This window comes from Mytilus californianus, unplaced genomic scaffold (genome assembly GCF_021869535.1).
Source record: "Mytilus californianus isolate M0D057914Y unplaced genomic scaffold, xbMytCali1.0.p SCAF_29, whole genome shotgun sequence".
Classification (NCBI taxonomy): domain Eukaryota; kingdom Metazoa; phylum Mollusca; class Bivalvia; order Mytilida; family Mytilidae; genus Mytilus; species Mytilus californianus.
In genome coordinates this window covers 2,454,490-2,526,578 of record NW_026262678.1, presented here as the reverse complement: position 1 = coordinate 2,526,578, position 72,089 = coordinate 2,454,490, and the positions used below count along the sequence as shown (strand labels likewise).

Genomic DNA, 72,089 nt, shown 5'->3' with positions numbered 1-72,089 from the left:
ATGAATAAAAAACTACTTCCGTTTTCCTGACTTGTAATAGACATTTTTCGAGATTAAACCAATCAAAAATATATTAGAGGAGATGTATGTATCAACGAGAGAACACTCAAACGGAATCACTACCACACAGTTATCTAAATCTCCACATACAGTTAGATAAATTAAAAAAAGATAGTCATTCATGCTATGCTCTATGTTTCCTTTTAACATGGTTAGGCATTTTATGTATCAATATCTGTATACGGAGCAAAGCTAGGTGAAAAATGTTAACACTTATATTGCCTACACAAGTTAAAAGAAGTATGGAGCATGGCATGATAGATTTATTCCGATTCTTAATAGAAAAAGGTAGAACTTTTTTTTATTTCGAATTGGACAGTTATAATAATATAATATAATAATAATTACAATAATACAATTTACTTTTATTTGAAGTAGCCAAAGCGTTATACAAGTAGAAAGTCAACCGGTTTACGATATAAAAAAAATTACCCCCTCCCCTTTGAGGTGAAAGGGTTGCTCCCTTGGATATATTCTATTTAATTAACTAGCCAGCAGCACCAAGACGAATGTGTATGTTGATCTCTAGCGATGTAAAAACTACAATTGGCGTTGTAAATTTTGTTGTGACGTCAGGCTAAGCCCACATCCTTCTAGAATTGTTTCAAAGGCGAATAAAGAACGTCATATCGAAATGTCCATAAACGACTAACGCAGATTACACTTTTCTTACAGGATTTATAATTTATAAATACAAGAAGATGAGAATGTCAGAGGTAAGTGATTGTGTATCTTAACAAATTTTAGTGTAATTTAATTCCTTTAAAAATGGCGCAGTGCGATCAGAAAATGATGCAATCATAATATCTAGTAATTGATATATTTGGTTAAAGTCTTAAACATATTTGATTAATTATCACCCGTTTATTATTACTTTTAAAATACCACATCTTAAATGTATTGCAGTTAAACACGCGTGTATTTAAAAACTTTTAAATTTTAGTTAAATGTTCCCAAAACATTCAATTAGTGTATGTGCAAATGATAACACATTGACACATTCCCCATTTCCATTTTCAATTTTAAATACTTGTGGATCTTTTTTGTGCATAAGCCTAAATTTTGCCGAAAAATATTCCAAAGAAAGATAGTATAGGTTGCATTACTGTAAATATCTACAATGCAATTTTCCATAGGAACTCCTTTTACGGCTAAAACTGTACAACTTTTACTACGAAGTTTTGAAAAAAAAATTATATCCTTGAATGGAAAGTTTATATGCACTTCTATTTTTTTTAAAGGTAAAAATATAGGACTGTGCGGCATATTTTCAACATTTATATGCCCCGAACTTCTCAGAGTTTAAACCTACACTAAAATTCTTTACTACCCTAACCTTGACTTTAGGGTTCCCATAGATTTCATTTAGAACAAAATGCATATGCATATTTACTGGTAGCATTCCTAAGTTATGTCTCTTCGATAGGAAACATAGATATCATATCTGGGAACCAGTACGTAAACAAAATTAATTATCTATGAATATTATATATACCCCAAAAAGAGGCGTGATTTAAGAAACAGATGTATATACAAAGTGCAACCTATATTGATATCTATAAAACATTAATTTGCATCTCTGCCCGCGTCGTAATTGTTTGGGAAAAATATCCCCAAAATAGGCAATAATTTCATCAAAATGAGATAGTCGAGTACACCATTTTATGTGTATTCGGGTTTGAGTTACACTTTCTGTCTTGTAAAAGAGAGACAAAAGATACCAGATGGACAGTCAAACTCATAGATTGAAAATAAACTGACAACGCCATGGCTACGTATAAAAGAAAAATATTTCATACATCATATCGCTTCAGATCCTTTTTTTGTAAATATATTTAGACTCTAGGTTGACATAATTACATTTAACATTTTAATTGCTAAAAATGATATATATGGGTCACTGGCTTACTGTTTGACGTGAGGCAAGGGTCGGTGTTGAAGGCTGTACTTTGACTTATAATGGTTTATAAGTGATTTGAATACTCAAACCACATCTTCTCATATACAATTATTGAAATATCTCTCTAAAGAGTAATAACAGCAGACTAGGTGTTTTCGAATAACACATTTTTGCATACTTTACTTGCCGATAGACTTTCCAAGTGGATCTTAAAAAATGCATATCTTCCAAAAGAACTTATGTGTGTAACTAGGATAGTAAGTAAGCCACCTCTGAACAGTATTAGTATGTCCACGAATTATTTAATTAGTTTTTTTTCGTAAATTCACCTTGACAACCGACCAGATAATAGTTCTAAGTTGATCAGATAAAATTGAGAATGGAAATGGGGAATGTGTCAAAGAGACAACAACCCGACTAGAGAGCAGATAACAGCCGAAGACCACCAATGGGTCTTCAATGCAGCGAGAAATTCCCGCACTCGGAGGAGTGCTTCAGTTGGCCCAGAAACAAAAATGTATACTAGTTCACTGATAATGGACGTCATGCTAAACTCCGAAATACATAAAAGAAGCTAAAATTAAAAATCAAACAAGACTAACAAAGGCAAGAGGCTCCTGACTAGGGATAGGCGCAAACATGTGGCTGGGTTAAACATGTTTTTAAGATCTGAACCCTCCCCTATACCTCTAGCCAATGTTGAAAAAATAAACACACAACAATGCATCAAAGTACATTAAATGATGCTAAATAGATAGTAGATTCATTTGTATTTTTAAAATTAGACTGGCATATAAGGATCGTAATGATGCTATGTGGATAAATTGATCAGTTTTCAAAAAGATAAATTGTCAGCGTGCCATCAGTACAATGGCTTTGATTTTGCGATTATAAAAATAGGTGGCGTCATGAGGAGATAATTTTGAAGAAGAAGAATCCTGACTGTCCCAACACGAACGATATATCGACTTTTTTGAAGTTTTTTACATTCTATTGAATTTGAATAGATCAAAAATCTTATTTTGAATTGATATTGTGAATCAATCTTAATATGTATCTTCTTCATAAAGCTCTCTATCTGTTTCAGATGACTATAAAACATTATGGATCATGGTCCTAATGGGGGACGTTAAATTCCATCTGTATGCCAACAGTCGTCTGGTGGATGAACGACGTTTGAAACAGTAACAAAATACTTCCACGTTTCACAAGTGTCTTCTGACATCGTCAAAGACTTGCTTGGGGTGTTTCTGTCTTCTTTGGTCTTAGTGTGTTTGATTTTGGACTTGCAAAAACCAGTTTTATAAATCAGAAATCTTGGACGTTATCTTTATCTAGTATAATTTACAATTAAAAGTGTGTCAAACTAAATATAGAATTAATTAAAACAAATAAAAGTGAACTATCTATTGTGTTTTACTTGGTAAGGTGAAAACGTGTGGTGTTAAAATTTATTGCAGACCCATTGGTGGCCTTAGGCTGTTTTCTGCTCTTTGGTCGGGTTGTTGTCTTTTTGACTTATTCCCCATTCCTATTCTCAATTTTATATTTTCGACACAATCAGATTTTGAAACACGAGTTGTTTTATTTTAAAATAAGTGGGTGTTTTTTTCTTTTCGAGAAAACATTAAACTGTCTTCGGAATTCAAACAAAAAAAAAATTATCTTGATTACGAGACGGAATACAATTTGTTTTGTAGTTGGAATGTTAAGTTAATTAGCTTAAGACAGGATGATATTTTTGTTTGTTTCTCTCCCTGTTGAAAATAGTTAAAGCATATTCAAGACAGTCACTCATTAGCAACACGGTGAGAGAGTTTTAAGAAACTACAATGCAACCTGAAATGAGATTGGAATAAATACATAACCTACGTCAATATGTTATATGCAGACGACAGAAAATCAAATTGACATAATGTGACCTATAGTTGTTCATTTCATGTCAATTGTTCTCCTGTAGAGAATTATTCTCGGCATTCATACCACATCTTCTTTTTTATATAGTGTCCGTACTCGTCTGTTTATAGTTTCACAAAGTGCAATTTTTGCCAGTTATGAGTCATTAAGTGATGCTCTAAAGCGTAGTATGTATAGTTGAAATAGAGACATTCAAACGTAAATAGCTTCAGAAATGTGTGAGAAAGAATTTGACATGCTAATGTATTGTTGGAAACCCTCTCATGTTTGGTAATGAACGTCATGCTTTGTTTTGCTACAAATCTTCAGATCTATACAAAATAATACTTAACTACATGGTACCAGTTTTAATTTCTTCAGAATAAGTAGATTTAAAAACTAAATATTGGAAGTTCATCACCATCAAACATTGAACATTAACAAGGGTCTCAACAGCACACATGATTATAGTTGAATCAGTAGATTCAAAATTATTATCTTAATAACGATATGAAAATTCATTGATACTATTAATGCCTGTAAAGCATGGTTAAACAAACAAATTTTCGGCATGTTGCAGTAAATGGGTCATGCTATAGATTTTTTGGTAATATTTGGCATACAATGGCAGTGTTTTAAACTTAACCTGTAAATTGAAAAAAATATGTCATTGGAAAAGTACTGATTTAACACAAGATTAAAATTTAAGAAACACATTTTAAAAAAACCAGAGATAAATTTTAAGTTTTTCTTGTCTACGATAGATTTAAAAGAGATTTAACTATTGAACGAAACGGTTCTTCCGGTTAAATTGACTCGCATCTTTTCACATTTCATTATTGGCGTTTTTGTATTAAATAACTGAACATGCGTAGCACATTGGTACCTAATGTCAAGCTAATGGATACATTTAAGATTTCATGAGTACGAATTCAAATGAGATTGAAAAATTGACAAAACATCATCGATAAAATCGATGGTGTGAAGTATAACATGTATTGTACTATGTTGATAAGGTTTTAAAAACAAACATTCCCGAATAAGTATACAAATAAGTTTTCAACACAAATGTGCATTTCCATAATCAATAAATGGCATACTGTATGTGACTGTCTAAAGCCACAAACCGGATTCAGTAGGTGTTGTTTGTTATCTTTTTTGTATATCATCTTTGTTTTCGTTTATTATCTTTAACATTATGTTTGAATCCGTATTTTTTTCTAGTTTGCATTGTTGAGAGTCTGTATAGAGAGGTTCATAAGCACTCTCTCTACAACAGAAGTTTGAAGCTTGGACTTCAATACGCTGTCAAGCTAAAAGCATATCCAAAAAATTCCGGCCTACGACTGTGTTTTAATCCCATTTTTGAAGATATAATTGCAAAACATGAAATTAAAATTCCTCCATAGGAACTTCCAAAACAGAAAATGATAAATACAAAAAAGGAAAACAAACCCTCTTTTTAATTAACATTATTTTGCTGAATTTAAGGCAAAGTATTCAAATTTTTCAACTGTTTATATATATGGATCGAAGGATGGTAACCGGGGTGCATCTGCTATTGTCTCTTGGGACAGACCTGCGACTCTCTGTTGGTCATCTGGTGCATCAATATTTACTGCTGAAGCAAAGGCTTTGAAATTAATTGCTTCTTCAGACAAATCCAAATTTATTTTATGTTCTGATTCACTTTCATGCTTACAAACCATACAACATACTAAAATTAAAAAACGATAATTCTCAAGATTTTTTATGCAATGTTTAAAAAATTTTCATACAGAAAGAATTATTTTATAGGTTCCGAGTCGTATTGGAATCCATGGAAAAACGGTTGTGGATCAGGAAGCAACAGAACAAAAATGCCCTGGGTGATCCTTTATCTAACTGTGATATACCATATACCGATTTAAGATCTTAAATTAGAGAATACGTTTTTAATATATTGGAAAATGAATGAAATAAAAAAAGATGATAATAAATTACACGAAATCAAACTTAATTAGGTAAACCTTTTAATACTTTTTATGTGCAGAAAAGATTAATGTGTTATTTCTAGATGACGTATTGGATATACTAGAATAACACATGACCATCTTCTGAAAAATGAAAATGAACAATGTATACCTTGTAACTGCAAGCTGAGGACCACCTCCGGGTGAGAAATTCATAGCTGCGTTGAAGACCCATTGGTGACCGTCGGCTTTTGTCTGCTCTTTGGTCGGGTTGTTGTCTCTTTAACATATTCCCCCTTTCCATTCTCAATTATTAAACATGTTTTAATTAATTGTATTGACTTTGCTGATATTCGTAGGAAGCGTAATACTGTCAATAATATGAATTATTTCAATTAAAAATATTGTTTCATTCTTAAAAGAAGTTGGAATATATGATAAAATATAGAAATGTTGTTTAAATTTAAAATGATTTTAAATCTTATCACGTTGTCTAAGCGTTGGATTGCATTTGTAAATAAAAAAATTTGATTTAGACTTGAGTGTTAGTATATTGTCTGATTAAAAAAATAGACTTTAAACTTGTAAAAAGAGTTGAATTAGGATTCTCCGCGATATAGCCCTTATGCGCTAATGCGGCGTAAAGCAAACACTAATCATGAATCTCGTTTGCCTTATGTCACCTTTTTTCATATCGAAGCCTGCAAATTCTTGGTTTCCGGTCTGGGTGTTGTTCATTTTTACGTCCTCCTTGTGACTTATAGTTGCTTACTTTTTATTCATTTTGTGTCTTGTTGAAATTTGTCTGATTTTGCCATCATATCACATATTCCTTTTATAACGTAAAAATTAATAAAATCATTAACCATGTCTTGCTTTGACAACCATTTTTTTTTTTAAAGTAAAAAGAGATAACAAGATAAAAACAATCACTAACGTATAACTTTGTACAATCAACAAAATAGTTTTAAAAAGATATCAGCAGACGAATAACAAAGAGGGGTAGTTGAAATCCTAGACAAAAGCAGTTAAGGATGTACTTAAGTGAAGTTTCGGAATTTGTGTCAGATTTTCGGACTCGTTTTTTTTCCTACGATACAGGGTAATATATTTTGCACCATAGCATCCATTTTTCATTTTTGTTTTCATAATAGACTTCAATTGTTAATAAAATTTCCAAACACGACGCAGGTAAAATTGTAACAGCGTCTCTGATGTTCGCTTTAACTGTTTTATTGTATAAATTTCAAGATTGTGATATTATAATCAGAATAGATTGACATGATTCATTTTACATCATGATCATACTGATGAAGGATATCTGTTATCCGAAATATTTAACATATTGATCGTTTTATTGTTATTTTTGGTAATGTTGTACCCTTTTAAACTTGTAATGTATATGTAGATATATACGAAATTTGTTTTACATGCACACGTGTAAACATTGCGGTTTTTATCCAACGCAATCATAGGTTTGAACGTTGTTTTCAATTTATACTTGTTTATATTTATTTCGTTTGGGCTTGTAATATATTTTCCCTCCGGTTTATATAATCCGTTCATCCTATTTCGATTCTTTAAAATTCAAGAGTCTATTTTAAAGTGAGGTAAATTATATGGCTTTCCAAATACTGTTTCGATCCCTTACATCACTGAAGAGATTACCAAATTTGTTTAACATGCACACGTAAAAAAATTGCGGTTTTAATCCAACGCAATCATAGGTTTGAACGTTGTGTTCAATTCAAACTTGTTCATAAACTTGCTCATTATCCCATACGGTATATGATAATTGTTGAGTTAGATTGCTGACAAAATAAAAATACATTGTGTATGAAATAATAAGATAACATCTTCACACGCTTAAAACACATGTCCTATGTCTATCTCTAGATTCGCCTTCCGTGACAAGATAACACTATGACTATTGAAGTTATATTATAATAAAGCGGATGTGGTCGAGTGGTCTAGAGCGCTGGACATGAGGCTAAGCGATTGGTGAAGTAGTATATCAAAGGTGTGAGTTCGAATCCCGCTGAGGGACGGACACAAATTTGTCAGCAGAAAAATCTAATTCTAACACTGTTGGGTGTAATTTTCAGATTTACATAAATATTTGTATTAACCATGTATCTCTAACACACTGAGATCCAGTGGGCATATATATTGTATGGTTGTCACTTGTTTAGTCTTGTTTGTATGATGTACTTATTTCTAGTGACTGTATAATGAATTGGTTCATTATCCCATACGGTATATAATAATTGTTGAGTTAGATTGCTGACATATAACAATACATTGTGTATAAAATAATAATATAACATCTTCACACGCTTAAAACACATGTCTTATGTCTATCTCTAGATTCGCCTTCCGTGAAAAAGTAACACTACGACTGCGAATGTTATGTTTTAATATAGCGGATGTAGTCGAGTGGTCTAGAGCGCTGGACATGAGGCTAATCGATTGGTGCTGTAGTGGATCAAAGGTGTGAGTTCGAACCCCGTTGAGGGACGGACACAAGTTTGTCAGCAGAAAAATCTAATTCTTACACTGTTAGGTGTAATTTTCAGACTTATATAAGTATTTGTATTAAACATGTATCTCTAACATACTGAGATCCAGTGGGCATATACATTGTATGGTTGTCACTTGTTTAGACTTGTTTGTATGATGTACTTATTTCTAGTGACTGTATAATGAATTGGTTCATTATCCCATACGGTATATAATAATTGTTGAGTTAGATTGCTGACAAATAAAAAAAACATTGTGTATAAAATAATAACATTACATCTTCACACGCTTCAAACACATGTCTTATGTCTACCTCTAGATTCGCCTTCCGTGACAAGATAAAACTATGACTATTGAAGTTATATTTTAATATAGCGGGTGTGGTCGAGTGGTCTAGAACGCTGGACGTGAGGCTAAGCGATTGGTGCTGTAGTGTATCAAAGGTGTGAGTTCGAATCCTGCTGAGGAACGGCCAAAAATTTGTCAGCAGAAAAATCTAATTCTAACACTGTTGGGTGTAATTTTCAGACTGATATATATATTGATATAAATATATATATATACAACTCGTCTAAACATCAGCCCAACAATGTTAGATATATAAATTTGCTTTCGCAACTTTTTTTGTTCTTCCATCGCCGGGATTCGAACTCATGCTACTGAGATATCGTGACACCAAACCGCGTGCACTGTATCCGACGCGCTAGACCACACTACCACCTTGGCTTCACAATAATAAAGCTTTTGGTGGCCGGGTGTTACCTTTCCTCGTCAGTTTTTATCTAGCGTCGTAATACAGTACATGATATATAAGGCAAGAAGATGGAATTGTTACAGATCAGCTGAAATATCTATTGTAAAGGATTCTACAAATTAATGCAAGATACAGTCACAGAAATAATTATATTTATAAGTACGTCTAAACCAGTGACAACTCAACAACAGATTTATCCATCGGATCACCAGCAGTAATGGTGATACAAGGCTGACAATACATTTTGTGTATACAAGTCTTCTAAACATCAGCCCAACAATGTTAGATCTGTAAATTTGATTTCGCAAATATTTTGTTCTTCCCTCGCCGGGATTCGAACTCATGCTACTGAGATATCGTGACATCAAATCGCCTTGCACTGTATCCGACGCGCTAGACCACACGACCACCTAGGCTTCACACAAATAAAGCTTTAGGTGGCCGGGTGTTACCTTTCCCCGTCAATTTTAGTCTAGCATCGTAATACAGTACATGATATATAAGGCAAGAAGATGGAATTGTTACAGATCAGCTGAATTATCAATTGTAAAGGATCCTACAAATTAATGCAAGATACAGTCACAGAAATAATTATATTTATAAGTACGTCTGAACCAGTGACAACTCTACAACAGATTGATCCATCGGATCTCCAGCAGTGATGGTGATACAAGGCTGACAATGCATTTTGTATATAATATATATATATAACTATAAATAATACAAACAAAAAACTATAAAGCATGTTTCAAGATTTAGAGAACAATTGGAGTGGACAATCCTGGTTAACTTTAGAAAATAAAATAGTTCATTTATTAGTAAGTCCGATCTTGCTGTATTGTAGTGAAATTTGGGGTGTTTTTGATAATTCGGCAGCCAATTCCATTTTGGAAAAAATTCCATATGAAGTTCATAAAAGATATTATAGATGTTCATATTAAAGAAAATAATTTTGCTTGTAAAGTTGAACTTGGCAGGCCACCATTGTGGTAAAAAAACATAATTTAAATCTTTTTTTTTAACATATTTAAAGGTCTCAAGCGCATTTGTATCCAATTTTTTTCTGGAACCTGAAAAAAAAACCCTGGACAAAGAAAATGTATCACATTTTAAACAACCTATTATTTTCAAATCTAGCTGGGGGAAACTTTTTTTTATTAAACAATAACTACCAAGTATATATTACACAACGAGTGATTGATCAGTGCACGTAGGATCAATCACTCGAAAAATTACTGTTCATCCAAACTAACATTTTATCATCAATTTCATAATTAAAATCAGCGTAGTTCTTATGTTGATTTTGTAATTAATAAATTAGAAAGGTCTTCTCTGTGTAAGATAAGGTTGCGTGTACATAATATTGCTATAGAAAAAGTGTGACATTTCGGTTTATCCATCAATGCACGAGTTTGTAATGTATGTAAATCGGGTGAGATAGAAGGATATTTTTTTTATACTGAATTGTGAAAAATTTTCTAACTATAGAATAAACTTTACACCTATTATATTAAATATTCTTCGAACAAGTTGTAGTGAGAATCAGCTAAATATGAAACGCTGTATTGATAGTAATTCTTTAAAAGTCCTGAAAGTGACAAGTTCTTAGATATATAAATGTCTGTTATATAAAAATGAGATTTTTGCTTCTTAATTATAATATATAATTTCTTTATGCTGTATTCATTGTTATAATGTACTGAACTATGGGCCTTTGCCAATTATTGTAATTGTGTGTGTGCCAACAAAAATATTTGTATTAGTATTGGTATCCAAATCTTTCATAATTTCACTTGTTACATTTATTTTGTACTCTCTTATGCTTTAGTTATTAGTTTAAAATATATTTTACCCTAGAAACAACATTATGTTATAGTATCCTTTGCCTCTTATTGTATTAGTATTTGTATGTTTATAAACATGAAAAGGTCAGGTTTTAAAAGGGCCCAACATGCCAAATGGTCACCAGTTCAAACGAGAGAAAACTTGTAGCATTTATTAACTGTTCTTCTTTTTTCAAGATTGTTTTCTGTCTACTGGAATTGCAAAACAAACTGAAATTTTTCAACAACAAAAATATGGAAATTCACGTAAGTTTGTATTAAAATCTTCAATTGGTAAATAAGAAATACATAAAACTAGCCATTTCTGAGTTCTCTATAAAACAACTATAAAATATTAAAAACTATAGATTTAAAATTTAACATAATATGATGCACAAGCTAATTTTGAATTAAAATTTAGAATTGAAATGGGGAATGTGTCAAAGAGACAACAACCCGACCATAGAGCAGACAACAGCCGAAGGCCACTATTGGGTCTTCAATGCAGCGAGAAACTCCTGCACCCGGAGGAGTCCTTCAGCTGGCCCCTAAACAAATATGTTACTAGTTCATTGATAATGGACGTCATACTATACTCCGAATTATACACAAGAAACTAAAATTAAAAATCACAAAAGACTAACAAATGCCAGAGGCTCCTGACTTGGGACTGGCGCAAAAATGCCGCGGGGTTAAACATGTTTTTTGAGATCTCAACCCTCCCCCTATACCTCTAGCCAATGTAGAAAAAACAAGCGCACAACAATACGCATAGTAAAACTCAGTTAAAGAGGAGTCCGAATCCGATGTCAGAATAGGTAACAAAAGAAACTAAACAAAATGACAATTATACATAAATTAACAAAGGACTACTAGCAGTTACTGACATGCCAGCTCCAGACCTCAATTAAACTGATTGAAAGATTATGTCTTCATCATATGACTATCAAGCACAATCCCTCCCATTAGGGGTTTAGTATTATACCATCATAAAATATATGAGAAGAACATAACCCGTGTCATGCCAACAACTGGTTTTAGAATAAATATGTTTAATTCCGATGCATAGACCATACAAGTGAATCCATATTAAGGCCAAAATATGCAATCTTTAATAACCTGACAACAGTATCGTAACTAAATCCCTTCTTAATAAGTCTGTTTAAAGGTTTTGTTAGCTTTTGAGGTGAATACTGACATTTTTGTGCTTTGTGAAGAATATTACCTTAAAAGATTGGATGTGAAATACCTGAACGTATTAGATGTCTACATGTTGAGTTATATTTATAAATGATGTCCTTATACCGATGATAAAATTTAGTAAACGTTTTGACTAGTTTGTGATAACGAAAACCCTGGTGTAATAATTTTTCAGTAATACATAAATTTCTCTCGCTAAAATCAAATACATTGTTACATACACGAGCAAATCGTAGAAGTTGATGTATATAAACACCATAAGATGGTGACAAGGGAACGTCACCATATAAAAATGGATAATTAACAATAGGAAATGAAAAATCATCTCTTTTATCATAAATTTTTGTATTAAGCTTCCCGTTAATGATATAGATATCAAGATCGAGGAAAGGGCAGTGGTCATTGTTAGTATTAGCTTTATTTAAAGTTAGTTCAACAGGATAAATTTCTTTAGTATACATACTGAAGTCGTCATTATTGAGAGCCAATATATCATTCAAATATCTAAAAGTATTGTTAAATTTTTGTATCAAATATTGTTTCGATGGGTCTTTGCTGATTTTAGTCATAAATTGTAACTCATAACAATACAAAAACAGGTCCGCAATAAGTGGTGCACAGTTAGTCCTCATAGGAATTCTGATTGAATGTTTGAGAACAATTTATTGGTATTGTGAATAAGTTTATTATATTATAAAAACTATGGACTATTTAAGCATTTAATAGGTCACAACAAAACAACACAGATTTTATAGATCAAATTAATATGATTGTGTGTAGGTAAATCGTGTGTCTTCTGTAACATTGAATTACAAAGCAGCAGAAACCAATCTGTCTGATTTGTTTTATGAAATATATACACACATGTTTGAGAGCAGAAAACATCGGCAATACATTGATATTATAATTTCCTTCGTCATTCTTTACTGCACCAGAAATTCTTTTAGCATGTTTAAATTGCTTATACCGAGGGCCTGCTATCCTGTGCCACACAAGGTCATCTGTTTTTGAATGATCATCGTCTGCTGACGTATTATTTATTTATCAAATCTTGATTAAAAACCCCTAACAAATCATAAAATCGATGTCTGACTAGGAATGTCATCAACAGGGCTGCTTATTATAACTTTTCAGAAATATTGCACTGCAGAATATATTCGAGCACTGAGTTTGAGTATATGTTTAAACCCCAAAAACACAAATTTGAATTTATGATGCTAAATCATTAGTTGTCGGTCGATTGATTTGTGAGATGTTGTTTTTGTTTTCTCAGCTTTTAATCTATGACTATTGTAATATAGTGTTTTAACATCGCCGTGGAGTTTTTGATTTGTTTTCATACTTTTTGTTATTTATCTAGCCATGATAACTGCCGTAGAAAAAGGTCATCCGTGTACTTTTATTTTGAATGACAGATAACTGGTACATGTAACTCCTATATTTTTTTGGATTTGTTTTTTGAAAATGGTAAAATGAGAGTTGGACATACATGTATGTGAAATACTTTTGCTTCTTTGTTTTCATTAACGATATTAGACCAAATTTTAAGTTATCATTTTTATACACGCTAAATGAATACAAAAAGTAAGGAAATTCGATAGTTTTTTATGTTAATCTGGATCATATCCATGCACAACTTACAAATCAAACAGCCATCAAAATCCAGGGAACTGTTTGTAACTGATATTCTACCGTTTTCTGTTCAAAAGGACATGTTTTATTTTGCTCTTACAAATGATCATTTCATTCTCATTGTCTTATTGCTATAAATTATAGTATTTTATATTTTTTAATCATTTTGTTAATTATTTTGTCCTGCAAGAGACAAACTAGATTACGCCTTACTAAAAAAAGGCGAAATATACCAAACGGACAGTCACACTCAATTAAGTCGAAAATAAACTGAATCTGCCGTGACAAAAAGTAAAAAGATAAAAACAAACAACAAATCACAAAACACAGATCAGCCCAGCCAAAACAGGGAGGTCGAGTAGCAATTACTCCGAAATATCAGACAAACAACAATACACCAAACACAGATAAATTTGAACTCTTACAAACACCGGAAGGAAGGGGGAGGGGGGTTCTCATGTGCTCTGAAAGGCTAGCAGACCTTGCTCCTAATGCATAAACAACTTGTTATTTTAAAGCACTTTACATTTTAATAGAATGCATAAAACACATGCAACCGTCAGTTATTAATTACAAACACAATGCAAAAAAATAGCACGAACACAATTATATTTGACACTTATCTATTTGTATCCTGACTCTTATTGTTGTAGGTAGATTGTGGTTTGGATTTGAGAAACTCTATGTTTTAAAGCTAGGACATTAGGCGGCATTACTTAAACAATTTTTTTCCTAATTACCCGTATAGCTATTTTTGGTGAAAAACTCAATCAAACTTCTATAAATTAAATTCAAACATCTTTATAATAATTAATAATTGCAATAATATAAGGAAATATGTGATTGTTTTGGTTTATAAATACTTTCAAGTGTAAATTACAGTCTCAATCTATCAATAGCTGTTACCCTTCAAGGATAATGATATTTTGAAAGTCCCAAAAGACCAATCAGTGTTTAACTAGTAATAATTGTATGAATTGAAACCTGCGTAAATACAATTTAACAAAGTAAGTTATATAAGTAATATTTAAAATAGCATAACTTTTTTTTCATTTCGTTGTACCCTTACCTCTAATGATTCTGAAAAAGCGTTTTATATCATTTAATTTGTCTGCACATTTTAAGTTCATATAATTATGTCATTCTGCAAAACATGATTTCATAATTAATCGTTATTGTACAATATTGCAATAATTTTCTTATCCGGAAGTAAGCTCCGGGTGTCTTTCGAATTTCAATATGTTTAGAATTCCCATTTGAAGTGCTGATTTTATTTGTCTTGTGTAGAATATATGAACCTACCGCCACAATAGTTTATATTATTGATCAAATTTTTAAAAAGACTCCTTATTTAGAAATTCAGACTTTGTTTGACAGACTTTTTCCGTTTTCTTTTTTCAAAAAGATTGATTGTTTTGTTTGAATAATGTATTTTACGGGTACAGTGTGCGAGATATTTTGACAGTTTTTCATTTCATATTATCACAAGTTGATTTGTATAACAATATATATAACATCTTTCCCGCAAGTTTATTGTTTTATACTTGGTATTAAATTAATATAGAGATCCATTTTGTTACACCTTGTGATCAGTTTATTTGGCAATCGTCAATGGCAGTCAGCAGGGTTTAAGAACATCAGTTGTTCTACCTGTTAGTCAAATGCGTTTTGTTAAAGTATATATTTTATCTCTTTTGGTCTTTTGGAAAATGTTGCTTGTGCTGTATTTAGACCCCTCTACAACGAAATTTGTTACATGAAAATAGTGGTTTTTATCCAACGCAATCATAGGTTTGAACGTTGTTTTCAATTTAGACTTATTTATATTAATTTCGTTTGGGCTTGTATTATATTTTCCTCCGGTTTATATAATCCGTTCATCCTATTTTGACTCTTTAACATTCAAGCGTCTATCCTAAATTAAATGGCCTTCCAAATACTTTTCGATCCCTAACATCACTGAAGAGACATTAATTGTCGAAATCCTGATATGGTTTAAAAACAAGTTAGCACCTCATGTTGTGGTTTACCATCTTTGCCGCAAGTTTATTGTTTTCTATTTGGTATTAAATTTATATAGAGATCCATTATGTTACACCTTGTGATCAATATATTTGACAATCGTCAATGGCAGTCAGCAGGGTTTAAGAACATCAGTTGTTCGACCTGTTAGTCAAATGCGTTTTGTTAAAATATATATTTTAACTCTTTGGTCTTTATGAAAATGTTGTTTGTGCTGTATTTTGACCCCTCTACAACGAAACTTGTTACATGCACACGTATAAAAATTCCGGTTTTTATCCAACGCAATCATCGGTTTGAACGTTGTTTTTAATTTAGACTTGTTTATATTTCTTTCATTTGGGCTTGTATTATATTTTCCCTCCGGTTGATATAATCCGTTCATCCTATTTTGACTCTTTAAAATTAAAGAGTCTATCCTACATTGTGGTAAATTAAATGGCCTTCCCAAAACTTTTCGATCCCTATCATCACTGAAGAGACATTAATTGTCGAAATCCGGATATGGTGTAAAAAAATTAACACCTTTTGTTGTGGTTTACCATCTTTGCCGCAAATTTATTGTTTTCTACTTCGTATTAAATTAATATAGAGATCCATTTTGTTACACCTTGTGATCAATTTATTTGGCAATCGCCTATGGCAGTCAGCAGGGATTAGGAACATCAGTTATTCGACCTACTAGTCAAATGCGTTTTGTTATAATGTATTTTTTCACTCTTTTGGTCTTTTAGAAAATGTTGTCTGTGCTGTATTTAGACTCTTCTACAACGACATTTGTTACATGCACACGTATAAAAATTGCAGTTTTTATTCAACGCAATCATACGTTTGAACGTTGTTTTCAATTTAGACTTGTTTATATTTATTTTGTTTGGAGTTTGTATTATATTTTCCCTCCGGTTGATATAATCCGTTCATTCTATTTTGACTCTTTAAAATTCAAGCGTCTATCCTAAATTGTGGTAAATTAAATGGCCTTCCAAATTCTTTTCGATCCCTAACATCACTGAAGAGACATTAATTGTCGAAATCCGGATATGGTGTAAAACAATTAGCACCTCTTGTTGTGGTTTACCATCTTTGCTGCAAATTGATTGTTTTCTACTTCGTATTAGACTAATATAGAGATCAATTTTGTTACACCTTGTGATCAATTAATTTGGCAATTGCCTATGGCAGTCAGCAGGGATTAAGAACATCAGTTATTCGACCTGCTAGTCAAATTCGTTTTGTTATAATATATTTTTTCACTCTTTTGGTCTTTTGGAAAATGTTGTCTGTGCTGTATTTAGACCCTTCTACAACGAAATTTGTTACATGCACACGTATAAAAATTGCGGTTTTTATCCAACGCAATCATAGGCATGATAGGTTTGAACGTTGTTTTCAATTTAGACTTGTTTGTATTTATTTCGTTTGGGCTTGTATTATATTTTCCCTCCGGTTGATATAATCTGTTCATCCTATTTTGACTCTTTAAAATTTAAGAGTCTATCCTAAATTGAGGTAAATTAAATGACCTTTCAAATACTTTTCGATCCCTAACATCACTGAAGAGACATTATTGTCGAAATCCGGATACGGTGTAAAACAATTAGCACACTTTGTTGTGGTTTACCATCTTTGCCGCAAATTTATTGTTTTCTACTTCGTATTAAATTAATATAGAGATCAATTTTGTTACACCTTGTGATCAATTTATTTGGCAATCGCCAATGGCAGTCGGCAGTGTTTAAGAACATCAGTTGTTCGACCTACTAGTCAAATGCGTTTTGTTATAATATATTTTTTCACTCTTTTGGTCTTTTGGAAAATGTTGTTTGTGCTGTATTTAGACCCTTCTACAACAATGTTAGATCTGTAAATTTGCTTTCGCAATTTTTTTGTTCTTCCCTCGCCGGGATTCGAACTCATGCTACTAAGATATTGTGACACCAAATCGCCTGCACTGTATCCAACGCGCTAGACCACTCGACCACCTTCACAAAAATAAAACTTTCGTTGACCGGGTGTTACCTTTCCTCGTCAGTTTTACCTTAAGTCGTAATACAGTACATGGATCCTACAAATCAATGCAAGATACAGTCACAGAAATAATTATATTTATAAGTACGTCTGAACCAGTGACAACTCTACAACAGATTTATCCATCGGATCACCAGCAGTGATGGTGATACATGGTTGTGTACATTCTGTATATACAACTCGTCTAAACATCAAACCAACAATGTCAGATCTGTAAATTTGCTTTCGCAATTTTTTTGTTGACAATTAACACAACTTGTCAGGCATTTGGTCATGATTTCCCCTCCAATTTTTTTATAATAGAGACAAGGTTATACAAAACCTTGTCATAAACACTTTAAGCAACGTTTATCTGACTATATTAAATGTAAGTATTCTTACCATTCTCTGTCTATGCAACTTTAAGAATAAGTTATGTTTACAAATCATATGGAAAGAAAAATTGCCAAAGTAATGCATTTTCCCATTACATGATCGTTCCTTTGAAAAATCAATACGGTTGGCTTTATTTGTAAAGATTTACCAGATGTGAAATCTCTGTGATGTCATGAAAAGGTCTTTTCTTAGGTATATAACCTACGTAAGTCATTAAAAAAAAAATTGGCGACATATTTTGCAAGGTAATACCTTACCAAACACAAACTCATTTATGACTTTGATATCAAACTGAAAGAATATACATGACTGTAAAATGTTGAATAATATTTTTGACATTTTTTTTTAGTTTTAATCATTTATTGAAAAAAGAAAAGTTCCAAAAGATCGAATCGACTTACAATGTGCACCTAGAGTTACATATACTAAGAATATATCTATACTATATCTGCCATGTTTATATGGGAAATCTTTATATTTTAGTTTCGACAGGAACGTAGAACAGAATATTAAATGACACATCTGATGGAAAGATTAGTCAGCCTATGAATGACATTTTGAAAATTTATTCTGATGACTTTTGGTATACTTTAACATGTTTAAAATATTCTAATCTACATTTTCTTAATGTATTTAATTCAACAATTAATTAGTTATTTTCAAAGATAAGACGTAAAAAGCAATACTTATCTATTCTGGTTATTAGTGAGTACGTCTTATATTTTGGTCAATAATGTGTTTTGCAAATATGAACATGTTGAGCACTAAGGAACCAATTCTGAACTGATAAGGTCATTTTGATCTGAACAGTTCTTTAAAGATTGATCAATTATTTTTAAAGACATGTTCAGTCATTCAGGTAATTTTCACAACTTATCCGTACTGTTTATACAATTCGGTTGCAGTCAATAACTATATGTTCAATCTATGTTCAGAGTGTAGCTGTTAATAACTGTACAAAAGAATAGCATATTTGGAAAATAACTTTTTCTACAAAACTATACATTTTGACTTGGATGAAGAGTTGTCTCATTGGCACTCATACCACATCTTCTTATATCTTTTTACGTGTCAGAACATGTCAGAAATTAGTATTTTTCTCACATTGGATTTGAAACCATAATAAAAAGCTATCTATGAGAAAACTGTTAACTGACAATTTGAAACACTCAATAAAACGTGTAATATCTTAAGGTATCAAAAAAAATCTGGACGTTAGTTTTGAAGTCATTTGTAATTTGTTGTGTTGATAAAACAATGTAATTTTATCATGAACAAGCAGATGAAACTGACAATAATTATTTTACCTTTATTTACCTTTACCAGCATCGTTTCAAGTCAAAAGTATTGACGCAATGATAAATAAGTACCGAAACACGCGATGAGCTATACGACACAAAAGGAGTCTAACATATCATAGATATAAGAAGATGTGGTATGAGTGCCAATGAGACAACTCTCCATTCAAGTTACAATTTGTAAAAGAAAAACCATTACAGCATGTATAGGTTAGAGTATGGTCTTCGACACGGAGTTTATTTTTTCAAACGGGGTTAGAACTTTAGTGTTATAGTCATTTTGAAATATATCAATAGAAAAATACAGAAAGCTATATTATTTATCATGTCAGTACCGAAGCATAGAGTACTTAGTCGTAATACTATAGTAGACTAATAGATCACCAGCAGAATAAGCAAAATGTCGTTATAGGTCATTATTTTCCATATTTCACAAGTTTTCTTTGTAATTAAACAGGGGAATTACTTGGACAGTGAGTTAGTTTGTGTGTGTGTTTTTTTCATAAAAATGTGTAATTTTGTTTAATTGAGTAAATCCAATCCTTCATGTACAACATGTATATATATATATTTGCTCCTTTGAGTTATTATATTCGTTTATTTCCTTGACTTCCAGGATGTTCACTCCTCTGTTTTAGAGTAACAAGCTTTTTTAAAAGACTGTTTGAATTTGATAGCTTATATTCATAAAGGATCTTTAATAAATAATACCGGTCCATGTACTCGTATTTGAAATGTTATCAGTATTAAAATTTGACGGGAATATTTTATTCTATATTTTTTCATACATTTAAAATTAACACTTTTTGTCTTTCAATATATATATCCATTGCTGTCCACTTCGACAAATACACGTAATACACAAATATTATTAGCCAAAAATAAAACCCATAGTTTGAATGGGAAGGTTAATTAGTGTTTTACATAATGTAACATTAAACAAATCAATAAAGGTAGGTTAAGGTGACAGCGCAAATAACGAATCAAAACATCAGATTGAAAATGTCTATGTTAAATATAGATCCAATCGAGGTATAAACGGTATTAACAGAAAATAATTCTGCATATGTAAAGTAACTGTGCGTATGTACAGTTTTGACTGTTTTTTCCACTGGCTTCAACCCACATGATATGGTATAAGGTAAGCCGAATTTATTTCGAATACTATAGCATTTATATTTCATGATTTTATCCGTTTTGTCGTGCAAAAACTGTTTGAAGTGTTATCCAATAAAAAGATCAATTGATAATGATTCAATTAAGTCTTCCAAAGAAACTTTTGTTATATGGTTTTGTTATATAGTTAATGGGAAAATGTTTTGGTAGCATCCGTCTGATTGCGCTGTTAGAAGAACGATTTACAATGAATAAATATGCTTGTTATTGTTATCAAATTTAATGTTAAAACAACCAATAGTAGCGTATTGCAACCCTTTCATAAATCAAAAATATGTAAACACTTATAATGATAATAAAAACTTACTAAGCGTGAGCAAGTTACATATGTAGTTAAGTTTCACTAGTGAAATAAAACATAAAAGATTTAACGTTTTTTTCAGAAAGACAAAGGATAAAGTATAATATAATTTTACCATACACATGGTAAATAAAAAGAGAGTAAATAAGTATGACCATATCAATGATAATTCATGTCAACACAAAAGTGTGGACTACTGACTTTTCTAATTAGGCTTATTTAAATTCAATTTATTCAGCTTATCACACTTCGGGTTCTTTACATGTTGGAATCTTGTAAAGGGTTTTACTGACACCCATTTACGAACACGGACATATAACAAAAGGAAATAGTCTGAATCGATGAGACGGCAGCAAACGGAATCACATAAAGCAATGAATATTTCTAAAGCTCCACAAACAGTCTGCAGCAATAGGCAGTTGACTGAAAAGTAGACCGATCTTAATCAAGCAATATAAAAACAATAAATACTTTTCTATCAGAAACGGTCCCCTTAATAATATATTTAAACATTATAATTTTTTCAAACTTTAGACTGCCGTTTTCAAACACAAGAAGGTAACATATAACACAGAAATAATAACTCTTAGGGACAGTTTTAAATGTAACAAAGAAAGGCAAAACTTTTACAATAAACTATTGTCAATAATTATTTGACTGCGATTATGATTGAAAAAAAAGGCAGAGAAATGTTTTATCGAAGTCAAAGGTGAGTGTTCGGGTGTTTGAATTGTACTTCTTCATAGGGATTATAGCGTGCTTACACATTGATGCAACCATATTATTTCTTTATTTACAATAGGTTATGAAACCTCCGGAAGTCTGAATCGGATTTAAAATTACGAATTATATCCCTTGTTGAGAAGTATGCTGGTCAAAGTACTGGTTCTTTGCCATCCGTATAAACTGTGAGAAGTAAAAAAGAAAACAATACATTAACATGATTAACAGCTTTATGATCTTGAGACTTCGAATTGGAGCACGAAATATAATTAATTTTCTATAATATATTGTTCACTTGTTTTTTTCTTATAAGTGAAGTGTTTCCCCAGGTTTAAGTTTGTTACCCGGATTTGTTTTTGCAGAATCGAATTATGACTATTGAACAGCGGTATAACCATGATCTGATGCTTTTCGTGAAAGGGTATTTCGTGAACAATGTACAACAATTCTAATTTGAAATTTTGCATTTAGTGGTTTTAAAAAAAAGTGTCTGTAACTGTCCAGTAACTGCTAAAAAATGTGTATACAATATATCATGATCTTATGTTATATAACAATCACTTTGATATGTTAACTACCAAATTATATTCTACATACTAGTAGTTTGATATTTACACGTGTGAATAAGAACTAATTTTGTTTTAAATATGCACAGTTTAAAGACATTGTGATAACTGTTTAATTTTAACATGTACAAAACACAGACCTTGAACTATTAATTCTATCAATCGTAATTTCCATTAATTATATTTAGCCATAAACTCCATTAACTACTTTTAAACTTAAACTTTTAAAAGTTATTTTTAAACGTAAATTTCTGATCACTTACACGAAAGTGCTACGTTATGTTCCCTTGACCCAAAACTACAAATGCTATTTTTCGGGGTTAAAGGGTACAGTTATGTAGTTGTAATATAAATTAAACACAAAAGCATGAACCCTTAGATTTTAAGAGACTGGTGCAAGGATATCTGCTCGTGGAAAACTATTTTTCAACTAAGATATAAAAATCACAACTTTTGTTTGAAAGGCAATCCCCGTTTTAATAAGTTTTATAGAGAAACATATCATATTATTCCGAATCCGTGCAAACCAGTGTTTATTGCCTTTATTTAACGAGTAGTCATTAGTTTCACTGAGAAGCAACATTTACCAATTTCAAAGCCTTTGGTTTAAACCGACCGGAGTGTGATCCCACGATCACTCACACTGTGGGCGAACACGCTACCACGAGAGCACAAATACTTTTTTTTAAACAATTCAATTTAGATTATTAGAATAAGTGTCAAAAAGTAAGGGTGACACACTACTTTTTGGGTCAATTTTATGATGACAAATGGGCATCTATCATTTCAAAAAAATACAGCGCACTTTTCAATTCAATGCCTTTTTGAATTAATTGACGAAACCTTTACACACGTATTATGCTGTGTACTCTCCTATTCGTTTTCTATCCTTAAATGAATTAAAAAAAAAGAATTTGTAATGATATCAGTTGTGAATAATTTACGATATTTTTTTTATATTTTAGCAAGATGTAGGGAATTATTTAACATTGCTTGGTTAGTATTCATTGACAGTTAAAGAAATTGTACACCTTGTTGATTAAACAAATGTATCCTATAACAAATAAAATGAAAATGCTTTCTTGGATTCTCTTTAGCTTAGGGAAGATGTTATATCTATGAGCCCCTTTTAGATTTACAAGCCTTCTTCCTTCTGATGTTTATTACCTTGAAAAAAAAAATGGTTCAAGGTATAAAATGGTTTAATTCTCAAAATTTCCCCCTCCCTCCCTCTCATTTAAAAACTTAACAATATGCTTTTTCCAAATTCGTAACCGCTCGAAGCACATACAAACTGTAATTTGTTTTCACGTGAAATATAACTTCTTTTGAAATAGTTTATATGAAAATCATTATATATTTATGAACTTTTAAAGTGGCATTAGATGTCAAATTCATGTTTAGCGATTTGACCCAAATATTCGAGTATATAAATTTCAATAAACCTAACCGTATAAATGTTTAAAAGTAAAATCAATAACAAGTCGTGTTTTTTTTGTACTTTCTTTAGCTTGGGTACTTTCTTATTATCAATCGAAATGACCTCCGAAATCTGGTGAAGGTTATTTTATCTAATATAAACAAACAATATAAATACATGAAATATAAATAGACAAACATGATTTATAGACGTTAATTTTGTATATATAAAAACAACTCGACATAACGATGTTATCAACTCCAATAAAATGCCAAAAACAAATCCATATAAAAGACTTATAACCTCTTATCCTTCATACAGAAACATTTTGACAAGAATATTCTGATACCTGTTAAGCATATTGTGGTTGTATAAAGCTTTAGCAACTTAGTTTTACTTATTTATATAAGAAATGACTACTGGCTTCGCTAGTTTTTACAGTTAAACGGTTAGAATTTATTTTAAGAAATAACAAAGTTTGCTATTTTTTTTAATCATTCCTTCGTAAATTTTACGGATGCAATAACGAGGTGGTTGACCGTTATGGAATAACTGTTTCACAGATGAAGTCGGATATGTTCCTTATGTCGTAATTACAATCCCCTTTCCTTTTTGATGAATGTGATCTACCTAATCAGCCTATTTAGCAAGTTTGTAATAACATTAGCAACACGACGGGTGCCACATGTGGAGCAGGATCTGCTTACCCTTCCGGAGCACCTCAGATCACCTTAATTGTTTTGTGGGGTTCGTGTTGCTGTTGTACCCATATTTTTCACATGTTTACCTATTATGTCTGTTTGTTTTGTTCACACATCGTTGTCAAGATAATGGAATTTGATGCGACTGTCATACAAATGAGAGGTTTAGCTAGCTTTAAACGCAGGTTTAATTCACCATTTTCTACCGGAGCACCTGAGATCACCCCTAGTTTTTGGTAGCGGTCGTGTTGCTTATTTTTAGTTGTCTATGTTGTGTCTTGTGTACGATTATTTGTCTGTTTATCTTTTCCTTTTGATCCATGGCGTTGTCATTTTATTTTCCATCTATGAGTTTGACTGCCCCTCTGGTATCTTTCGCCCCTCTTTTGTTTTCATTAATTTATCGAAAATTCCGAATTTATGATAATTGTTCAAATGAAAATATAGTCTTGCTGTAAAAATAGTATTAAGCTATAAAATAGAAAAATGGACAAATATATAAAAACAAATAGATTTCTTTTTAATCTTTTAATTTCTTTTTACCATGACATTCATCTTTCGATAACTTATTATACTATGTAACACAAAATGTTAATTGTAATGCATGAAAAAGCAGGACCAGGACTATGATATGTGTGGTATAATTCTCTACATGTCGATTTGTTTACATTGATGCGACCGGTTCTTAAAAAGTGTCATGATATCAAATGAAGCAGATGCCACTTCAATTGCTTTCTTTTGTTGAAGAATCGTTGACCTCTGACTGAATACGAAACAACTATTACATACATTGCAAAATCAATATTGAAAAAAGTAAAATCACAAAAATACTGAACTACCAGGAAAATTCAATCGGAAAGTCCCTAATCAAATGGCAAAATCAAATGACAAAACACATCAAACGAATGGACAACAACATGATTTAATCTTGTAAGGTTTGTGTTTTTGAAAATTTACTTGATGATGGTATATTTAGTTTGACCTCAATTGACTTTGAAACTTTTGTTCATTGATTCCTGGTACATTGAAATATACCCTGCATTTTCTTGTATTTGCATTACGTGTAGCGATAAACAGATTATCCTATATGTTTGACAGAACGTAATTATAGTTGTAATAATGATCTCAACCAAGGACATTCTATTGTGAGAAAAGTACAAATGCTAATAACGTGCTGTCTTCTTAAGACAGGGTTTTTATTCCTGCTATATTTAAATTCAAGGTAATTTTTAGAGTGCATTTTGTAAACCACAAATTTTATTAAAAATATTATTTGTATAGCTTTAAATGGATCAAAGAAATGCGGTTAAATATTCATTGATCAGATGATTGCAGGTAAAATATGAACTTGTGTACACCGTTCTGTCTAGGTAATATTATTCATTTCTAAATTTAACTAAAAAATTCCATTTACTTTTATTGGCCGTGTTTTTTAAAATTCCAAAAATAGAATCGATTACATAATTGCATTTTGAACATGGTAAAGCCCTTTAAGACAGAATTTGTGTTATGTATTTCTTGAAACATTTGTATCATAGTAACAGTGTATGTCATGATGTCTTTTGATAGAAAGGTTTAATTTATGATTATTAATTTGATAGCTTTTTAATGAAACATTATCAGTTTATAATAAAAAGTGTGACCCCTCTTATTTGCAACATATCAAATTAAAAAAATAAAATGATTTCATGATTTTTAAATATTTGATAATAATATAGAATGTGTTATTGCTTCATATAATATTAGTCACTATAGTCATACTTACCATACATACATACCATACAACTACAAGCAGACAATGCCATATATGTTTTACTACGAAATCTGCGATGCTCTTAAACAAATCACTTACCAACTATAATTATCAAAAGCAAGATTTGGGCCTGTTCACATGCGCTTAAAAAATTAAAATGTTTAAAATGATGTTTATTGTATTAAGCTTGTTAGCTCATAAAACAACCAATTATATTTGAAAAAAACAATCTTAAAAAGATATAAAATATTTTTGTTATCTAAAGTTTAAACATTTAGAAATTGGAAATTTAAAGAAGACACGGTATTATTTTCTTTTTACACAGATTGTCGAAGTAAAATGGATAACGATCATCACTTTTTGTATCCTCCCTTCTTCCAAAATCATGTAAAACCACACCAAAAACATTATTGGCATAAACATTCAAAATTGAATTGAATTGATTGATTTGTGTTTTACATAATGTTACTGAAAATCAAATCAATAGCTGTAGGTTAAAGTAACTGCATATGTTACAAATCAAAACAAAAGATAGAAGATTTCCATATTAATATATTGATTAAACCGACGTATAAAAGATGTCGATAGAAAATCTTTCTGTATAACTTACACGTCATTGAGCTACCTTACAGTTATACTGTTTTCACCAGCAATTTACCGTTACAGGTAAGGTCTTTTTATAACGAATTGACAATAATTTATATTTGCATACTCTCAACTGCATCCCGTCAATGTGTTTGTATTATCTTTCATTTTTGCTGATGTGTTTTGTACGTGTGACTTTTTGTGTTTCTTTGGTACATATGACGTGGCTCTGTACTTTTAAAGATCCTGCCATTATGTTATTGTTCTATTATAATTTTGAAAATACTTTGAACGACAAAATTATTTTACTCGCGTAGTGGTATTAACCATATGTGGATTCTAAAAAATTCTAAAGAATTTCTTGATAATTTGAAATCTCGGTCTTTTTCTCAAATTAGTTCTAACAAAAACTTTTGCTTTTTCAACCCTGTATACCACCATTCCCCATGTGAAATTATAATTTTGAAAATACTTTGAACGACAAAATTATTTTATATTTCTTCCTGTTTGACGTTTACATTTTCTGACGTCAAACACTCGACTCTATACAGCAAGAATTGATGTGAATGCAGTCACAGAACTTCAAATATTTCAATCCTTTATGGGTTGATATAAAATACATATATAAGTAAGCAATGGTTGTTAAATTTGATAGATACTTTTTGTGCTTATTTGTTAAATATTTGTTTGTTTTGAGATTGTGACACAGTGATGACTGCTGTACCCATATTATGACAATGTTACCTATTATGTCTGTTTTGTTCACGCATCGTTGTAAATATAATGGAATTTGATGCGACTGTCATACAAGTGAGAGGTTTAGCGCCATAAAACCAGGTTCAATCCACCATTTTGTACATTTGAAAATGCCTGTACCAAGTCAGGAATATGACAGTTTTTTTCCATTCGTTTGATGTGTTTTATCATTTAATTTTGCTATTTGATTAGGGACTTTCCGTTTTGAATTTTCCTCGGAGTTCAGTATTTTTGTGATTTTACTTTTTTCTTATACGTTTAGGTATTTCACATCCAATTGTTTTATGGTAATATTCTTTACAAGGCACAAAACTGTCGACATTCACCTCAAAAGCTAATCAAACCTTTAAACAGACTTATTGGGAAGGGATATAGTTACGATACTGTTGTTAGGTCATTAAAGATTGCATATTTTGGCTTTAAAACTGATTCACTTATAGGGTCTTTGCATCGGAAATGAACACATTTATTCTAAAACCAGCTTTTGGTATGATACGGGTTATGTTCTTCTCATATATTTTATGATGGTATAATCCTAAACCCCTAACCGGAGGGATTATGCTTGATTTTCATATGATGAAGACATAATCTTTCAATCAGTTTAATTGAGGTCTGGAGCTGGCATGTCAGTAACTGCTAGTAGTCCCTTGTTAATTTATGTATCATTGTCATTTTGTTTAGTTTCTATTGTTATCTATTCTGACATCGGACTCGGACTTCTTTTAAACTGAGTTTTACTGTGCGTATTGTTGTGTGTTTTTGTTTTTCTACATTGGCTAGAGGTATAGGGGAGATTTGAGATCTCAAAAAACATGTTTAACCCCGACCCTTTTTTGCGCCTGTCCCAAGTCAGGAGCCTCTGGCCTTTGTTAGTCTTGTATGATTTTTAATTTTAGTTTCATTTATATATATTTCGGAGTTTAGTATGACGTCCATAATCACTTAACTAGTATACATTTTTGTTTAGGGGTCAGCTAAAACACGCCTCCGGGTGCGGGATTTTCTCTCTGATTAAAGACCAATTGGTGGACTTCGGCTTTTATCTGTTCTATGGTCGGTTTGTTGTCTCTTTGGCCCATTCCCCATTTCCATTCTCAATTTTATTGTTAAACCATTTTCGATTGATGTAAATATTATTTGATATCTGTTTATGTAATGAAAAACTCAATCAATGTGAAGGAAAAAAGGATAAAACCAGGACTAAAAATTGCTTTACTCATCAGTGGCGTTCCAGCTAAAAAAAGTTAACACACTTTGCATAACTTACGAAGTTGAAGAACACTGGGGACAGAAAATGTCGAAAAGTTTTGTCATAATATATTATAATATATGACTGTTACTTTGCTCATCTCTTTAAAAAAATCTCACTACATATTATAAGTAATAAACGTAATGTACTGTTGACAGAAAATAACAATTACAGTACAGTTCACAAAAGCTGTTTTGCACCTGTTCCAACATTAGGAAATACGATCGATACTTATATATAATGGTGATCACATGACTTTTGTGTATAAAACAAAACGCATTCGATCATATCGCTACCTATTTCCGACTTTTATTACGGCTTGGCTGTTTTACACTTTTTTGTAGAAGGTATGTGTTAAATGTAAATCATTAATATTACGTTTTCATTTACTTTTTAAAAATGATTAACAAAAAAGTTTAATGTTAAATGTTTAAAAATATACATTCTTCATATGTATTTCTTTATTTCTGATTTTGATCTTAAACAAAATCAATTGTTAATTTTCGGTTTTCTTATATTTTAAGTGTAATATGTGTATATTGCGTTCATCACTCCCAGATATACTTTCATGTTACTCCATAACAATAATACTGATACGTTTCAAAATATATATTTGTATCGTGTGCGTAAGCAGCTATTGTGTTGATATGACAATGTCTATCTATAAATCGGATCCTAGGTGACCTCTTCCGTTTAGGAAAACAACAGGACAAAAGTCGCATTTTGATAGTCATCGATTCTATATTTTATTCATAAAAGAGGGACAAAAGATACCAGAGGGACAAGCAAACTCATAGATCGAAAACAAACTGACAACGCCATGACCAAAAACAAAAAGACAAACAGACAAATAATAGTACAGATGACACAACATAGAAAACTAAAGACTAAGCAACACGAACATAACATGTATATGAGAGGTATTCGGTAGATGCCTCTTGACAACACGTGTTTAGTGAAGTGTTAATACATATTCTGGTTGTTACAATATTAAAATTTTTACAAGCGCGATGTTTTGCAAAGAGTAAAAAATTATATTTCATCTGGATTGAAATTATTGTTTCAACCAACATGTTTCTATGTATTCAATTAGGTTTCATTTGAAGAACTTTATTTCATCATGGGTTTACCGACACGATGGGTTATACATATACACATTAAATATAAACTGGCATTCGTTTCATACCACCGAATTGTGTAAAAGTTCATTCATGACCTTCTGTGTTTTGTAAATAGCTGTATGTTTATAGTCAGTTCATTCGACCTAACTAGTATCTTTTTTAATAACTCATACCATTGTTTTATCACCCTCACGGTAGATTTGAACCATGACCATTTTAAATTGATTTTTGATAATAATGTTTAATGATCTCGGAACGGCAGACCTTAGTGGAAATAAAAAACAACACCCCCTTTATTTACACGTGTTAAAGAAAACAAACCTTTAAAGAAATGTTATCAACATGCATCCAATGAGTACACCAGTGTTCAAATATTAATTGTTTAATCGAAAGTTTATTCTAGTAATACCCGAATTGATTCAATAATGGAAAAAGAAATTAAGTACATATCTTTTTAGAAGGTAGCGTCTTAATATTGGAGAACATTTCCAAAATTGTCGCTTCTATGAACTTAGCACAATAAATCGAACTGTGGATCAATTATGTCAAGTAGGGAATGCACGGGACTGGTTTCTTCCTAAACAAAGCTGTAAATTAGGCGAAGCGTCTGTCCCAATAAAAGAGATACATTGTTTATAAATCCATTGTATTATTCTAATTTTAACACAGTCATTGAAGGTTTTGATCTATCGCCTGATTAAAATATTATTCATTTGTGCAGCTTGAGTCAATATCTATAAAAGTCATATTACGTTTAAAAGTATCTCTATGGGGCTGTGTGTAGGACGATTAATAAATGATTGAGACATTAAATTTGAAATTCAATCGATCAATTTATGCATATTTATACACAATCGTCAACTCATTATATGAAAGAATCTATACTATAATAAAACTTACCAACCGTGAATTTTTTTTTGAAAAGTTTATTAACGATTAACTTGAGAAATAAAATGAAACGATTTAACGACTCTTTACAAAAAAAATAGAATGGTGTATTATATTTTTTATTCGATTCAGCATGAATGCATATTTGTGTCTATATTTTTTTTTCACAATCATGACTTCATAAATCAACTGAATGGATCGAGAATAACTGTGATTTTGCCTGGCAATGTACTGGAATTGTTAGAAATCATACCAACAAAAAATCGTATGCAAAGCGCGGTAAACATCAATGAGACAGCTTCCAGCTGAATCACTTCCACAGATGTATCCAAATCTCCATATACAGTTTGTCTTTTGCCTTGATTTATGCTCCTTTTAACATGGGTGGGCATTGTATATGTCTAAGTGTAAAATGTTGTATAAAATAAAGTCTACCCATGAGGATTCCACCTAGGTTAATTTTCTTGTTTTTCAACACTTTTTCTTGGTTTTTTTTCGCAATCTATCACAAACTATTTTTTTTTATTTGTTATCTTTCTTACAATAAAAGTCAGTTTTTAACATTGGTGTCTCTTTATTATAGATCAACGTAGCTATCAAACAATCTACATTCAGTAAAAACGACCATTTCTGATTTTCAGTATTTTTTAAATGTACTAAAAAATTGCTATCTAAATCACGAAATGATCATATTTAACTTCTGGGCGCACGAGATTAAATCTCATTCAATGTATCGAATAATGTCTATCCAGTGGAAGGACATAGATAAAAGTCGAAGACTTTTGAAAGTTTTTCATCTAAACAAGTTTTCTTTTCCAGTCATTCATTAAATGTTAAGGTTTAGACCTTAAACTTGGCTTCAAATACATGTGCTAATAAATCCTTTGTGAGTAGCCACAACAATGCAATCAGCAGATTATTTATGGTTTCTGTCAAAATCGTAATGAGTGACGAGTTTAAGGTGAAAATCAGAGTCGTTTTATTAGGGAGAAATACTGAGAAACTTAAAAATATAAAAAAGTGTGACGAAGACAAACCGTCATATTGCTTTCGTCAAGAATGAATTATAAGCGCCACTATTTTGATTTCATCGCAAAATGCGTAATGTTGACCCCAGGCAGAAACCCTGTTACCCATGTTAAAATGAGCATAGAGCATGGAATAATATAATTATTTTGATTGTAATTATTAAATTATGTGTGCTTCGAGTTTGATCTAAAATACACATTTGAAAGGCAGCCACTTTGATTTGATGAAGCCAAAGCGTTATTGAAAATCAACCGTTTCACGAAAGAAAATAGCAAATTTATTGAAAAAAAAATAAGAATGACTTAGTGTAATTTTCTAATAAACAGCACCAAAACAAATGTCCATTTTTATCTCCAGTGACGTTGAAACTTAGTTGTGACGTCAATAAATAAAGACAACAGTAGTATTCCGCTGTTCAATATGCATAACTCGATTAAGCACAAAAAAATCCGGGTCACAAACCAAAACCGGGAAAAGCACAGCAACTATAAGAGAAAAACAAACGCCAACATACATTATGTACAGAAAAACGCACTTTTTTTTTTATAACAACTGCTATATTCCTAACGGATTTGTTTGTGCTTAATCGAGTTATGCATATTGAACAGCGGAATACTACTGTTGTCTTTATTTATTGACGTCACAACTAAGTTTCAACGTCACTGGAGATAAAAATGGACATTTGTTTTGGTGCTGTTTACTAGAAAATTACACTAAGTCATTTTTAATTTTCTTTATTCAATAAATTTGCTATTTTCTTTCGTGAAACGGTTGATTTTCAATAACGCTTTGGCTTCATCAAATCAAAGTGGCTGCCTTTCAAATGTGTATTTTAGATCAAACTCGAAGCACACATAATTTAATAATTACAATCAAAATAATTATATTATTCCATGCTCTATGCTCATTTTAACATGGGTAAAACGGAAACAAGCCGGGTCACAAACCAAAACCGGGAAAAGCACAGCAACTATAAGAGAAAAACAAACGCCAACATACATTATGTACAGAAAAACGCACTTTTTTTTTATAACAACTGCTATATTCCTAACTTGGTACGTCAATCACGGGATAAATTTCAAAACGAAATAAGTACGTCATATAAAAACATGTCCATTTACGTCTAACGTAGATTTCACTTTTCTGACAGGATGTTTGATTTATGAAAATAAGAAGATGAAAATATTAGAGGTAAGTGATCGTGTATTCAACCATATTTTTTAGTGTAACTGCATCCCTTTAAAATAGGAACATTGCGATCAGACAATGATGCAATCATAATACTTAGTCATTGATATATTATTTTGAGTTGTCCATGTCTTTGATGCACTGCAGTTAAACACCTATGCATGTCAAGATATCCGATATTCTAATTAGTAACAATTTTATTTTCGCTACTCTCTACAAAGTGCGAATCTCTGCAAATAAATTTCCTATCAAAATCATAACTCCTCAGAATAAAAGCGTTCTAGGCGGACAATATCAACAATAACTTTGATTTTCATTTTTTTTTGTCCAACAGTAATTCGTTGAAAATGTGTTCCTCTCAATTTTTGTTTAAAGTTAGATAATGACTTTATTGCGACTGTCATATAAGTGAGCGGTTTGTCTAGCAAAACAATACAGGTTTAAGCCTCCACTTAATGTCTTATCAAATCAGGAATATGACAGTTGTTATCTATACGTTTGATATGTTTTAACTTTTGATTTGCCATTTTCTTTGGGAATTTCTGTTTCGAATTTTCCTCGGTGTTTTTATTGTTGTACTTTTCAGTCGTGATATGAGTGTTTTATATGAACGAAATATCGACTTGTTTTTATTCAGTTTTATTTAAATAAATCTTAATTTAACTTGATTTTGTAAATCAACCCTAATAAGTATCTGTTTTACAACTGTCTCTTTTCTTTTTTAGATAATTATAAACCATTATGGATCATGGTGCTGATGGGGGACGTTAAATTTCATCAATTAACCAACAGTCGTCTGGTGGGAGAACGACGTTATAAACTATAGCAACATACTTCTACGTTTCACAAGTGTCTGTTAACATCATCAAAGACTTGCTTGGCTTGTTTCTGTTTTACGACTTGATATGGACCTGCGAATTTTATCATTTTGGACTTGCGATAACCGGATTTATCATTTTGGATTTGCGATAACCGGATTTATCATTTTGGACTTGCGATAACTGGATTTATCATTTTGGACTTGCAATACTCAGATTTATCATTTTGGACTTGCGATAATCAGATTTATCATTTTGGACTTGCGATAACCAGATTGATCATTGTGGATTTGCGATATCTAGTTTTATCATTTTGGACATCTTTGGACTCATCTTTGTTTAGAATAAATGACAACGAAAAGTGTTAAAGAATAAAAAAATGATTACATTAAACAAATAAAAGTTAAATATTTCTTGCAGTTTTCCTTTAACATGTGTGTACATGGGAAGTTAAAACATACCTCATTGTATTGTATGAACGCACATTGATGCCATATCAGTGTATAACACACAAGTGATCTGATTTTTGCTCAATATATTGTATTATTTTTTAAACAATAATGTAAGCTTTGGATACAAAAAAAAATATGAAACAAATGAAGAAGAAAAAGAACGTGATCTTAAAAAAACAAGAAAAATCTAAATCGTTTAAATTATTTTCGAAATATTTTAAATCAGCTCACGTCAGATTAATATTTGTGTTTCGTAACTCCATGAAGGACATATTTTAAGCATATAATACACACAACACGTTTTATAGATTCTGTTGGATTGCATGGTATGACATTCAACATGAAATGAAATTGGAAGAAAACATTTGCACAATCTACGAATACAAAGGAAAGCGTTTACATCATATGCGTTCTTGGTAGAAAGTCAAATTGACACTATCGATAAACCAATATACAATTAAAATTTACAAAAACAATATACAACTAACATTTTCAATTACAAACACGTGTTGCATAATCACAATATTGACGACTAAGTCTAAACCTCCTGATGACACCTTCGCTTGTTCTCCATTTATAAATAAAGCGGCTGGCCAAGTTATTACCGATGACCTCAACATTGTCAATACCACTTCTCTGCGAAATGTGTTATCCAAAGGTCAGAAATATCATAAATCCATCAATTGGAAACACAACTTCAAAATTCTAATGAATTCAGTAAAGGATTATGCCAGGCAATGGGTTAAAAGCAAGAAAAAACGCGTAGTAGATACGTTTGCCGAATGGATTAAGGTTGTGAGGTTGTTGATACAAATCAGAATTAGGGAACTGATTTGGCCTATCAATACCCAGACCCAAATGTTGCGAGGCACTTGTCCTACCTCCATTACAAATATGTTGTTGTCCCCAAAGATAAAGCCCCAAATGAAATCGTTTTTCTGTTTAAATCACATTACATCAACTGATGATAAATGAATTAGGTATTGACAATTCACATGAAAACTCAACATATACCCCCAAGACACTTACTCAAGAGGAAATCCTGGATAATAATAGATATGTTCTATGTTCCTTTAGAATTTTATAAAAGAAGAAGAATTGGATCTCATCACTGTATTGGATACCTAAATAACATAAGTGTCCCTACAAACAACAGTATATTGATTGGTCTTCCAAGTGCTCCACGAAAACTCTTTCTATAATATTAACATCAATTTTATCAGCTTTCAAAGCCGGGCTTCAAAGTTATTGTGAAACTGCCTATTTTAAAGGTGGCGTGAATCAGATGTTGAAACTAAAAAACCCAAAAGATCTTTTAGATTACATATAAACTTAGACTTTTTCATCTTGCATTAGTATAAAAACATTTGACTTTTCTACAATTTACATAGGTATTTCCCATTCCAAACAAAAAGAAAATTGATAGAGTTTGTATTGCTTTGTTTCATAAACAAATTGCCGACGTAGATACAAGTATCTTGTTTTAGGTAGGGATACATCTTACTAAGTAAAAATCACTCTACCAAGTCAGGAATATGACAGTTGTTATCCATTCGTTTGATGTATTTGGGCTTTTGATTTTGCCATTTGATTAGGGACTTTCCTTTTTGAATTTTCCTCGGAGTTTTTTTTATTTTTTTGATGTTACACTTTATTCTAACATAAAATTCTCTGAAATGGACATTTTGAAAATGTCCATTTCAGAGAATTTTTCTCAATCAAGAAATCAAGCATCTTGATGAGGCTTGATTTCTTGATTGAGAACATATTTGTTACGTTTGGACAACAAACTATCAGCATTCCGATGGGAACCAACTGTGTCCCTCTTCTTGCCGACTTGCTACTTTATTCTTTTGAGTCTGACTCCATACAGGAACTTCTTAAGTTAGCAGTATATTTCAACTTTACTTCCCGTTATATAAATGATGTTCTCTCACTAAACAATTCAAAATTTGGTGACTATGTTGAACACATCTATCCCATTGAACTAGAGATAAAGAATACGACAAATACGTTAAGTTCTGCCTCATATCTTGACTTACATCTGGAAATTGCCAATGAGGGTCAGCTGAAAACAAAACTTTACGACAAAATAAATGATATAAGCTTTCCAATTGTAAACTGTTCATTTCTATGTAGCATCATTCCAGCAGCGCCTGCATACGGAGTATATATCCCACAATTGATACGATATAGGGCTTGTATTTCCTTTCAAGATTTCCTTGATAGAGGGTTGCTACTCACAAATAAGCTTTTAAACCAAGAGTTCCAAATGGTGAAGTTGAAATCACTCCTCCTTAAATTGTACGGACCCTATCACAATTTGGTTGAACGTTATGGAATATACGTTTCACAGATGATATCGAATATGTTCCATGTGTCGTAACTACAATCCCGTTCCCTTTTTCACCAATGTGACCTATCTTATCAACCTTATTACCGGGTTTGTACTAACATGAGCAACACGACGGGTGCCACATGTTGAGCAGGATCTGCTTACCCCTCCAAAGCACCTGAGCCTCCCCCCCCCCCCCCCCCCCTCCCCCAGTTTATGGTGGGGTTCGTGTTGAAAAGTCTTTATTTTGTCTATGTTGTGTTTTGTGTACTATTGTTTGTTTGTCTTTTTCTTTATTTTTCATGAGGTTGTCAGATTTAAATGAGAAAACTTATGCAAGTTTTTGAAACATCTATTACTTTCAGGGCTTGATAGTCTAGAAAAAATTATTCAAAATAAAAATCCCATGCTATTAACATATATGTGTACAAAATCTATTATAATATGTTGAATAAGGTAGACTGAAAAAGCAAACGAATAATTCAACATAACACAAATAAAATTAATAAAGGTGTCTAAACAGCATAAACATGATATTACAGGATTTAAATTTGATTTGATAAAAAAAAAAAGAAACAATTATCCGAATAAAAGTTCATTTACACAATTATTGCAAGCTTCTCCAAAAACATTGGTTGCATATAAGATAACATTTGTCATCCTTGTGATTAGGGTGTTATCTGACTATTTTCGCATTTGATATATATTTCTCATTTTACAGATTTATATCTGCTAGTTTGTGGTCATGTTACAGTAATGTCATAGATTTTTGTTATATTTTGCATACAATTATATTGAAATAAACTGATTCAACTCTTTTAAATTAGAGGAACATCTGGATAGAATGCACACCAACTCAGCATTGAAAAATGTCTTAAAACCTTCATATCCCTACAAACTGATGTATAGATTTTTCTTGAACATTGATATGTCGTTGATACATACATTTCCTTTTAATAAATACGCATAATGATTCATCGATTTTTTTTATAATCAACAATGCATATACCAATCTGTTACATAGTTAGTAGTAATCATCTGAGAAAAGACGATGTACGGCTTTCAACGCGACATAACATTTATCTCGACGTTTGGAAGTATTTGTCGTCCGCTGAAAGAAAATGTTCACTGATGTTTACCGACAAAACTGAGTGAGTGACCCTTCAACTTCATTAGCAGAAAAATGCATCAACAGTATACGTGCTTTTTGAAAATCTATGCATCTGTTATTGGAGGTTAAAGGATATCATACCACATTTAGGAAAGTGCTTTGGCGATTGTATGTGCTTTTTGTACAAATGTACATGTATTTTGTCATGAATTTCTTCAATTTTACATCTGAAAAAGAGAGATAAATACGTTAACTTTCGATTTTAAGATGAATTCATCATTCCAAAGTTTTATGCTAAATGATACCAAATCTGTGACAATCATTTAAATGGTTTTATTAAAAAGAAAAGTACATCAAATGACCATTATTAACACTCCAGTCGTCGGGTGAAATTTATCTTGTGAGAATTCAATTAAAGTAAAAAAGGCGACAATATGTAAACATGACTATAACTGTATGGTAATAAGAAATTCTTCACGGAAATGTTATGAACAAATAAAAAATTTATTCAAAAGAAAGAATAATATACTGCCTCGTGTATCATTTTTATCATATCGTATTCAGATGATATAGTGTTCATCATTCAATCACCAGAAAATATAAAAAATGTTAATAAACGGCCGAATAATAATAACTCCAAGGAGTTCAGTATTTTTGTGTTTTTATTTTTTAATTTTGAAAATAGCATGTTTAATTCAATTGATAATTTAAACACGATTTATTTTCTATATTGAGTTAAAAGCACACAATCATGCAAGTGATTATTTGACATGATGTGGGACATTTCTATCAAAATCAGTCAATATTAAAAGGGATCAACTTTAATAAAAGACTTGTTCATGCATTGTCATGCATCACAGTGTGTGTCCAAACTCAGTAAATACCAGTCTAAATAACATTAAACCTGATTTTGGTGATATGTTTCCACTAATACCACATCTTCTTATTTCTATGTTAACCGGGATTGTACTTCAACGAGCAACACATTCGGTGCCACATTTTGAGAAGGGACTGCTAGTTCTCATCGATCATATGAGATCAATATTGGTTCTTTTCCTATGTACAAGATGAAAGAGTTTAGTATATTGTTCATTTTTGTTTTCATCATTCAGGTTTCCTATAGTATAGTCAGTTTGTTATCGACTTTTGCGTCTGAGCATTTCTTTTAAATCTATAACCTGTCTTTTATTCAATACTTTTTTAAAATAAAACGTTAATCAAAATATCTACTGTAACAGTTATACTCACAGGTACTGATGGCTTTTGATCCTCTTTTCTTCCTTTTTGTTTTGTGTGTGCTTAAATTGTTTTTGAACAACTAAATATTCAGAAATATTTTTAATTGTTTTAGTTATTTTATGTATTCTTGCTTTTATGCGGACGATCTTACAATTACAAGTTTGAACGTGATGTCCCTCTATTCATATGATGCAGAATCTAAAAATAAAGGAACAGTACATAAAACGAATATCGTTTTATGGCAGTATGAAAACAAACAAAAACACACCAATCAGATGGAATAAGTATAATGACAAAGAAATGTTCAAACAAATATAATCTAAACAATGGTGGTTGGAGGTGTCTTAAGGGAAATTTTATGTTCCAAAAACCTGAGACTTCACTAACGGGCGAAAAACATCGACTGGATAGAGGCGCTCTAAACGATTTTAGTGAAGGCAAACTAATGGACACACCCTTATTCTGGCAATATGTATACAATAAAGGATTAAAGCAATTAATCTGTGAGGTTTTGGTTCGTATAACGAGCTATCATCCAAACGAGTGATATCTAACAGACATCGATCAATATCATAACTATCATATATATATATAGCTGAAGTAAATGATAGAGTTACAAAAAGAAAAATGGTCGAACGACATTATTGCTGCCCAGTCATGTTTTTTCCTGGATAAAGGAAATAATTTGATTTACGAACATCATATATTTTTTCTCATTTTTCCTATACAAAATATTCATAGTAAGGTGCGTATGTTTCATTATCGTTATTTTATAATTACATATTTTATTTAAGAAAACCAATGTTTTAGCACACCAATGTTATTTCCATAATCACTTATTTGGTTGACTTTAAATGAAAACCGTTTTTAAAACAAAATCATTTCATTGAACTTGGCGGTAATTCAGGAATAAACCGCCATTGACAAAAGCTATGTTTTATTTTCAGATTTAATTTTGCTATACGTTTTGTTAAATTTTACCATACACATTACGATATGATTATTTTGCATTTAAATGATCAATATGAAATTTAAAACAAAGAATAAATTATTGATTTTTAGAAAATAGAAACAGACATACAACTCAAATTGTCTCTTACGATAGTATTCCCTTTTAGAGACGGGAATTTTGGCTAGGTTTAATTGTTTGAATTGACCAATTGGTTTGGTATGAATAGGAGAAAGAACACCTCAATCAAATGAAATACAGTATCAGTAGGAAAGATGTTTTCTAAATAATAATCTAAACATTGGAAAAAAAAAAAAACAACCGTTTACATGGTCCAAGCGCAAACACGTTTGGTTTCATCTACGGGCGACAAAGTTAAGAGCATAAAGGCTCCTAAAATTGCATCTAGATAAGATTCAGTTACATTATACAAAAGATAAATTTAGTAACTTGTGTGTTTTGTTGTTTTTTTTGGTTCGGAAAACGAGTTGTGTGTTCCTGCTGAGAGCGGTATTCTTTGTTTCAAATAACCTAGTGCATGGTCATGATAGACATATTGTCCGACACTTTCATAACCAAGCGAGTACATGTATATACCCATATGATCCGATCATGCATAAGATACGATTGGTGTTAACGCATTCCATCTGTAAATGTCCAGTTATTAAAGGTTGTCTCTTTAAGAATTTAAGATTATTAATAAAAGTTATCTAGTCTTGCTTTTGCTTTATATATCCACCTTGCATTTGCTTAGCATTGTTGTCAGTGTGTTTTATTTCTGTCGATAATATGGTTTATTACAGACATTCTAAAGAAATCGCGTTTCCATATAGAACGTTCTTTTTAAAATGTTAGGGAATTGCTTTTTTTTCAAACAAAAGGCAAAATAATTACCCGAAAACAAATAAATATTTGACAGTGATCAATTTATATTGTAGGTCCTTTAGATAAAGGTGAATTGTGGAGAGAATTTAGATATGTATGTTGTTGTCGGAAACAATGTAGTGTTATCACATATATGATATCTTTTTTCCATAATAAACAATCCAGTTCCAGCTCATCATGTGATGTTGTATTTGTTTTTTATTATGTATTCCCTTTACTATTATTAGTTTATGTGAAGTGTCCTCTTTGTTCATTTTGATTCATTTTTAAGTTTTAAATTAAATTCTATTTAAAGAAAAGACATCTTAACACGCTTAAGTTTGTTAGTTATCATCATTTAACATTAGGATATGATTATTTTGCATCTCAATTTTCAATCTTTTAAGCAAAGGAAATTGATTGATTGTTGTCGACTTATGAGTTGGAATATCGTTCTCATATCTGTCGCCATTCTTTAACAAATTAAAACAAACGTACAACTCAAATCTTCTCTAATTGTTAGTTTTCCTTTTAAGACAGATAATTCTTTGCTATGTATGAATTTTTATTGGTGTCTTGGATTTTAATGAATGTCATACCAGTAAAAACTGGTGATTTTTAATTGGGGGAATAAGTGTTCTATGTATGATCTATAATGTTGTTACAGCTGGGATATATTGGTCTAAAATATGGCAATGAAGTGTAGTTGTTCTTTTAATGAACTTGATATATACGATATCACTTTTAAATTGCAATAAGAACTTTAAATAGTGTCTTTAATGATCAAAACTCGGATTCATTCTCCTTTGCTTTTTTGTTATTTATAGATTCAAATGGTTTGAAGAACGGTAAGTTACTGTCGTCTAAAAAGTAAAATCATAAAAATACTGAACTCCAAAGAAAATTTAAAAAGGAAAGTCCCTAATCAAATGGCAAAATCAAAAGCTCAAAAACATCAATCGAATGGATAACAACTGTCATATTCCTCACCTGGTACAGGCATTTTCTTATGTTGAAAATGGTGGACTAAACCTGCTTTTAAAGCTAGCTAAACCTCTCACTTGTATGACAGTCTCATCAAATTCTATTATATTTACAACGATGTGTTAACTAAACAAACAGACATAATAGGTAAAAATATGAAAAGTAGGGGTACAGCAGTCAACATTTTGTTATAATCTTCATCACTATAAAAACAAAAAAAATGTAATAAAGAAGTACAAAAGGCATATAGACCAAGCATATTGGCAATAATTAAAGCAAGAATACACAAATTTACCATAGAACAATAACACAATGACGGGATATATAAGTATTTACTTTTCTACATTTAATTTGTGCTATCTTGAATGATTTCTTCTTTATCTTCATTACATACATACTTTGAGGCATATGCATTTTGTCTGTTTGTTTCTATTGTTAGATAGTATGTCAATTGAAACAATAGAATAATGTAATTCAACCTTATTGTATATTTATTATACTATTTGAATCTAAAATGTAATCTCTATCGGACTTAAATGTCGTAGTACGTATTGGTGATGTGTACTTGAATTTACTGTTTAGTATTGTACAGAAACCGTTAAAATGTGCAAGTAGTTATATGCAGTAATCATGTATCGCCATTATGGTTAAATCTACTGTATATGAACTTTTTGGCGATTTGTTCATTTTCACGATTTTGACTGAAGTTTAGGCTGTTGATGTCAAGAAGTCTTTTACACTTGACCCTTACATTTTTTGACATATTGTTTTTTTATTGTTTTTGTATTGTTAATTTTCTTTTTTTATCATTTAATCTTAGAAATACTAGTAATCGTACTCCTAACTTTGCTAACAACCAAAAACAAACAATGCATAGTATCAAACAAACATTGTAAGTGGATGTTTTCAAACAAAGACACAATAGTTACCCGAAAACTAATGAATGTTTGACAGTAATCGATTTATATTGTAACACCTTAGGTGGATTGTGGCATGGATTTAGAAATGTATGTTTACCAGTAGCAAACTGCAGAGGCAGATATTTTCCCGTGATAAAAGGTAAGAACTAGCAGACACTTGTTTTTGGTAACAATTAAGTGTAATCAAATATATATTAGCTTTTTTAAAAAATATCCTGATCCTACTCTTCGTGTAATACTATAGTGTTTTTTATTATACATTCCCTAACCTGATATCCCTTTATGTGAAGTGCCCTTTTTGTTCATTTTGATTCATTTCAAAGTTTTAAATCAAATTCTTTTTAAAGAAAAGAGATGTTGAAATCACTGATTTTATCCGAAAAAAAGTTCTTGTTTTTGTTTGACTTCAAATGATCATCATTTTCAAAACAAAACTACTAATTGCTGATGAAGAAACAATTATTAAGCTATTTATATTTTTAATTATTATACTTTTTATGTATAAGTTAGTTTTGCGCTTAAGTTTGTAAGTTATAACCATTAAACTTTTACATTAGGATATGATTATTTTTGCATTACAACTTTTAATCCTTTAAGTAAAGTAAATAGATGGATGGTTTAACAAATGAAAACAAACGTGCAACTCAAGTCCTCTTTAATTGTTTGTTTTCCTTTTTAGACATAAATGTCCTATCAGCTTTTTTTTAACAATTTTTATTCGCGATGTGTGATTTTGTATTGATGTCTTGGATTTTAATGAATATCCTACCAGTAAAAGTTTTTATTTTTTAAGTAAGGGAATAAGTCACCATAAATTCCTAAATTGTTGTTTTTATATTTTTCTATGTATAACAAATTGTGTTTGATTCATTAGTTTTATATGATAATAAGGTTGTAACAGCCTGGATATATTGGTTTAAATGAATGCAATGCGATGTATTTGTTCTGTTAATGAACTTGGTATAAAAGGAAACCATATAAAATAAGCAAGTAATTAAATGCAGTAATCATGTGCTACTCTATATGAATTTTTTTCGCGATGTGTTCAATTTCACCATTTTGGCGGCTAGTGTGTTTCCACGAAAAAAGAATACACACGAATACAAATGCAGCTTACATTGTCCAAAAAAACTTTTAAATAACCATTAAATAGATTTAACCGAAACAATACCTGTACATGGGTTTACCTTACATAACCACTAATGAATTGTGAATCTGTAAAAACAATACCTATGATCGACGCACAAAACCAATCAAGGTTAGAAAGACAAACAGAAACAAATAATGCCCAAAGCATAACTAAACATATTATATTTGGAAATTTCAGTCTGTTAGTTATCGTTTGCTATTTAACGAAATACCGCGAATTTAAATACATATGATTGTATCGGCAATTATGAATTCGCTAAAAATAAGTAACCGCAATAAAATATAGTTAACTGATTTATGGGATTCAATTAATGACTCTTTGTACATAAAAATCAGATACTGATAGCTTTTTAGCGAGGCAAAGAGATACCAATCCGGTGGCGGAGACGGCATTCAGTATTTGTGAAACGTCTTAAAGTTCAGAAGGGAGATAACTTGGATGCTTTATACCTTGTATGCAGATGCATCATGTTATGAAGTAACCGTCTGGGATATGTCAAATTTTTGGCCTCATTTTATGGTTTAGAGAATGCTTGATATTATTTACCTACTTATATGTCAATATTACACTTATTGTGAGTAATAGGGTACATTTAATTATATTGATACGTCGCTTCCTTGAAAGATCTACATGTTTGTCAGACAGGGTTCATTGACCTCGACCTCATTTCATGGAGCAGTAATCAATGTTAAATTTTCGTGGTTAAGTGCGTATCTCAAATTCTATATGCAATAAGTCAACTGCATGTATATTTGGTATATGAAATAATTGTAGCATGCACATGTCTTGATTTCATGGTTAATTAACCAATCTTAATTCTTTTTCATATTTTGCTAATTTTTCAGATACCATTTGCAAAAACTTATCTATAGTTGGTGTACATAATGACCGTAACGTGTATATGTCTTCATGACATAGTTCATTGATCAATGTTAAGTTTTCATGGTTTTTGTCTTTTTATCAAGTACCATGAACAATAGGTTAATTTTAGTTGGTGTAAGGGATGATTGTAATGTGACAGAGTTCGTCTGACATTGACCTCATTTTCATGGTTCTTTAGTCTATATGAATTTTTCATGGTTATGTATGTTTCTTCAGATACAGTTAGCAATTGGTCAACTATAATATGGTTAAAGGAAGGATTGCATGGTGTATATGTTGTCTGACATGGTTTATCAATGGCCTCATGTTCAGGGTTCAATGATAAATTATCGTAATTAGGTCTGTTTCTCTGACACCATAAGCAATATTGTTTACTGTATTTGGTGTATGGTATGATTATAAGGTGCACTTGTCTCTCCGGCAGGGTTCATCTAACCTTCACCTCGTTTACATTGGTCATTTATAATGTTTTTGTTTTTTTTAAATCATAAATAAAGTATTCTGCTTATTTGAAAGTTTGATTTAAAAAATTTTGACCTTCAGAAAATGTTTTAGCACACCGATGATATTTCAATAATCACTTATTGTCTTTACATGAAAACCGTTCTTAAAACTAAACCATTTGGCTGTAATTCAGTGATAAATCGTCATCGACAAAGTTATGATGTTTACATTAGAGTTGTTTTGAGTATGTCAAATTTGTTGGATTTATAGAGGTGAAGAAAACAATTCAATTAAAAAAAAATCAGTTGGACAAATGTTTTGTTAAAAAAAAACTAAAAACACGTTTGGTTTCACTTCGGACGAACAAGTTGACAGGACAAGAGCCTTAAATTGAATATAGATAAGATTCAGACAATATGTCAAAGATAAAGAATATAAGTTAGTAACTTGCATGGTTTAGGATTTCGAGAACGAGTGGTGTGTTTCTGCTTAAAACGGTATTCTTTGTTTGAAATAACCTAGTATAAGTCTTAATAGAGCTTTCTCACAATCTGATGTACGCTTGACGAATCATACTTAAGACTTTTAGTGATCCTATATTTTGACTTAGTTATGTATAGTAAACAAAGTGTTATGGGACTTAGAAGGCATTTCACCTTCAGGTTTGCCTATTGACATGATTTAGGACCATTGAACCCGTCTTCAACTTCAATTTATTTTCATGATATCAATGTAATTTGGGACAAACTGAAGGTTAAAATATAATACCAAAAGGGGGCAGGAGATAACTACAAAGTTTCCTTAATATAGGCTAGTCCGAAGAAAACAAATAAAATAAAAGATTGTGTTCGCCTTGTGATGTGTCCATACACCGGAGTTAGGCTTAACTATGGAACTGTTCTTTCAGAGTATCATTGCGTTTCGTCCTGAACACTCATGAAATATTTTTCTCTTTACGTTAAACAACCAATGGTCATATATATAATTAGTTGATCTATAAATAGTATAACTATATTACTAGTTGAAAAACAGATCATGAAAATCATCTGTGGAATCACGTGTGCGAAATACTAAGGCAACGACCATTAACTTTTAAGGGGGTTGGGGGTGGGGGCTATATTTTTTGTTCCGTTTCACATTTTTTTCCAGCGAACACAAGAATCGTATTTATTTATTATCACATTTAACCTTAAAATTTATTACTTTTTTCAAAACATTGCAGCATCTTTGTCTTCCATTATCTATATTTACAATTTGATGATTTAATTAAAATGTTTGTGTATCTTGTTGTTAAATTTATACTTCAAATATTTCATTGCAATTAAGTTTCATTTAAATGTTAATGGCGAAACGCATGTTTGATTCATTCCTGCGCAAATGAATAATGGTTAGCATAAGTAGCGTATCTGACGTATGTGTATTTAAAACTATTTGTCTTTATTTTCGGATATTAAAAAGTTTTAATTGCGGTGTTCTTAAGTTTTTAAAGATACGTTTGATTCAGAAAAGAAAGCTGTTTGACAGATAAAACAAAGACAAGAATGTTATCATGGAAATGAAAAACTTGCTCCCTTTACGTACGTTCTTATCTTTCGTCTACATGTAAGAAAGCTCTTATAGTCCTCATGTTCATCACCTTGATAACCAATCCAGTACATGTATAGACCGATTGGATCAGATCATATATGACATACGATTCATGTTAGCGCATTCGATTTTTAAATGTTCTTGTTAATAAAGGTTGTTACTTGACCAATTTAAGTTTTTTTATAGTCTTCATCTGAAGAAGCATGGCTTTTTTTTCAATATTCAAACCATATGTGAATATATAAGGCTTTCCAGTTACTACGACCTAGCTGATGACCTTTGACATTTGGTTAATTATTTCCTCATTTGTCAAAGAGATATATATGTTAGTATTGTATTGAACAAAATTATTATAGCGATTACGTCTCAATTTTACTTGATATATCATTAATCTTTCATTTGCTCAGCATTGTACATGTTGTATTGTTTCTGTCAATAAAATAACTTCCTCAAGCAAAATTGGCCTTAGATGGATTTGGCTACTTTATTAAGTTATAAAGCCCCACCTATGGGCGTTATATTTTTAAGTATGTGGGTCCGTCCTTTCGTCCGTCTGTTCCGTTTTAAAGTTTTTGGTCAAGGTAGTTTTTGATGAAGTTGAAGTCCAGTTAACTTGAAACTTGAAACTTGGTACACATGTACCCTATCATATGATCTTTCTAATTTCAATGTCAAATCTACCACAATTTCACATTTCATTGAACATAGTAAATGATAGTGCTAGTGTGGAATCCGGTTACTATGGACACATTCTTTTTTTTGGTTATATAGTTTTTTAAACACATTCTAAAGAAACCGCGTTTCCATTCATTATGTTCACTTCCAAAAGTTAGGAAATAGTTATTTGCCGGTAGTTTAAACTTTAGTAAATAAATTTGCGGTTTCAACAAGAACTAACTTATCAAAAAGTGTGAAAACGCTATTGGATCGGATGTATTTTACAAATGAATGCACTAACGAATAAGTACAGTGACGGGTTTGACGTGTTGTAGAACATTTATTGATAACTCTACACGTGTTTTACACGTGACCATTACGTTGTCTTAGAAACTTTGGCTTATTGCTTTTTATTGTTACATAGCATTTTTATCATTAAGTCCTGAAAGAGAAGCAATTTGTCTTCTTACTTCGCTAACAATCAGAACAAAAAGTATAATTGTAGATTTTATATAAAATATCAAACAAAAATCTTAAGTGGTTATTTTCAAACAATGGCAAAATAAATAAGTGATACTAATCGATTTATATTTTAATCTTATTATTATAGATGAATTGTAATGCGGATTTAGAAATAAAAGTAACATATTTTGCTGAAAAGTTGTTTATGGTAGACACTTGTTTTTGGTTGCAATTTAGTGTTATCAAATATATAATAGTTTTTTTCCTAAAAGAAAACCATATCCTGCTTTTCATGTAATACTATGACTGGTTTTTTTTTTTGTTTTTTTTATCCTAAATTATATATTCATATTCTGTCCATAATCATGATAATTACACTTTGATTATTTTTGTTTATGTGAAATGCCCCATTTGCTTATTTCAAACGCTTGCCAACAATACAAATGACAGCCATTGCTAAACAAGTGTTTTGCCAAATGGTCTTCACATAGTTCTTTTTCATAAATAAAGCCAAGGAACTGTATACTCAATGTTCGATATAACATGAAACATTAGTTCATATAAAGCATTGGCCAAAATCTTCTCTAACACAACTTGGCCAGATATATTAAAGGATCCTAAAGTCTGAAATGTTGTCAGATATGAGGCCAAAAGACCAACAAAGTTTTAATTTTCATTTTATAAAAGTAAAAGACCTGTTGAAACGACCTAAATCACCCTACCTTCCTGATTGTTATTACTAGATTGTCTATGTATAAGAAATAAAACCACTTTTTCATAGCCAATTGCTTTCTATGTTTAATTCTACAAATTCAATCAATCCTGGCTTCATCTTAAATAAAGGGGCAGTCAATTCATATTAAAACTATAATTGTCCGGAAAATTCATCAAACCTTGTATTGCTTTTTGAGCGCACTAGTTCCTGGAAGTTTGGTAGTACAAAAAAAAACAGGTACTTCTAATCTGAACAACTGGAAAAAGGAAATCTCCAAATACAAGTTTTGTTTTTATTATTCAAACACAATAAGCTAAAAGTTAACTATATTTGGCAAATGATATGATCATGAGGTATACTTGTCTCTCTGGCAGGGTTTATCTTACCATAACCTCGTTTTTATTGACAGTTCATAATGTCAGTTTTATATAAACAGAGAGTTAATCTTTCATATAACACAATTTAAACACGAATTCAATCATGATAAATAAAACAGACAAGCATTTCAGTGCGGTACTCTTGTCTTTTTATAAAAGATGTATCGTTCTGGTTTAAAGTTTAAACACGAATATAGTGTTGGAAATAACTCAGTTGTTTACAATTTCATATGACCTTTGCATTTATTAACACATATATATGCCATGTTTAGTATTGTCATATATTCACCTGCTGTTCCCAACGGTCCTCTGTAGAAGGATCTGGGTTCTAGCGATTTCCCCAGGTTTTGTTTGTAACCTGGATGTGAAGTTTCTTAATCTTTTATGATATTTGAACGTTGGTTAAGTAATATTGCCTATATTTTCAAAAAATCCCCTAAGTGTTGTCATACGCCTAACATAATAACGACACATACAGTTGCCAAATATACTTTTGTCGTAATTAAAACACTAAAACAATGTTAGCAATATTTGTTAACAAAACGTAGCCATGTACATGTTTACATGACAATTTTTAATTTGAATATTTTTGTTGGAGGGTATATCATGTCAAAAGGCCTGGTATATTGTTTGAATGATCAAATTGATTTAATGACATATTTTTTTGTTATTAAAGTATGGTTATAACATACACGGTACTAATTTAAGAGCACTAGATGCGTAAGAGATATTGATTTACAAAGAATTGCCAAAATAGTACAATTGCCTAATCATTTCAATTGCACGTTCGTTCTATTAATAAATGAATAGGCTTGAAAAACCTGAAATATTTAGTAAACATATAACAGTTATGTATGATGTTCCTGTGATGTCATGAAAGTTTCTAGATTTACATAAATAGTTTTCATGATGAATTTTTAAAAAAAATTTTGCGGAAAATTAATTTAGAAATGTTCGCCACAAAAATACAAATATATCTTATTTTTATCTTTCTGTTTGACATACAAATAAAAATCAATTTTTGAATATTTAGGAATAAAAATAGTTGTCATCGACACAAAAAAGGGAACAAGTGGTCAGCATTCATGTGATACACAAAGTATGCGTATATACTCTATGAAACATGATTTATAAGGTCTATTTATTTATTCCAGGTTTAACGGGAATGGACTACAGTGTGCCTAACTATGATCAATTATAGACTTAAGGCATGTTAAATGAGACATCTGGTGGAATGATGGCTCAGCCTTGGAATGACATTTTGAAAATTCAATCTGGATGACTACGTGTATTAACAACTATCAACAAAAACTGATGTTTCTTTCTAATCTACCATTTTGGAACTTGAAATCAATTTTATAATTTATATTTGTATTTCAAAGATATGGCGCATTATTATTAATCTTGTTGTAATCAGGGGTGTACAGAATTTCACAATGGTGTGGAAAATTCATACACCCGGTGGAGCATCCGAAAGGTGTATGTATTTTCGACACCAGAGTAGATTCCGTACACCTGTGATACCATCAAGATAACAAATGTATTTATTTTGAAGCGTTTCTATAGTCAGTGTAAAATTAAAAATGCTTATGAAGATATCCCACAACAACATTTTTATCAACTACGATGTTGCTGAGCATTGTAAAGTTTTATTTACTTTTCTTTATTTCTGGAATTTTTGGCAAAATGTTATCTTTTTTGAACATTTGTCAAAAATTCTATCACAGGTGAAAAAGGATGGGGTGTTTTTTACAATAAATTAACCAACAATATTTCAGGATTCTTCCTTCATAAGAAATGATAAGCATTAACTAAGTCTGTTTTATTTATGTATCAGTTTGTATATTATTTTTCAAATGTAATCAATGAGTAATTAAAGTGTTTACTAGTCAACTTCTGAAAAGATACAATACTACAGAATATGTTAGAAATCAATGTTTCATCAAAACAATTCAGAAAATGCAATTAATGTGTTTAATCTTAAGATGCACATGAGAAAACGAACACAATATGTAATTTCATATTGTGTTATGTAGCCGACAAAACTGACGAAACTACGGCTTTACAGCTTAGTCATATACATCCACTATACAAGTTTGATTGAAATAAACTGAGTTGTAACTTTCTTTTTGAGGAGTGGTAGTAGCTGTTTAGACATTTTCGATTCGTTTGAGCAAGAATGTTCACGTCTTAAATTCCGTCCCACAAATGCTACATTAGAAATTTATTCAGTTTAAAATAATTTAAGATCTTCTGCTTAGCTGTGAATTTGTATGCGTAAAGTTTATTTCAAATTAAAATCTTCTGTTTGCATGTTTATGCTGCAATAAGAAATAATATCATTTCTAAAAAAACCGACATCAATTATTCAAAAAAACATTTGTGTATCTTTACTTTTGTTGGCTAGTAAATCTAATCATTGCTGTTTTATGAAGACAGCTGCGATTTGTATTTACTGTAATGTTAACAAATCTCCAATACATTGTGTATTATTGATATTAATGAATAAGCAAGTAAAACTTTGAATTACATTTTATCAAATATGTAATAAATACAAACACCAGCAGAATAAGCAAAGTGCCGTTTGAGGTGTATATTTTCCATGTTTCACAAGTGTCCTTTGTAGTAAAAAAGGACTTGATTGGACTGATAGTTAGTTTGTATTGTATATTTCATAGGCATGTAAACGTAAACTATGTGTTATTAAATTTGGAGATCGTGAACTGTTGAAATAAAACAATGTTTTATAGATGTTTCCCCCAGATACATAATTGTTGTAATCAATCTGATACAGAAACTACTCAACTATATATTATTTATTTGCGATCCCTCTCTTCTTCTGGATTATTCATGGCGTGTTCATGATGATCTATGTGGAAGTGATCAGTTTCCAATAGTACTTGAACATCTTTTTACTTCTGCCCAACAGAGAGTACCACGTTGGAAACTTGACAAGGCGGACTGGTCCTTGTTTGAGAATCTCTGTCAAGCGGAACTTCAGTCAAAGATGTTTGAGACTGTACAAGATCCAATTTTAACTTTTAATACAGTTTTAACGTCAATTGCTGACAGAACTATTCCTAAGACCTCGGCAAATCTGAAACATTCCAGCAAACCATGGTTTGGTGATACTTGTGATCAAGCAATAGGTGATCGTAAAAAATCTGAAAGACAGTTCAATCAACAACCAACGACGGAAAACTTGAGTAATTTCCGTGTTTTTCGCGCTAAGGCACGGCGAACTTGCAGGCAAGCACGACGAACGTCTTGAAAGAAATTTGTCTCGGAGATAACATCTCGCACTCCGATGACAAAAGTATGGAACATGATACAAAAGATAAAAGGTAAAAATTCTAAAGCCACAGTTAAACATTTAAAAAATGGCAATGATTTATTAACATCTGAAAAAGATATTGCCAACAAGCTTGGTGAAACTTTTGCGAAATCTTCTTCTTCTAACACCTACAGGGAAGATTTTAAAAAAGTTAAAAAACAAAAAGAAAAAATTAAATTAAACTTTAAATCAAAAAATGGTGAAAATTATAATAAACTCTTTTCTCTTGAAGAACTTAAAACATCTCTGTCAAAAGCCCATGATACAGCTTGTGGGCCTGATAATATTCACTACCAACTGTTAAAGCACTTGCCAGATTCCTCGCTGGAAGCTCTTTTGCAGCTTAGGAATAACATCTGGGAATCTGGTGATTTACCATCAATCTGGAAGCTTGCAACCGTCGTGCCTATTCCAAAACCAAGTAAAGATCACACGGATCCTATTAATTATCGGCCGATTGCTCTTACCAGTTGTGTCTGTAAAACACTAGAACGGATGGTCAATGATCGCCTTGTTTGGTTCCTGGAATCCAATGGGCTTTTAGCCAATATCCAGTGTGGATTCCGCCAAGGTCGCAGTACTCTTGACCATCTTGTTCGATTCGAATCATTTGTCCGTAATGGTTTTGCGAAAATGAACATGTAGCGTCGGTCTTTTTCGATCTAGAAAAAGCCTATGATACTGCATGGAAGTATGGTATTTTAAAAGATCTCTTTGATATGGGGTTGAAAGGCAATATGCCAAATTTATTTCGAATTTTCTATCTAACAGACAATTTAATGTTAGAGTAAATTCAACCATGTCTGATCTGTATGATCAAGAGATGGGTGTCCCTCAGGGCAGTATTTTATCTGTTACATTATTTAGTCTTAAAATCAACAGCCTTGTTGAAGTTTTAAAAAGTAATATTGAAGGTTCATTGTATGTTGATGACTTTTTAATATGTTATAGAGGCAAAAATATGAATAACATAGAAAGACAATTACAGTTATGTCTTGGAAGAATTGAAAATGGGCCTCGGAAAATGGTTTTAAATTTTCCACTTCAAAAACGGTCGGGATGCATTTTTGTAACAAAAGGAAATTGCATCTTGATGCAGAACTCACTTTGTACGGCAACCCAATTAAAATGGTTGATGAAACCAAATTTCTTGGGTTAATTTTCGATAAAAAGTTAACCTTTCTACCCCATATCAAAATGTTAAAATCGAAATGTTTAAAAGCATTAGATATTTTAAAAGTTGTCGGCAGCACCGACTGGGGTGCTGATCGCAACATTTAACTTAATTTATATAGATCTCTAGTTAAATCTAAACTAGATTATGGCTCTATAGTGTATGGCTCTGCAAGGAAGTCCTACATACAGATTCTCGATGCTGTGCATCATCAGGGTTTGCGTCTCTGTCTTGGCGCATTTAAAACCTCACCAGTTGAGAGTCTGTATGTAGAGGCTGATGAGCACTCACTCTCTAACAGACGTTTGAAGCTTGGACTTCAATATGCTGTCAAACTAAAAACCTACTCAGATAATCCTGCCTACAGCTGTGTTTTTAATCCAATTTATGAAGATATTTTTGCAAAACATGAAATAAAATTCCTCCGTTCGGTATACGTTTAAAACCACATTTAGCTTCTTTTGATTTAAAATCTGTTGCTCAAATTGAAACTTGCAAATGTCCTCCATGGGAACTTCCCAAACCAAAAATGATATTTGATCTCCGTGAACACAATAAAAATAAAACAAATCCTCTTTTAATTCAGCAACACTATGCTGAAATCAAAGCCAATTTATTCAGATTTTTCAACTGTCTATACTGATGGATCAAAAGATGGTGACAGAGTTGCATCTGCTGCTGTCTTCAGGGACAGAGCTGCAACTCTCCGTTTGCCATCTGATGCATCGATCTTTACTGCTGAAGCAGAAGCAATGATTTTGGCTTTGAAATTTATTGCTTCTTCAGATAAATCCAAATTTGTTATATGTTCTGATTCACTTTCAGGCTTACAAGCTATACAAAATACTAAAATTAAAAACCCAACAATTCTCAAAATTTTATATGTAATGAGGAATTTAAAAATTCTTCTTAAAGAAATATTATTTCTATGGGTGCCGAGTCATGTTGGAATCCTTGGAAACACAGCTGTAGACCTTGAGGCAAAGAATGCCCTTGGTGACCCTTTATCTAACTGTGATATACCATATACCGATTTTAAATCTAATATTAGAGAATATGTTTTTAATATATTGAAAAATGAATGGAGTAAAAAAGATGGTAATAAATTACATGAGATTAAACCTAATTTATGTAAACCTTTCAATAATGTTTTGTGCAGAAAAGATCAGTGTGTTATTTCTAGATGTCGTATTGGTCATAATAGAATAACACACGATTATCTTTTCAAAAAATGAAGAAGAACCACAATGTATACCTTGTAACTGCAAGTATACTATTAAACATGTTTTAATTAATTGTATTGACTTTGCTGATATTCGTAAGAAGCATTTCAATGTCAATAATATGTATTATTTATGTAATAATGTTTCATTTACAAATATTGTTTCATTTTTAAAAGAAGTTGGAATATATTCTAAAATATAAAAATGTTATTATATTTAAAACGATTTTAAATTTTATCACGTTATCTTAATGTTCATTTTTATTTGTAAATAATCAATTTGCTTTAATCTAAAATTTTAGTTTATTGAAGGGCCTTTTGTCTGATTTTAAGAATATGCTTTAAATTATAAAAAATATTCGAATTAGCTCTCGCCGCGATATAGCCTTGTTGTGCTAATGCGGCGTAAAGCAACCAACAATCAATCAATCAATCAATCATTTCGAGAAATGAAATGACACTGTAAACAAAAATAACAGTTTTAAATAACAAAATGCAGTCATGAACATAGTTGTGTAGTGTGAAAAAAAACTCATTTGTCTAGGTGGTACAAATAAGGATATGTAATATGCTTGCCAATGAGCCAAGTTCATGTATCTACTAATAAATGATATGGACATCAACAACTAGATGTCACCGTATGACATTCACTAATGCATAACTTAACGAAAAGTATGATATAAAAGGGCCATTTATGACAAGTGACACAATTCACATTCAAGATGACAACGGCTTATATAATTTATTCACTGTATTTTACTTGATACTGCAGATTATTTTCTGTTCGTTGACGACGTTAACATGGAAACATCAACCAAATCCGAGAATTCAGGTTTGTATTTAATTCCCTAAATAGTTTCTGATAAAATAAATTTTAGTATTTGTTTTTCCAATTGAATGAGCATTAAACTATATAATGAAAATTTTAAACTATCGATAGGTCACCTACATCAGTACTGAATGTATTGATCAGATGAGTATTCGAATGTTAGACAAACAGTAGTTAAGCTATATTGAAATATCATAAATCAATTAAGAAAATAAAACAAGGTACAAAAAAAAACAAAAAAACAACGAAGAACGTAAATAAATGCGTCGATAGAGTAAGCGTCTTCTGCTATGCTTGCTAACCCTCAAAGCGACACCAAATTCAGGTTCCGGAAAACACATTCATACCTTAGACTGGAATTGTTTATTGTAGCCTCGTAGTTTGTAAGCAAATTCTCTTAGAAATTTTACTGTTGTTGTCAGTTGTAGTCAAACAATTATCTTCAAAAAAGTTACATTTCGTTAAAATTATAATGTTAAGGAAACTATTGAATGCATGCAAATTTTGACACCATCTTATGGTGTTTACATATCCCAACTATTTGCTGTTGTATGTAACAACGTATTTGATTTCTTCAAAAGAAATCTCTGTATTACTGAAAAATTATTACACCAGGGTTTTCGATATAAAAAACTAGTCAAAACATTTACTAAATTTTATCATCGGTACAAGGACATCAATCGTGAATATGAATCAACAAACAGACATCTTAAACGTTCGGGTATTTCACATCTGTTATGGTATTATTCTATACAAAGCACAAACGTGTCGGCATTCACCTCAAAACCTAACCAAATCTTTAAACTTACTTATTCATTTAGTTACAATACTGTTGTCAGGTCATTAAAGATGACATGTGTTGGTATTAATTTTGATTCACTCATAGGGTCGTTACATCAGAAATAAACACATTTATTCTCAAACCTGTTGTTGGCATGATACAGGTTATATTCATCTCATATATGTTATGGTGGTATTATTGTAAAGCCCTAACGGGAGGGATTGTGCTTGCTTTTCATATGATCAGTTCCAATTGAGGTCTGAAGCTTGCATGCCATTAACTGGTAGTAGTCCTTTGTTAATTTATGTATCATTGTCATTTTGCTTAGTTTATTGTGTTGCCTATTCTAACATCGGACTCGGATTTCTATTAAATTGAGTTTTACTGTTCGTATTATTGTGTGTTTGGTTTGTTTATTCTACATTGGCTATAGTTATAGGGGGAGGGTTGAGATCTCACAAAACATTTTTTAATCCCGTCGCATTTTTGCAGTCAGTAGCCTCTGGCCTTTGTTAGTCTTGTATTTTTAATTTCTTTATTTAGTTCAGTTATGTTTTGAAGCTAAGTGTGACGTCAATTTACACTGAACTAGTACACATTTTTGTTTAGGGGCCAGATGAAGTCCGCCTTCGGGTGCGGGATTTTCCCGCTGAGTTGAAAACCCATTGATAGTCTTCGGCTGTTTTATGCTGTTTGATTTTTCTTTGACACATTTCCCATTGCCAGTCTCAATTTTATCATTAACTAAGTCATATGTGCACGTTTCGTATATTCATGCAGAATCCAATATGTGATTATGCGATTGCTAATCGAAATCTTTGGCTGCTAATTATTGTACCGGTCATTAAACAGTGATAAACAATGAACACTGAATCATGGACACTTGAAAGATAAGAGAATTGATAGAGTGATGTATTTATTATCAATTGAAATATTTTCTTTACTTTTCCATCTGTTAATTAATTTGTCATAACAGTTGTTTTCTGATTTGTAGCATTTGGTTTTTCAGATTTGATTAGTGTTATTTACCTCGTAGATTTATAGCCATTTCTTGTATAACGTGTTTCCCCTCGATTTTGCGTTGTGCTGTTTTAGAGTTTGTCATGGCTTATGTTACCGCTACAGTAAAGGCTGTTGGTGAATTCGAATAAGAGTAGACAGTGAATTAACAGCAGTACATATCTGAAAAGTTATGAACACGTGTTTTACATTAAAATTTCGCAATAAAGTATCATATGACTCAAATAATAATTTTCAAAAAATAACTCTGAAAACATTCAATGCATCCAAGGTGAAAGTCTGGATTTACCTTCATCGGCAACGCTTCACAACAAATATTGAAAACAAAGGATGTATAAGTACGGACACACATTAAGACCTATATGACCAAAAGGGAAATAAAAACGAAGGCAAAATCAAGTAAAGGTAAACTTTGCCTGATGAACTCTCTTAAGAGGTGTATTAAATCAAGTCAGTACTGGACGACGGACTTCTAAACGGAAACATAGCTGTTTGTACATTTTACTTCTCTCTCTTTATTTGTACATGTATTTGAACCATTAAGTAGAATGTTTATATCAAACAGCCCCTAGTTAGTTAATATAATCTCTAATTTTGTTTTACAACTACGTTTCATGCCTTAACAATTGTTATTCACATTCATTATGCAATATTTTTCTTTTTGTAGCTCTTACCCAAGATGTAGTAAGATACGATGCCTTCATATCCTACGAGGAAAACTCATCTAGTGATAGAGCCATTCTAGTGTACATGCGTTCAAAGGTATGATTTAAGTAAATACTTAATATGCATTATTCATAGATATTCTGTTTAAAAAAAGCATTTTTTAGTTAATTAATTGTCGCTTATAGAATATGAAAATAAACTGGGGGCGTCATATTTGACATTTTGTATTGCATGTTCCTCTAGGGTTGAAAAGCTGATAAATTCTTATACCAATCACAAAAATTACAAAGCAAAACATGAATACCCACAGGATCAAATTTCAACTTTTATGATAACTTTAAATCACGATTATATATTAATAGATATTTCTGATATCCTTTCACTCAAATGCATACATGCATTTTTGCAGCACATATATCTAAGCGAAGAAAATATTAAGGAAAGCAACTAAAGTAGAAGTTCTGCTTCATATCTTGATCTTTTTCCAACTTTTGACACACATGGCACAAGTAAACAATTGAATCCGAAACAGCCATTTTGCTCTAAACAACTCTCAAAAGAATGAAAAATAAACTAGTGAATCATTTTAGTCTTGCAGTCAATTTCGGAAATCATAAACTGGAGTAAATTAACTAATGTTCAGACAATTAACTTGCAATCAATTGTGAAATTTTTCTGTCTATGTACAGACTGTTCAGCACATTAAATAGTTGTTTACTTATATACCTGTACTCATCACCATAATACTGAATTGTCTAAAAATTTACAAAAAAGTACTGAATTGACTGCAAGAGATTGTCTAAACAGTACTGAATTTACCGCAGTGGATAAGTCTAAATATTGAAAAAAACTGAAAATGACTTAATAATTTATTTTCAGACTTTCCAGATATGTTCAGATCACATGACTCTGTATGACTAAAATGCGTTCAATAGTGTGGTCGACATTAACATAAAATCTATCATAAACGAGATGATTTAATCTTCCCAATAGCCAATTTATTTTAATTAATACGTTACGTTCATGTATATTCACAAGATTGGGAATTTAATTATAAGGATGAGCTATTCACAAGATTGGGAATTTATTAATAAGGATAACCTTTTCACAATATTGGGAATTTATTAATAAGGATGAACTATTAACAAAATTGGGATTTTTTTTATATGGATAAGCTTCTGACTTGAAAACTGCCCCATCAGACTTATAAGAAATAACGATTGTAATCGACACAACATTGTATTACGGTCACCATTACGAATACGTTGACAGATACGATGCGTCTCTGCCTCAACTCAATAGCAACATGCTCTCGCAGTCTTGAATACCATACTATTCGTCTGGTCTGTAAATTTACCAATGTTGTCTATTTCCCGATTGTGACACTTTGCTAGGATCATATATGTTTAATAGGAGATGCTTACCTTCTGGAAGCTCCCGGTATCATTTCACGATCAACTAATACATGTTTTGTTTTGTCTTTTAATTTCTCCAATTTCAAATTTGTCTGAATTCAAAATTATCAATACTAGTGAACATTGTCTTTGCATTATTTTAATATTTTTAAACCTTAATGGTAAATGCCATACTAATAAAACATTTGGCCTTCCAAATACCGTTTCGATTCCTAACATCACTGAAGAGACATTAATTGTCGAAATCCGAATATGGTGTACTAATTTTTGCACCTTTTGGTTGCGGTATACCATCTTTTCCGCAAGTTTATTGTTTTCTGTTCGGTATTAAATTAGTAGTTAAGATCCATTTTGTTACATCTGGTGATCTGTTTATTTGGCAATCGCCAATGGCAGTCTGCAGGGTTCAAGAACATCCGTTGTTCGACCTGCTAGTCAAATGTGTTTTGTTAAAATATACTTTTTCACTGTTTTTGGTCTTTTGGAAAATGTTGTTTGTGTTGTATTTAGACCCCTCTACCAAGAAATTTGTTTTACATGCACATGTATAAAAAATGCGGTTTTTATCCAACGCAATTATAGGTTTGAACGTTGTTTTTAATTTAGACTTGTTTATGTAATATATATATATATTTATATATATTATATTTCGTTCAAATATGCAAACAAAACAAATCTTTTGAAATTCAATTTTACTACAGAACCATATATGGTATAGGTTTTCTTAAAATCAAAGGCCGCAAGGGGACCTAGCACAACTTACACCAACGTCTTTTGAACTCTGGTAGATAGTAGTCTATTTACCAATAATAATTTTTTTTTTATTCTAAAAATCCTTTACGTGATGAGAAATTTGAATATTCTTGATAAAGAAATTATATTTCTACATGTTCTATGGGTGCCAAGTCATACCGACATCCACGGAAACACAGTTGTAGACCAGAAAGCAACAAATGTACTGAACGACACATTATCTAAAAGTGAAAAACCATATTCTGTTTTTAATCTACATGATATATAAGAGTGTATGTTTTTAATATATTGAAAATTGCATTAATGAATAGGAACCACAATAAATTGCATGAAGTGAAACCAAATATATGCAAACCTTCGAAAAATTCGTGTATTTGTATTAGTGTAAAATGATTTCAAAAATTTATCACTTTATCTTATCGACGAATTTATATGTACATAGTAATGTCGCGTTAACCTAAACATGCTAAAGTTTTGGTAAATTGAAAGACTTTGAATTTGTTCTCGCCGAGATAAAGTCTTTTTGTGTGGCGTAAAGAAATCACCAATACATAAACCAATCAATCAATCACAGTGTTATAATGTAACGGGATTGGAATATGTCACTGGTTTTAAAGTGGAACCTTTATCGGATTTTTATTTTTTTTCAAATAAACTTAAAAGGGTTGTTGTGACATTTTAAACTACTTGCAGAAGAACAAACATTGTTGCAGCTACAATTCATGTGGGAGCTTGAAAATTGAATGTAATTGGGCTGGTGTTGTGATTTGATTTTTGACAAATGACCTGTGCAATGTCTAGACTCTCTTGTTTTAGAAAGCTAATTTTTAGTCGTGAGAAATGTCACAGACAAGCCATCTTTTTTTTCTACTGCATTAGTTATTTGCTATTTTACAGATAAGAAATATACAATAATCTATTGCATATAAAGTATTAGACCATTATTGTAAGTTATTGATTTCATACAAAAGGCAAGGAACCAATGTATGTAATGAAAACAATTATATTTAACAGTAATCGTTCTACATCTGTATTCTCATAATTATAGATTGAGCGTGCTGTAATTTTAGAAAAGCGTGTTAAAAGTTTGAACAAAAATCTAAGCACTAGAAAGCCAGCTTTTTCCTGGCTAAGGGTAAGTAGTAGTAGGAAATTGTTCACGGGGGTTTATGAATATCAAATATGTAATCGCCTTAACCTTAAAAATATGCATTGCTTGCTCTTGGTATTATGCTGCAATTTTTTGTTAATTACATCATGTATTTTCAGTTAAAAATTTGAATTTGATGTAACATGCCCGCTATAATAGTTCTGTTTAATTTTAAAGTTAAACTTTTTTTGAATTCTATTCTACAAAATAGGAAATGATCAAAACATCGATTCTGTTGGCATAATTGCTTGTTTGTTTGTTTGAGTTCAAATAGTCATAATTTTACGAACAAAACCACTTGTTGCTGATGCAACAACTAAACCGTCATTGCGAAAGTTATATTTTAAATACCTTAACTTTCGAATTTATTTTAAGGTAAAGTTTCAAGAATATTACCACTTTACGTTATGATATGATTATTTTGTCGCCTAATGAGCAATTTGAGTACATATTTTGCAGAAAGATTTGTATTGATGTTTTAGCAAATGAAGCACAATGACAATCAACGTCCTCTTTTATTGTTATTTTTTTCCGTTTCTGGACTTGATTGTTCCACTGGATGTGTTTAACGATTGGAATCTATGTTCAGTTTATGTGATATGAATAGGTACAAGAACAACTCAAATATTCAAATGCGTTTATATTAGATTAATGTTTTTTAACTAATCAAAACAATATAGAAACAATGAAACAAACGCACATGCCTTAAAATCTTGTAGCTTTATCTACCGGGGAAACTATCGACATGATAAGGGCGCTTACATTTATGTTTGCAAAGGTACACAAAGATTGAGATAATATTATATATATTTTATAAAATACTAGTATTCTCTTTCGCAATTAAATCATATTTATTTTATCACATAGTAGCTTATTGCTATTTCTGACAAATCAAAAATTATTATATGTTCCGATTCGCTTTCATGTCTTCAAGGAATATAACATACCAAAATTAAAAACTCCTGAATTTTTAAAATCCTTTAAAAGCTGAGAAATTTGAATATTCTCGATAAAGACATTTTATTTCTATGGATATCAAGTCATACAGACATCCTCGGAAAACCAGTTGTAGACCAGAAAGCAAACATGTACTGAACGACACAAAATCTAAAAGTGAAATACAATATTCTGAATTTTGATCTTATATAAGAGCGTATATTTTTAATATATGGAAAATTCCATTGAGGAAAAGGAATAATAAATAATTGCATGAAATGAAACCAAATATATGCAAACCATTGAACAATTGTATATACAGGAAAGATCAAACTGTTATTTAAAGATGCCGTATTTTTTCATGCTAGAAAAACACACGATATCCTTTAAAAAATGAAATTCATCAAGAATATATATCTGGCGATTACAAGTATATAAAGTTTGATTAAATTAGAAGACTTTTTGTCTGACTTGGGAAAAAAAACTATAAAAAAACTGTCTGTTTTGATAAAACATGTGAATTCGCTCTCACTACGATATAGTCTTTTCATGCAGCGGAAAGGAATCAATTATAAATCAATCAGTCAATTAATAACAATGTTATGATGTATCGGTGTTGATATGTTGTCACTGGTTATAACGTTGAACCTATATCGGGTGCATTGTCTAGGGTCTATCATTCTTTTTTTTTAAATGTTATTTTTTTTTTTATCATTTAAGGTATTTGACCATTTTTTAAAGTTATCAACTTCAAATAATAGGCAAGGAACTAATAACCCGAAAACAAATATATCTAAGAGTAATCATGCTACATCTGTATTCTTATAATAATGAGGAGTGGGGTGTGGACTTGCATGTTACAAGTTTCTGTTTAAAGGTAAGCAGTAGTAGCCACTTGTTCACCGGAGTTTATGAATATCAAAAAATATAATTGCCTTTACCTTGAAAATACTAATTGCTTTTAGTTTTATACTATTATTTTGATTTGATTACATTATTCAGTAAACAATTGGAATTTAATGTAATATACATCCCGTTATGGTTGTTGAATTTAATGTTAAAGTTTCAATTTTTTTAATTCTGTTTTTGAAAACAAGAAATAATAAAAACACCAATTTTATTTGCTTAATCGATTTAACTCAAAAAATCATCCCCTTACAGACAAAATCATTTGGCGCTGATGCAGCAATATCCCTTCATTTAGAAACATATGATTTACATACCTTTACTTTCGAGTTGATTTTGCGATAAATTTTGAAAAATAATACCACTTTAATTTAATATATGAGTATTTTGAGCAATCTGAGCAGATAGTTTTATGAAAAGAAGTTTATTGATTTTTTCGCAAAATGATACACCATGGAAACCCACGTCCTCTCTTATTCCTTTTTTTTTTGTTTCTTGACTAAATTGAAACAAACGACCATGCCTTAAACTATTGTGACTTTACTTGAGAGTAAACATGTCGACAGGACAAAGACGCTTAGAATTGATTCCTGTGATGGTAAGATAACAGATACCTCAAGATACACCTATATCTAGATAATGTGATATAGAATAAGGGATTAGTAAGTAATTTTTGTGGTTTTCGGTTCGGAAAACGAGATTTATTATCATGTGTTCGAAAAATACCTTTATGATCTAAATACTTATATGGTCCGTCCCGTTAACCAGGTTTGGGCCAGCATTTTCTACATAAGGACAGGTCTGTGCCAAGTATGGAGTACGACTGTTGCTTTCCATTCGTTTGATGTGTTTGAGTTTCTGGTTTTGCCATTTGATAAAGGACTTAGAGTTTTGAATTTTTCTAGGTGTTCGGTATGTTTGTTGTATTTCTTTTTAATAACCAAACGAATATATTCTCATTAGTCCGACCATATTTAAGATATGTTTCATATAAACGCATTCGTTGTTTGGTCGTCCTTGTTTTTTTAAGATCATCACGATCTTTGAATATTCTCTTTATCGGAACAAGTATGGCGTTTATATTTTCAATATCAAAAATGTATGTAAACATATTGCTAAACAGTTAGAATACTGAGTCCTGTCTCATTACTTCAATATTTTGTACAATACCTCTGGTATATTTTCACTTACTTTATAGGATGTTATACAATTATGACTTTTGATAGGTAAATACATGGATAAATTGATTTTTCATAAAGTAATACTCGCTGAGTCCAACGATCGAATTGCATATCATTTATTTATAAAGATAATTAAACCATTTATTTACCGAAAAACACATTTTTTTTTATTTTCCGATAATACAAATAGTATTTATCTAAACCAATTGAACATCAAACATTTAATGATGACCATGCATGAAAAAAAAATGTGATGTTAAGCGTGGAGAATATAACGAATAATATGTTACATGAGTATGCCGTTATATTCAAAATTAAGTTCGTATAGAAATACCTACAAAAATTATATCAATATGGAAAACAAACTGTTTCATATCTTATTGAAGAAACATTGTCTTTCCTATTTGTTCATTTAGCTCATTGCCTATAGGATACGGTATAAGTATGCTCATGGTTGAAGACCATACCATATTTGTTGGTTTTTTTTTTTCTTTTATTTGTTTATTTGATTATAGTTTGAGTTTCATGATAAATGTAAACTACAAGAAATATTACTCCTTACTGCATTAAGAACTAGTATATTTCAGAAAAAAAAAATAATAGATTGCATGATAAGTGATTTTTTTCTTTTATAAAAAAAGGCAAAATAGTTACCCGAAAACAAAGATGTAACTACAAAAGGCAGATTGCTCCTCGACATTTCAATGACGTTAACTATGAAAACGAACAAGAATGTTTTCATAATTCAAATGACTAAACAACTTTTCTTTGTAAAATGTCATTCCATTTTAATGATTTAAATGGTTCTTAAATTTAATTTGTGTTAGCATAATCAGAAATTTTGCAAAAAATAAAATGTTTACCAAAAAAATGATTTTTCGGACCTTGAAAGATCGCGTACCACTTTTTGAAGATCGTGAAAAAGATCGTGAAATATCTGATGCTGCGCGAAATTTAAATCATTATTCAATTAAGGGTATTTGTTATTTTTATTGGTAAAGTAAATACTGGATTTATATGACTGATTCCGGTTCTCTTTTGTTGGATAATAGGGCTATAATCGTTCAATGCCATTGGATCTAATTATCTTAATATGTATAATACCACACCGAGTAGTTACCTCATATCACTCTTTTTGTCCGTTCTTCATAAGTTTTGATTTCTTATACAAATTAAAGAATGAGAATAGAAAGTATCGGCTAAATAACAGTTTAAAATGGGTATCCTGTACAATCGAGGTAAGTTGATTGGTAATTTCCCCACTAAGTTCGGCACAATGACGTATAGCTATAATGAACAGACTGATCAAACAATTAAGTAAAATAACGTTATTTTTGTACCTTTTTAGTTTCTGTTAGTGCAGCCCCGAAATAAACAATAAATTAGCCAATATCGTCATACTATGTGCGCACGAACTTCACTCCATATAACTGAAAGTAACAACCCTTACACACACACACACAAAAATGCGTACAGATGTATATATTTCCAGAGCGGATACATTAAGCATTACAGATACATATATACTTTTACTTTATGACAATTTACGCTCCTGAAGGTACTTTTATCTTGTATATCTACTTATCTAGATTCGTTTTAGTTATTTTAATTACTTTTAAGAAAAAAGTGTTGAAATAAAAAAAAAGTGAAAAAATTAAAGCATCAATGTTCGTTCTTATTAAAAAAATTACAAGCTTCAACTAGTTGCAGTTATATCAATTGGTAAAATAAATGTAGTTTTCTGATGATTAAGACTGGTCCGGCGCTGGACGTTTGCGTTGTTAAAAAATAGAGCTTTGGTCTTCACAAATTGAAGCAATATTAGATAAACTATGATGGTACAGTTCCTCCGTCTATTCATACAACAGAATGGACACAAGAGGAATATAGTTTCCAATCTTAAATCCACTAATAAAAAGCTAACTGAATTCGATCAATATTTAAATTTTCCATCCATAAAAGCTTAGTTTTCTCTTTCGTTTACCTAGAAACGTATACTATATTTTTTATAATGTATCCAGTTTACCCTAATATTTTCTAGTTTTCTGATTTTGTCGTTTGTTCGGAAGAACTTTCAAAGAAAATATGTACATCTTTCCAAAAGAGCAAATATCCATAGTGTTTGAAGCGCAAATGTTCATAGTGTTTGAAGCGCAAATGTCCTTTAGTGGTACCGGTAGAAAAGCGCAAACGTCCGGTGCCCGTCCGGTCACACCTTGTCTTTTACGATCACGATAATGCGTTGCCTAATCTTTCACGATCAATTTTGATGAAAAATCAACAAAATTCAATGTTTTAAAAACAAAAAAATTAACGGTTTCAAGGGGGAAAAAAACTTTTATTTTATTGCACTATCTGACACACAAAATATTATGTTTCAAATATATCATTATATATTTGAATGTGACCATAATACGTACAAAACGTGTTTTTTTTTTAATGAATACCATAGACTTGTGTTGCGCCTTATGTGTTTTTTTCATAAAGTACTGCATACTTTCTTTATTTTATTGCACAGTATTATTGAGAAAGTTGAATCATTTTGACAGACATATTTATTTTCCGAATTTGTTCCGCGTTTTGCAAATACAGCAGATTTTATACAGATTTTGAAGTAAAAATAAAATTCACTACATTCACGATCCAATTCTAGATCTTTCACGATCTGATCGCAATGCTTGACCACCGTTAGGTATTCTTGCACGATCTATTTTCTCGATATACCGAATGACAGCCGCGAGATGTTTATAATTGCATTTAACCTTTCAATTTTTTAATGAAATATGAATGATCCTTGGTAATTTCATGGTCAGTGTGGTCTGAAATATAACTGTTATTTACAACATTATCTGTTGATTCACATCGGTTGCTCCCATTGGTCCGGAGTTTTACTCAGGTTTTGTTTATGATCTTCATTTAAAAAAGAGAGGCAAAATATACCAAAGGGGAATCCAAGCTCATAGGTCGAAAATAAACTGACATCGCCATGGCTAAAAACAAAAAAGACCAACAGACATTCAACAGTACACAAAACACAACATAGAAAACTAAAGACTGAACAACACGAATCCCACCAAAAATTTAAGTGATTTCAGTGGCTCCGGAAGGATAAGTAGTTTGTACTATACAAAAGGCACCCGTCGTGTTGCTCTCCTAAGTTTAAACCTGGTGATAATTCCGTAGGATCATTCGAGGAAAAAGGGAACGGGATTGTAGTAACGGTAATCTGAACATATCTGTCGCATTTGTGAAACAGATATTCTATAACCGTCAACCAACTCAGCTTTCTTGTGAACAGCAACCCTCTATCAAAGAAATTGTGATAGGAAATACAAGCCTTGAAATATCGTATCAACTTGGAGATATATACTCCGTATGCAAGCGCTGCTGGAATATTACTACATAGTAATGGAAATTTCACAATTTGAAAGCTTCATGAAGATTAATAAGATTTAAATATTGGTAAACAAATGTTGCCTATACAAATCTTTAATCCATGGAGTGTTTTTCATAATCTTAATTTAATAACTACACAAAAAAATGCCAAATACTTTTGACGCCATCTTAACGCATCTACAATGTTGTCAATAATATTATACAGAACATTGTCGTGTACACTGAGATAAACGTTTATCTAACAATTTTGCTAAGTCTCTGTCTATGCAATATGAGGTATATCAGTAATTTTTAATAAAATAAAAAAATGCATGAAACTTTCTGTATAAATGTTTTATTTTATCTATTAAGTACGAATGCTTGTCGCATTGTGTGAATTTTATTTCTATTTTTGCCATATCCCTGTCAGTATGTTTTCGACTTCTGAATTTGAATGTCTGTTTGGTATCTTTCACTTATCTTTAAGCAATTAACGACGTTCAAATCATTTTCATGGCAACATTTTATTTCATTTGTGTATGGTTAGGGACAAAGAATTGTCATTATAGTGCAACTTGCCAATTATATCAATTGCATGCTTGTTCTATCGAAAAATGAATAGAATGATATCATTTTGACGTATTTTGTCATGTCTCTATGATATCATAAACGTATCCACGTTTTTATATATAACTTTCAAGAACAATATGCAAAATACTTTTTTGCCGAACAATTTTAAGGTAATGCATTACGAAAACACTTATTTGTCTCTTTTAAATCTATCTATATGTCATTAAAAAGTAAAACAATTGTTGACCCTTAATCAATTTTAATCATTTATGAATACAAATTATGTCATCGGCACAAAACAGGGATCTAGAGGTCAACAAACAATAAGTCTGTTCAGTCTATAATATATCTGATGTAATTTTTCTGGTCAATTCTTTTATTCTAGGCTTAACAGGAACGGACTACAGTGTGCCTTACTGTGGTTACTTATAGACTTAGGGCATTTTAAATGAGATATCCTGTGGAATGATGCCTCAGCCTCGGAATGACATTTTGAAAATTCAATCTGATGACTACTTGTATCCTTAACTTGTTGAAACAAAGATCAACGAGAAATAAATGTTTCGATCAAAATATCTAATTTAGAAAATAAAAATTCAATTTTACAATGTATACATATTTCAAAAATATCACGTTATAAGCAATTACTATGTCTTTTTATGCACCAGTGCGTTTATTATTTTTGTAATTGCAATTAATGATTAGTACTACAGATATAAGCAAAGTATGTAAACATACGTGTTTTCATGTCATCTTTTGAAAAAAAATATGAATTAAAAACATGTTAGAAATCATTATTTCTTCAAAACAATTTCGAAAACTTTACACTCATTAACATACAATATTAGTTTAATCAATCTTAGGTCTACTTTGCCTTAAGGATTTGGGACCTTTTATTCAAAAATAATTTGCAAATCAAATACCGGAAAATTTAAGAAATGAAAATTACACTTCAATGGTTCTGAAACGATTAATCGGATTTATTTTAACCAGGAACGCTCAAACGCGACATTTAAAAGTCAAGGATGTATAAGACTTGAACACAAAGAGCTACATAACGAAAAAGGTATGTTGTAAATCATATTAGTAACGAACCACTGTATACTGAGTTGATGATACTTATAGTCCACCAGCAGAAAAAAAAAACAAAATGTCGTTTAAGGTGTATATTTTCCATGTTTCACAAGTGTCCTTTGTAGAAAAGGGACTTGCTTGGACAGTTAGTTATTTTGTGTGTTGTGTATTTCAGAATAATGTATGTGTAAACTAAGTGTTGTTAATTTGGAGATTGTGAACTGTTGAAATATAAATATTTTTTTATAAATATTTGCGCAGATAAATTATTGTTGTAATCAATCTGATACAGAAACTACTCAACTTTTTATTTGATTTTTAGGAAAACTATTGGTATATTTTTCAAAAATACAATCAGACCATTCATTTTTGATGCAATTAATCTTCATTCTTGAACGTACATTTCATGTTTTGAAGATGTATGCGTATTTGGAATTTGTATATATTTGTTATCTCTATTAACTAGTATTTGTTCATACCAAAATAATTCAGACTTTCTATTGTATTGATTATTTTAAATCATCATTTCTTGCGAAAATAAAAATACCAACATTATATATTTCTTAACCCACCTTTTTTCATTAGGAAATGTCTGTTTTGCCTGCCATTTTCTTCGGGAAATGCCTCAACCAAATCAGAAATATAGCAGTCGTTGTTCGCTTGTTCCATTGATTGATAGCGTTTGATTTTGTCAGTTTGTATGGATTCCCCCTTTTTAAATTTGAATTTGAGTATAGTATTTTTGTTATACTTTTGTTGTTTACTTCTAATTGTGAATGAATTAACTTTGTTCAGTTGAAATATTGTTTCATTTTATGTAAATCACTTTTGAATGCATAATTTTGATAATGAATGCCTTATACATTAAAAATATAAAAAACAAAATAGATCGCTGTTTTACCATAGTTGGAAACAGTAGCAAATGAAAACATTGTCCACAAGAAGTTAGTCTGTTTGGGTGACAACAGTGGGTAGAAATAAATTTGACCATTCATTGTAACATATACGATAAATCTGATTTCAATAATACTTTATATACTTTAAAAATTAAACTTATCTAGAAAGTTTATGATGATCACATAATTACCTGAACGAATGAAAAAAAACTCAATGTTTTCCGTATATAAAGTCTGAATGAAATTAATTGCCACCATTTACATAATGAAATATATCATCACCTTATGCATGTAACTTATTTTATGGGAGCTAGATTTAATCATTACATAAATGCAGATTTTTTTTCAAATTAAATAAAAACAACATATCAATATATATTTTTATATCTATATATATGGCATATTTTTGTAGATTTTTCAAATAAAAAATAAATATATGAAAATATAGTTATTTAAGTTTTAGTTTTGCGTCATTGAACAAGACCGAAAACTCACCAGTAAAATGGGAATTAAAACATGAATAGACAAAACAAATAAGTTGACTGGAAAAGAGCAAACAATGTAAAACAAAAGACAAAACATTACACCTTGAAGTAAAAACATATTGGCTTCAGCATTCTAAACGTAGACAGGTTGTTTATATACATTGAGACAACGAATGACTTGTTCAAAAGCAAAAGCGAAATTCCTTCATGGTCAGAACAAGAAAAAACAAACGAGGCTGTTTAAACATATTGGCTTCACCATTCAAAACGTAGGCAGGTTGTTTATATACACTGAGACTACGAATACCTTTTCCAAAAGCAAAAGCAAAACTCTTTCATGGTCAGAAGAAGAAAAAGGAACAACGCTGTTTAAACATATTGGCTTCAACATTCCAAACGTAGACAGGTTGTTTATAATTATTGTGACTACGAATGACTTGGCTCAAAGCTAAAGCAGCCAAAAACCTTCATGGTCAGAACAAGAACATGGAACAACGCTGTTTAAACAAAAAATTCTAACAAACAATGTTCGCAAGGCATATTTCTGCTCGAATGCAACATACATCCGTTTGACTGATAAAAGATGTGCGGATACGTCTGTCGTACCGACCAAAACACTTTTGCATAATTTACGCACTGTATTATTCGCTCCGTCGAGAATTTACAACTATTCGGCAAGTTACAACTGGAATAATAATACAAGACTATAATTAAATGTATGATTCTGTGCTTATTTTACGTCAAGATAATGATATACAAATCACCATCTGTCAATGATAGGGTCAGGTAGAGATTTATTAAGATTGGTAAATAAATGTGAGTCTGAAACGGTCATTGTGATAGTAACATGATCTGAAAGTCTGCTTCAAAATCGTTAAGTTTTATTAACAATTAAATTTATTTTTGAGATACTTTCTTGGGATTTTTTTCAGTCCTGTTTAGACCATTTTCTTACATTCCAGCCAGTATTTTTCTGTTTTATTTCAGACAATTTGTATCTTGTCAATTTTTACTGGTAATTTACAACTACTGTTCAGCATGCAATAATACTAAAACATCTTAGTTGACTGCTAATGAAATCACTTGATTATGTATTGTTCAGTCTTATAAGAAATGTTCTTAAACAATGGTGTGTTAGATAAAAGTCATGTGCACTGGTCTATCATAAAGCAAACTGCATTTTGTAATATCATTTTGAAATCATTACCAAGTCTTAATGCATTCTGTTCTGAAATTCTTACAAAAATAAACTTAAACGTCATATGATGATAAACGTATAAAACAGGCCAACTGAATATGGTATATCATTATGTGCATATAAACAAATTAATAATTGACCTCCGTTTAATTTTGTATAAAAACAAAAAAGTTAGACTTAATTAAAAGCCTAAATAACGTTATAAAGTATTTTTTAGGATGAGTAATTTTATTAAGATTTTTATGAGTTTCGTTTTATTACT

General features: G+C 31.0%; 3 long non-coding RNA genes across 4 annotated transcripts in view; all 3 read left to right on the top strand.

The window, feature by feature from the left end:
* Nucleotides 1-3,367, top strand: part of LOC127732890 (uncharacterized) — a 9,112-nt gene extending 5,745 nt beyond the window's left edge. Inside the window, exons 3-4 of the long non-coding RNA XR_007996488.1 lie at nucleotides 736-776; nucleotides 3,048-3,367. This is a non-coding gene — a long non-coding RNA (uncharacterized LOC127732890). The remainder of the gene's footprint in view (nucleotides 1-735; nucleotides 777-3,047) is intronic.
* Nucleotides 3,368-21,608: 18,241 nt separating this feature from the next.
* On the top strand, nucleotides 21,609-34,147 carry LOC127732889 (uncharacterized). 2 transcript variants are annotated; one of them, XR_007996487.1, is made up of 3 exons: nucleotides 21,609-21,646; nucleotides 32,879-32,919; nucleotides 33,642-34,147. It is a non-coding gene; the product is annotated as an uncharacterized LOC127732889 (long non-coding RNA). The 2 variants fall into 2 exon arrangements; XR_007996486.1 differs by lacking the exon at nucleotides 21,609-21,646 and adding an exon at nucleotides 28,949-29,037.
* Nucleotides 34,148-41,502: 7,355 nt separating this feature from the next.
* Nucleotides 41,503-51,539, top strand: LOC127732839 (uncharacterized). The gene is made up of 3 exons (XR_007996451.1): nucleotides 41,503-41,532; nucleotides 42,650-42,727; nucleotides 50,017-51,539. It is a non-coding gene; the product is annotated as an uncharacterized LOC127732839 (long non-coding RNA).
* The last annotated feature ends 20,550 nt before the right edge of the window (nucleotides 51,540-72,089 follow it).